This window comes from Strix uralensis, chromosome 4, assembly GCF_047716275.1.
Source record: "Strix uralensis isolate ZFMK-TIS-50842 chromosome 4, bStrUra1, whole genome shotgun sequence".
Taxonomy (NCBI): Eukaryota; Metazoa; Chordata; class Aves; order Strigiformes; family Strigidae; genus Strix; species Strix uralensis.
The window spans coordinates 55,141,412-55,213,500 of NC_133975.1; the positions used below are offsets into that span (position 1 = coordinate 55,141,412).

The window sequence follows — 72,089 nt, forward strand, 5'->3', positions numbered from 1 at the left end:
CAGTAGACTATCGTGGCCTGAACGAAGTGATGCCACCACTGAGTGCTGCTGTACCAGTTATGTTAGAGCTCCAGTATGAACTGGAATCAAAGGCAGCCAAGTGGTACGCCACAATCGACATCGCCAATGCATTCTTTTCAATTCCTTTGGCAGAAGAGTGCAGGCCACAGTTTGCTTTCACGTGGAGGGGTGTCCAGTATACCTGGAATCGACTACCCCAGGGGTGGAAGCACAGCCCCACTATTTGTCATGCACTAATTCAAACTGCACTGGAAAAGGGTGATGCCCCTGAACATCTACAGTACATCGATGACATCATTGTGTGGGGCAACAAGGCAGAAGAAGTGTTCAAGAAAGGACAAAAAGTAATTGAGATTCTTCTGAGAGCTGGGTTTGCCATAAAGAAAAGCAAGGTCAAGGGACCAGCACAGGAGATTCAGTTCTTGGGAATAAAATGGCAAGATGGACGCCGCCATGTGCCTATGGAGGTTGTCAACAAGATAGCAGCTATGTCTCCACCGACCAACAAGAAGGAAACGCAAGCTTTCTTAGGACTTGTGGGATTTTGGAGGATGCACATTCCAGGTTACAGTCAGCTGGTGAGCCCTCTCTATCAAGTAACCCGAAAGAAGAACAATTTTGAGTGGGGTCTTGAGCAACAACAAGCCTTTGAGCACATCAAACAGGAGATAGCTCGGGCGGTAGCTCTTGGGCCTGTTCGGACAGGACCAGATGTGCAAAATGTACTTTACACATCAACTGGGGAGCATGGCCTCACATGGAGCCTCTGGCAGAAGATACCAGGTGAAACTCGGGGTCAACCATTAGGATTTTGGAGCCAGGGATATCGAGGATCAGAAGCCCACTACACTCCAACTGAAAAGGAGATACTGGCAGCATATGAGGGGATTCGAGCCGCTTCCGAAGTTGTTGGTACAGAAGCACAGCTCCTCTTGGCACCACGATTGCCTGTACTACATTGGATGTTCAAAGGAAACATCCCTTCTACACACCATGCAACCAGTGCTACCTGGAGTAAATGGGTAGCGTTAATCACACAACGAGCTCGACTGGGAAAACCCAACCGTCCAGGAATCCTGGAAGAGATCATGGACTGGCCAGAAGGTAGAGATTTTGGAGCACTGCCTGAGGAGGTGGCTCGTGCCCAAGAAGCACCACCATATAACGAATTACCAGAAGATGAAAGGCGGTATGCTCTGTTTACTGATGGATCCTGTCGTGTGGTAGGAAACCATCGAAAGTGGAAAGCTGCTGTGTGGAGCCCCACAAGACAAGTCGTTGAGGCCACTGAAGGAGAGGGTGAGTCAAGTCAGTTTGCAGAAGTAAAAGCGATCCAACTAGCCCTAAAGATTGCTGAACGAGAAAAGTGGCCAGTACTGTATCTCTACACTGACTCCTGGATGGTGGCTAATGCCCTCTGGGGGTGGCTACAGGAGTGGAAGAAGACCAATTGGCAGCGCAGAGGTAAACCCATCTGGGCTGCTGCACTGTGGCAGGACATCGCTGCCCGAGTGGAAAACATGGCTCTAAAGGTACGTCATGTAGATGCCCACGTGCCCAAAAGCCGTGCCACCGAAGAACATTAAAACAATGAGCAAGTAGACAAGGCTGCCAGAATTGAAGTAGCTTGGCTGGACCTGGGCTGGGAACGCAAGGGTGAGCTATTTGTAGCTCAATGGGCCCATGAAACATCCGGGCATCTCGGGAGAGATGCAACGTACAGATGGGCTCGTGATCGAGGGGTGGACCTGACCATGGAGGCCATCTCACAGGTCACTCATGAATGCAAAACATGTGCTGCAATCAAGCGAGCCACACGAGTAAAGTCTCCCTGGAACAGAGGGCGATGGCTGAGTTTTCGATATGGTGAGGCCTGGCAAATTGACTATATTGGACCATTGCCACGAACACGCCAAGGCAAGCACTACATACTCACCATGGTGGAAGCAACTACTGGTTGGCTTGAGATGTACCCTGTAAATCATGCCACTGCCCGAAATACCATCTTAGGTCTTGAAAGGCAAATTTTATGGCGACATGGTACTCCTGAAAGAATCGAATCAGACAATGGAACCCATTTTCGAAATAATCTCATAAACTCCTGGGCAAAGAAACACGGCATTGAGTGGGTGTATCACATCCCTTATTACCCACAAGCGTCTGGAAAGATTGAAAGATACAATGGACTGTTGAATACTATGTAGAGAGCATTGGACAATGGGGGATGGAAACACTGGGATATAAATTTAGCAGAAGCCACTTGGCTAATTAGTACCAGAGGATCTGTTAACCGTCCTGGTCCTGCCCAAACAAAACCCCTTCATACTGTGGGAGGAGATAAGGTCCCTGTAGTACACACAGGGAAATGGCTGGGGAAGGCAGTATGGATTGCTCCTCCCTTGGGAAAAGGCAAGCCCACTCGTGGGATTGTTTTTGCTCAGGGACCTGGATGTACTTGGTGGGTAATGCGGGAGAATGGGGCTACTCAGTGTGTGCCTCAAGGAGATTTAACCTTGGGGGGGAAATAATCTGTGGGTTGAGTTGTATGTTGCAGGAAGTGATGGAGGAAGTAGGAACGACGAAGAGTGAACCAGATACATGCGATGATGACCCAAACCTAGCCGGTGCTGGAGTCCAACAGTCAAACATACTGCTCCTGTCCTGAACATCCATCTTGACAGATGGCAGCCAAGTCACTGAACATCTGGAGGAGTGAAGAAAGCTTACGGAATGAATAAATGAGTGTTATGTGGGACCTGGGCATGACGTAAATGGTATGGAATAAGGGGTGGAGACTGTATCGGGTCTGGCTGAGCCAGAATTGGTTTTCCCTTGTAGCAGCCCTCATGGTGCTGTGTTTTATGTTGGGAGCTGGCAGGGTGTTGATAGCACACTGGTGTTGTGGCTACTGCTGAGTAGTGCTTACACAGCACCAAGGCTCTTTCTGACATTTCCCCCCCCACAGTGGGATGGGGTGGGCAAGATCTTGGGAGGGGACACAACCAGGACAGCTGACCCGAACTGACCAAAGGGATATTCCATACCATATGACGTCTGCTCAGTATAAAGCTGGGAGAAAGGAGGAAGGGGGTGGGGTCACCCTTGGTCCTCTGAGGCAACCACTACGCGTATTGGAGCCCTGCTTCCTGAGAAGGCCCGACATCGCCTGTTAATGGGAAGTAGAGAATAAATCTGTTTTCTTTTTTTTTGCTTCCGCGCGCGGACCTTTGCTTCGCTTTGCTTATATTAAAACTGCTGTTGTTTTACCCACAAGGGTTGTTTTGTTTTCCTATCTTATTTTCTTTCCCTTCTTTGCCCTATTGAGAAAAAAAGGGGAAAGGGGGGGAAGTGATAGAGCGACTTGGTGGGTACCTGGCATTTAGCCAAGGTCAAACCACCACAACTAGTCAAAGCTGGTTTCTATAAAACATCTTATTTTCTCTGTAGTGTACCAGTACCTCTTCAGGGCCATAAAACACAGTGCTGTACTCTGTTCTCCTCAGTGCCTTCCAAATACTGAAGCAGAAGAATGTGAATCTCTTCACATTCAACAGACCCGGAATTTAATTGATCAAGTAGATTAATTATTATCTTACCTTGCAAATTCTTCCAAGGTATTAGTAAATATTAGTTGTAGCTTGTACTTGCTCTTCATTTTAAAACTTTAATTAAAAAAAAAAAAAAAAAGAGAGAAAAAAAAATGCTACTCTGTTACATCCAGATGACAAAAAACATGTAATGAACAAAAATTCTTCTCCTCTTCTTCTGTTGGCCTACGTGAAAAATCCTCAAACAAATTCTGTGGTAGTTGTGACTTAATAAAAAGAAATGTTCACATTCATGATAGAAACCTAACTGTGTACTTGAAGCACCAAAGAGGGTGTGAGAAGAAAAAAAAAAAAAATGGCAACCGCAGAGGAATTGAAAGGATAGCATCCAGTCAAAACACAGTATCCAGTGTACCACCACGGAGTGAGAAACACCTTGGGATCTTTTAATGATGTAAGAAGTTATACTTGCTTATAGACTTAATTGAGAAGAGCTGCATCCACTGAGGAAACAACGAGCACCGTGAGCTCCAGCTCTTAACCCACACATACTAAATTCAAAGATTTGCCTGCAGCATGCTTTCTATACACCATGTCCTGTTTGTATGTACAACTGTGGCATGCACATATTTCCCCCGGCAGACTTAAAACTGCAGGGAGAAGGCATAGAGAGACCACGTGCCTATTCAGCAAAGAAAATCAAACCTTGATTTACCATCTGAAGAGCTGCAAGGTCACTTAGCTGCTGAATGTCCTGTCGTATTTCTTACCCTGGAAGAGCTCTCTAGGTTAATAGGTAAAGACCAGTCCACCCTAAACATCACCTCAAATCGGGAAGCGCTTACTCAGTTCTGTCACTGGGGAACAGCAAGACTGTTGTGGACCATTGCACACTGTGATTCCTATAGGTATTTTGGATGTATCTGCCATGCATTTATGAAAATATCTCAAGGCTGTTCTCCTGCCACCACCACATATTCCCGCCAATGCTCACATGCCTTTAGCCACAAAAGACAAATGTACGAGCAAACAGGCAATTGCATGTGTAATTTCTTTCTCTTTTTTTTGACTTATTCTTTTGCAATGTGTCTCCTGCACTGCTCCATGCTGAACTTTCAAATGCAGTCACCACAGCAAGGGGAAAACTGTTGCTGACAGGAAACACATCAACAGCTTGCTTTGAGTAGTGACAGTCAGGATGCTTTTCTGGAAATAAAAAAAGCATAAATAACTGATATATTTAAACTTTACAATGAGTTATTAATTCTGCATGGCAGTTAATTATTTTAATATTTTATATAATGATACCAGCTCTTATTAAAATAAATGGGATGATCATACAAGTCCCTTAAGTCTTAGCCCAGATTTTATGACAAAATACTTTCTCTTGCAACATCACAACACTAGATTCTATTATTAACACCAATGGGAGCTGCTGTACTAAGAAATTTCTGTGTTACTTCTTTTTTGTTGTGTTTAGTATGTCTTTACAATCAAGTCAGGTATGTTCAGCACTTCAAAGAAACATGTTCTAGATTAGTGAAGCAGGACAAACCCAGAATGAGTTATTCCAAACCAATGGCTGATTAGAGCATTTTTCACCCTAAGAGCTACAGATAACCAATAGACTATGATGATTGTGCTATGTTCGGTGTTGTTTAGTTACCTTATAAATACAGCACTTATCTTCATACAGGTTGTTTTTTTCTTTTAGAGACAAAAGATAAATGTTTTTCATCAATGCTCTACTTTCAAAAATGTTTCAAAACATGTTTCCATGACTGCAGAGCTTTGTTTCCATTTTGAGTGTGCTGGTTAAATGAAGGGAGTTCATGAATCATTTTGCACTATGAATTTTGCAGAGCTACAATTGCTGAAAATGACTTTGTAGTAGGAAGAGCTCTAGTAGCTAAGCACTGACTTTATTACATTGTGATAAAAAGGAGTTATCAATGACTACAGTGAATTTAAGACACTTTATTGCTGAGCATTGCAATGATGTATTGCAGAATGCTTTTTAATTGGTAGTTAGCTTTCAGTGTTTTGCTAAGACCTGCAGTTTACATCTATTCAGCACCCGTATAAAATCAGTTTTACATCTGCACTCAAAAGTATTAGTCAGAATTAACAGATGAATGTATTTTCCATTTTCAAAAGTTCTTACTTGTTAAAGGTTTCTTTTTTACTTGGTTCTATCCCACTGGTCAAATATCAATATGCAAAGATACAGAGCAATCATTTATGTATTACACATAAGCACTTATCATCTGTCTTTTGGGTGTGCCTCATTCCAGAAGACTCTGGGTTTTTTCATGGTTAGATGGTTAAGTTTTTTTTCTCTTGCTTTTGATTCTTCATCCTAATGCCTCCAGCACCTCTACAGAGTGGTACCACTGACAATAAAGATAGAGAAAACTTATTAAGCTACATTTTCTAGGTCATCCTCTCAGTGTATTCTATGAAAAATATTCTCAATTATTTTTTCCAGTTGCTATCTATTTAAAAGAAATACTGTAGAGGGTGTGAGTTATTTTCAGTCTAAATATTTAGCATGTTTACTTCTATATTCTTACAATATGGAGGGAAAAAAGAGGGGAAAAAATGTATCTTTCAGAGGTACAGCTTTCAGTATTCTTTGAATAAGAGATTCAGAGAAGATTCCTCACACATGAAATCTAGGACTTGCTTTAATGCCAAAAATCAAAATGAGAAAGGAAAGGGCAATGATACTTTAAAGATATAATATTGCACAAAACATCAGAGTTAGAGATAAATGTTATATAGCTTTGGCAGCCTAAGAATTCTCTTATTCTAGTGACACCATTTTGAGATTTTTCCAGTACTGGAAATTTCTGAGATAACAAATCCTGAAAAGACACTGCCTGGATTTCCAAATTACTATATTTTATTTTGTTTGCTTGCTTGTTTTTTAATTATTTAAATTCCAATATTTGAGCAGCCACTATCCTGAGGATTGCATAAATGAAAAGCCATCAAACCCCGATTCCATTTTTGTTCGGTACACAGTGCCATATTTTAAGTTTAGTATTTTGTAAAACACAAGGAAAACTAGGCTGGAAGCAAAGTTGGGAGCAATAGCAGGCCATTACTTGGCATGTCACAATACTAAGGTTTTTTTCTGTCATCATCCACCATCATAATCAGTCATTTTCTACTATTTGTACTTTCCACTCATCTTTAAGAAACACGATGAAAGAAATGAGTAATGGTAAGTAATGACTCCACTATTATCCCCTTTGGGTTTACCCTGCTTGCCCAGTCTAAGAGGATGACACCCATAATTCTTTTTGGAGGTACCTTTCCCTTCACCTTGATTGTATTTGTCATCAGGGATGAATCTGTTTTTAATAGCAAGAAAGTCTTTGCCTATAACAGCAAAGTAATGGTATTTGTAAGTCTCACCTTCCAACCACGCTGCTGTAGACCCTGGTTCTTACAACAGCAGAGCTCCCTCAGTTGGCTGGGGGCTCTCCCTGGGGGGGTGGGCAAGCAGAACATGTAGGGGTTTTTTGATTCACCAGGGATATGGGGGTTGCCATCATTTAGTGCAGTAAAATCTACTTATGAATGTTATCAGCATAATTCAAAGGAAAGGTGGGCTGGTGGGTGGCTGAATAAATCACAGAAGCACAGAATCAGATACGGAAAACTTGTACCTCAATCTGCTCTGCAAGATGTGAAACCCTCGCAGGGGCTCCAGGGGTGCTGGGGACCACCCTCCCAGCTTCGAAGAGAAGGGACAAAGGAAGCATTTCCTCTGCTTAAAGGCTGTACAGACATCAACCATGGAAAGACCGATACAAGTTTTCCTTTCTTCTTTTCTATGTCTATGACAGACTTTTCAGCTCTGTTGGATCAGTCTGGCTGTAAATTAATTCCTCATACTGAAGACAGAGAGCAAATATTTCCACATTGTGCAGAATTACAAAGTTACACAGGCTATGGGTTACTTAGAAAAGAATTAGGAGAAAATCTAATGCTTGTATTTTTGTTTGTACTTTGAGAATAGAGGAGTATGGCATTCAGGAAGGAAGAACAGACGTCTGATAAGAAGGAAAAAGTTTAGTGCAGAGAAAAATTCTTGCAAGAACAGTTTTCCTTTATCAGGAAGCTACAAGAACAGCTATTTTGAGCAGCTGGGGGAGATCACCATGAAAGGAATTTCTCCTTTAGAAGGAGCTTTCAGCTTGTCTCTGTCAGTAATGTACTAATGCTGGATTAAATTCTGTGTGAAACAGAAAAAAGAAAAAGATGATTCACTAAATGTAACTTTTCTTAACTTGAATTGAAGAAATGTTTCCAAATCCTCTCTAGCTCATTGTAAAGAAAAATCTTTAAGGTCAAATTGCATTCAAAAGATTTATCCAGCTACCATAGGTAATTAGTGAACCATATCAAGATCTATGGGTATTAGGCTTGTCTTTAAATCTTTATTTGTAATTACTAGCCAGCCTAAATTTACCAGAATGTATATGGTGGGCCACAAAGCAGACATGTTAACTTGAATGTTATGTCTAGTAGTCAACAGTTTTGAGCAGAACTACTATTGCTGAAGGAACTGTGAGACAATTATTCAGAGAAGAGGTTTAAAACAAAATATTGTAGTTCAAAAGATTAAAGGTTAATTGGTCATGTTGGATGTATTCACAATGCACCTTGATATTCAGAATCTTAAACTCATACTCACCTTCTCCTATTCACACTTATTTACAGCCTTTAACAAACCCCAAGTACTCACTGTCTTTCCTTATGGTTCCTCAATATGCAGAGTTGCGTGAGTCTGATGTCAGGAAAATCAATTTGAGGTTCATCTGACAGGCCAGTGATACTGACTGCAGCTCATATCCACTGAGATTTGGAGACATTAGAAAAATTACAGAAACAATTCAATTTTTTCTTAGTTAGAATTACTTGGAAATGCAATGTGGATTTTTAGTAATAATAAAGACAGGATGGGATAACTAAGCTACCTTAAAAAAAAAAGTTTTGTAAATTGGTAAGTAAATAAGAAAATATTTCCAATTAATTTGGGTGAAGAGGAGACATAACCAGTATCAATATATCCAAAGTCTTTCCCTTGCTGCCACCCCCTCCCCCCCCCAAAAAAAAAAAAAAGAAGTAGAAAATACAGATTTGATATGCCCTTGCCTTCCCACAGGATTCTAATGGGGCAGAAGAAAGATGTATTTCAGTCTAAAGCAGTTTAACAAACTTAACAGCATGCTTCATAACAGACACTACTAGGAGAAAAGCTTGTTGTTTAGGAAGCAAGTATTAAAGTCAACATTTTCTAACATGGAACCTCAGACAAAAATTAATATTGCATTTTTTCTGCAGGACTTGTATGTGGTAGTTGGAGGTAAATAATGAGTTTGCAGTGGTTAAGTCAGTTTTCTAAATATTCTTTAATGTTATTTTAGCCTGTTTAAATTAAATGTTTCTCAAATTTCAGTTTCTTTTGTCTGCTTTTCTAATAAATTCAGAATATAGCCTTCATAATCATAATTGTTTCCACAGTAACGGATTACAACACTGAGAGTTCATTGCCCTATTTCTTAGAGAGAAAAAACGGCCCATGGATAAGCCTTGCCATCTATATTTCGTTTGCATGTAACTTCCCAGTTCCTCCAACATACATCCACAGAAAGAAAATATGTATTTGAAAACAAATGGAAATTAAATAGTTTTAATCCATCCCTGCAACAATTACAATTTCTTTTAGCTAAGAGTGAAGGATTCTGCTCTGAAATTATTTTTAAACTGTATTTAACCAAATATCATTCATTCTGAGTGCAGATATGAATGCACAGGTTGGAGAACTGTGAGTCCATTACTTGTTTCTCCACCATACAGAAAAAAGGCACTCACTGCCTAGTCCGACAAAGAAAGTAAGAGTGAGTATGTTTCTACTTTGGACAATATACTAGAAAATACAATACTGTATTTTGAATTTTTAAGGTTTCTAGCAATATAGTAATACTCACCATCATAGATTTCCTAAGTAGACACAGAGGGGATCACAACAGACTGCATCATTTTTGCAAAAGTACTCTTTGTCCAAGTGTCATCAGGATTCTGTAAAGTAACATAAAATGTTCTCTTGAGGTTGATGTTCTTGAGCTTAGCTGTGGATACAGAAATGTAAAAGTGCCATGTTATAAATACAGCAGCTGGATCAGGAGTTGGCACAAACAATACAAAACTTTACAATAACCCTGATTTTATCATTTCTTGGCAAACTTCTGAGCAGAAGGAAACACCTATATCCATTGTCCACACACACATTTCCAATGCTTCTGTAGGGAGAAACACTAAAAACTGCTCACCATAGGTATTATTACATATTATACTGTGCTGCTCTGAATTCTAAATTGTCAGTTTTTAAATAGTGCCAGAAAATGCAGAAACTTAGTATGTCTGAAGCTCAGATACCATATATTGGTGTATCTAAATATGTATTCAGGACCCTGGCACAGGAATCCTTTGAAAACCCTGAATGCTAGAGGTGATGCTTAAGGCATGAGTTAGTGGATATATAGGCTAGAATGAATGATAAAGAAGAATGATTTTTTTTCAAAGGAAAAGTGAAAAAGAAAAAAAAAAGACAGAAAAATAGTAGTTTGGAAAATACTACCTTCCAAGAAAAAAAAACAAGTTGCATTTATGGTTCAGATTTTTAAAAACTTTAATTCCTCATATTTACTTCTTTGATTAGCCACATAATAAAAAGATCATACAGAGTGTGAAAACCAACTTCAAAGTGAACATACCTTTTAGGTTTAGATAATAAAGTTAAAGCATTCTGGAAACTGCTGATACACAAGACTGACAGTCAAGACCTTTGCTTAGCAGCCATTGTCTGAACATTCATTACCTGAATTGAATGGTAACCTACAATCACTGTACCCCATCTTCCAGAGAGGTGCTATTCTCACGGCAACTCTCTCCATGAGAAGGGAAAGCAAAATATAGTCTGCCAGCAATATTCTAGTGAAGAAGAGTGAAAAATGGTGCATGATACTTTCCTCCCCAACAGAGGAAAGCCCACTGTTTTTTCTGTATCCTTAAAACCTCCTGCAGTCTTGCAATATCTAGACATACCTATGGAATGAACTCAGACCTGAGTATACCAGCATGCTGCCTTGTTATCTCCATATAGTTTATCAGCTTTTTTCCTACCATGGCTGTGCCTCTGTATGTACACACAGTAATTAAAAGCAGAAATATGTAATTCAGCAGATGGCAGAGAAGACATCTTTGTCAAATCACCCTCAAATTTTACAGTTGGGAAAGGGAAGGGGGAAAAAAAAAAGAAAAGGAGAGAGCTTCTCAGAACAAGCTTTAGGAGAATACCCAGAATGGTAAATGTTTCTGAAGGAAACATGAGAAAACATGACAAAGCTGGAAAGAAGATTAGTGTATTTTTTGTCAGAAAACTGCAGACAAGAAAAAAAAAGAAGTTAGGGAAAGCCATGATTTAGTCATTGCAGGATTGTGTAGGAGCACAGAGGACCTGGAAAGTATGAAGTGGCAAAGTACTGCAGGATTAGGCCCTAAACATCCTTCCTATCTCCCTAAGGAATTTCTTTAAAGGCTATAAGATGTGAGTGTACACTCATATTTTTCTCTCAAGTTGAAGTAGTCAAGATGGTAACAGCATGGCCCAGAGGTTGCACACACAACACGAAAACATTTACGTACAGGGTATTTTTATTTGCTGTGAAATGGAAATACCTCCACTGTTCAGAAGAAAGAACGAACCTTTAGAGCATGCTAGGAACAAAGCCCCATCTCTCTAACCATTGAGTGTTTGGCCCCATTAAAGATAATCAATCAGAAAAGATGCCAGTTATGGTGTTTCTTCTGATATGAACACCTTTCCAGCAGTAACTTGACTAAGATCAACAACTCATTTTACATATGCCACTGACCAACCATTAGATGGTAATGAATTTTAGTCACTACCAACCTGAGACAGATATGAACCAGTGACTTGGAGGTGAAAAGACTTGGATTACATTACCAGTCCTCTGATCTATCCTAGCACTTTAATACCTAGCTCCATTTCTACTTTTTACAGAGGATCAACCACTACAGACACACAATAACAAATAGCACTCAATGGTCAGTCACCATGCATTTATGTCAGGTTATCTTACTTAGCTCCCATCATTGATTATATTAAATACAATAATTCTCTGAAGAAATTGCACAATAAAGCATTAAAAGAATTTGAAAAAGAAAAATTCAATTAAATCTTTGAATCCTCAAAGATAAGAGAGGAAAACAATCTCAGGAATATGTGGAAAAGGTTTAGTTAATGTTGGTTTTCAGACTCCTGTTAAAAAACATTATTTTTTGCTGGACAAATGACTAGCATTTTTTCTAGTATTTCTCAGCCACATAAATATATAGAAATCTCTGAGGTTTTTGAATTTATTTGAAGACACTTTCCTTAATAATCCTTCCTTTAAAGATATCCCCCTGCTTTAAGTATCACAATTTTGTCATTTTCAAGCCTAGTTGCTAGCAAGCAGTTTTACAGCTTTTATTTCTTCACGTTCAAGTGGCTGCCTGTAATCACATTTCCATTTATATGACTGGGACTCTAAAAACAAAACATGATAGAAAACATGGCCTTTCCTCTACCCATTACTGACAGCAAAGTAATGCAGCTGGTAGCATTGACAACCACCCATGGCACTCCCTATTCTCTGTTCCCTTAGCCCCTCTACTGGTTATCCTGATGAGATGTTGATGGTCCTCCAACATTTTATAGTGGTAGAGTGATGGTGCCTTTAATGAAAGAACAAGTGGCGACTCCAACTCTCTTATTTAATTGAAGGTAGTACAGATGCAAAGCCAGGAAAAAGACAATGTTGCAAAGAGTCCATCCACTGAATTAGCAATCTTTTAATGCAAATATATAATACGTGGCAGCATACAAACTTACATACTACATATTTACATCTTTACTCATAAGTAGAGGCATATATAAATACAGTTTGTAAATTCACACAGTTCTAAGGCCCTGTAAGCAGACACTGTTTGTCTCCATCAGTCAAGATCTATTTTTACTGTAAAACACTGTACCTATGGGCTTTGAAAACATTAGTGGGCTCGCAATATAGTTTATTTTAATACTTCTGAGCTGGGTGTAAGTTCTTCTATGTTTATAAGTTCATATCCTGTAATCATCTACTTAACTAAGATCTTCATCAACTAATGAGATTATTTCCTGCGTGCATACCATAAAAGAATTACACACATTATTATAGAATTGACAATGACTTCATTATGTATGAAACTAATCAAGGGCTCAGTTTTGCAGAATGTTACTCCGAAGTGTACCTTTTATTTCCACAAGTGCTTTAACAAATAATGTATATAAGGAGTACTTATGCCAATACACATTAGGAGCTCTCAGGTCTGTGTAGTTAAATTAAAATCTCTATAGATTTTTTCAAATGTCTACCTCTGCACCTCAAGTGATATTTATATTTTAATCAAAAAGGTGTCGTATCCCAGAATTATAATGAACTACAGAAAAAATCATAGCTTTAAAAGGAGATTTCAAGGAAAGACTCTTAAAGGGTGAAAAAAGAGAGTTATAATAGATTAAACAGATGTTCTGAATTGACATCTGAATTGATCGTCATTTTTCTTTAAAAAAAATATTAGAGGAATTGTATGGGTGGAAAAAGCGTTGGTGGGAATGAGTTTGAGGGGTTATAGCAGGACATTCTGGAGACCACTAGGGCAAATTAGTACTTAAATAGGCAGTTAAATGGCCAGGTAAGAGAAATGCACTAAAAAAGATAAATATATGAGTACAGGTAAATCTAATGGCACTGCTATATTATATATGCAAGATATTCAGAGGATGCAGGAAAAGGGGCTTGATTCTTTTTTACTCTCAAGTTCTTTAATTCTTATTTTACTCTTAAACCACTTTACACTGTTTTGGCAAGAGAAAGCCCTTTGAAAATTTTCCAGAACATTAGATAGGAATTCTAAACTGAGACAGACACATTTTTCTAGATTACTTTATATTTTTCAAGTTTTGGAGAAAGCTCAAATTACCTTGCAAATCACAAGTCAGAAATATGGTCTGCAGAACGTATTTGCAAAGAATGACTTAACATTTGCAGGCCTTCTTTCTGTCAGTGTATCACCCATGATGCAACTCATTGTTATTCGTAATTGTCCTATTAATAGTTTGTGAAAACACATTTCAGTATCAATGTCATTTGTAAATGTTTCTTTATAACTGATGACTTCAGACATTTGGTGTTTATAATTCAATGGCTGAATTTCTAAACCAGGTTTTTAGGGAACTGTCTGTTCCCTATATAGATATAGAAGTAAGGGAGAGAGAGAAAAAGCAAGCACTGTCACAAAAGTAAATGAGGAACATAGTGTGCTCCTCATCCTGGAGAAGCATCAGAAAGTCACATTACAGCCAGGGCTCTATGTCTGAGAACTTTGATTATGCCATTAAAAAGATGGCCAGGAAGAGGCAAGAAGTGAGATCAGAAAACAGAATGAAAAAGAAATGCAGTTAAAAATAGAAAGAGAGGAAAGAAAGGAAGTGGGAAAGAAGGAAATCTTAAAGCAGCAAAAGTTCTGCACTGATGGTTACTTGTTCTCAGGAAGGAATCTGGAAGGCTGTATGAAAAAACATGAGACTTAGAATATAAGAGGAATAAATGGAAAGGAGAGAAATCAGTGATAATATCCAAAAAGACAGCACTAATGAAGAAAAAACCCCACAAACTAATGAGGAAATTTAAAAAAAGAACTAATGGGAAAGATACCTTCACATAAAGTAACCAAGCAGTCATATGTAACTGACTCAGTGTTCATATCACCATTTGTGAATATTAATCGAACAGCAAGAGGAAATCAGAATTATACTGTAAGCTGCTGTATATGCATTGGACCAAACAAATGGTTTGAAAACACCTATGAATTTACTTCAACATGTTCACTGGGAAGATTTTAAGCTTTGAACTCCTGTAGTCTGTCTATCAGAAACTTTTTACACCGATTTCCATTCAAGGCCACGTTGCTAAATATGTGCTGGGCTGTGTAACTACATGTTGATCAACGGCAATTGCATTGAATATGAGGTATTTTTTTGTCATTGATTTGCATTGGATCCACGTACAAAGTGCAGGGTTTGTGAATACAAAAATCATTAGAAATGGCAATGCTTCTGTAGAGAACCATGGCTTAGCATACTTTACATTTCACTGAAAACTTCAGAGACAAAGCATAGTCCAACCAACATTCATGGAGGTCTTCTAATTTTTAATATTTTCTAGAACTTCAAATGAAAATACAGACTAACTGGTTTTTATGTCCAAATCAAATTCCACTTGACTGAAATTGCATTTATTATGCATTAAGTAAATCTTGAAAAAGATCTTGCCTACTTCTTTGTACTACTTTATTTTTATTTCTAATTGTATACAACCAATATATAATTACTGTGTACACACACATTTTTTTTTCTTCATGAGATTTAAATGTGTCACTCCAGCCTTCAAAAGCTGTTCCTTATTAACTCTCCTTTGTAGCTGCATAGTCTGGCAATCAACATTCAGTCTTAACACTAAATTCAAACTTCTAGTTATGGGTGAACTTGGTTCAGCAAAATTACCTCTTCATAGACTCTAAAACCAACAAATTTTCTTTGACTTAAGGAGACTAATTCTTTTTATGGCACTAAATGGCTAGACATTGCGCTGGTTAGATTGTCAAGTGTTCTTGAGTATTTAGAGATAATTTTACAAGTCTTCTGTGGGCTCCATGGTATACAGTGGAGTTCATTAGCATCGGAAGTGAACATAAAAATGCATCCAGTTTACAGAAAAATAAATGTGTCTTTTGCAGCATGCTGTCACTGCTCAAGTCAAGGATTTGGGATTTTATGATTGGGCTGAGATAGAAAATAAGAGTCTTAGGACTCATTTTTAATGTGATTATCTACTTATACTCAGCATAAACAAAAAAAACCCCAACTCAAAATAAAGCAATGGGTCAGTAAGTAGTGTAAAGAGCCTAGTAAACAAAAATGTTGTTAGATGCTTTATTTTATATTTGTCCTTGTAGTAAGTAGTAAAATCAAAATGGGATGGCTGAGAATAATTTAAAAACTAATCAACATAATTCAAAATTGTACTGAATCTTGCAACCAAGGATCTCCAGATATTTTAAAACCTGGGCAAGTATACCTACATTTATTTTGCAGATGGAAAAAGTGAGGTAATTCTGTTAGTAAGGCAGAATTATGCTCTGTTGCTGCCTGCATGAAATCAGTTTGGAGTATAATTAAAGAAATCAAATTGTATTAATTTTGAGTATGATTGAGAAATTTGGGACAAACTCTTAGGAAAGTAGTGAATGTTTACATGGACAAGCAATTGTAACTGCTCTCTCTCATCAAAACCTCATATGAGGTGTATTGGATTGAGAAGTTCAGAGTGAATAATGTCCACTTCCAATGATGTCTGTAATTTTAGAATTTGGTCACAAACATTGATCTAATGTGGGAAACAGTGAATAACAAATTACAACTGAAAATTACTGATACAAATACCAAGAGCATTTTTATTCAAGTGTTTTAATATTAATTAGAACCAGTATTTTAATTCATTATTTAATTCTTAAAAGACTATATACAAGTAAGTGCTTTGTCTAACCTGAACTGACCCAAACTACCATAAGCTGAGTAAGTTAAAGACTGTCAGTGAACTGACAAGGACTTCTACAAGAAGACCTTTCTTTGGTCCTTCAGGTTTCCATTCTACATTCTTGTAAAAATGAGCCAAATTAAAAATCAGCCCATGAAGATTCAGAAATATGCAACCAGTAACCTCTCTGAAATTAAGTCCTAGGGTTTGCAGTCTTTGTGGATACAAAACCCAAAAGAAAATAAAAAGGAAAATGGTTTGATATTTGACATCTAAATTCTGTTAAACATTTTCCTTGGTGAAATTTTTAATAATTCAAGCAAAGACTGCAGTGTATTAATATTTATTAGCACCCTGCCTTTGCAGTTAAAACCAATCTGAATCTGACCTTCGGGTACAGGTGAGTGCCTTCCTCGTTAGCCTTCATTTATATAAAGCTATATTTGGGCCAGCGTGTTTTCAAATTCAACTGAGGTAATTTTTTTCTAACTTCTTTCCCCTTCTGCTCAATTAATGAACACCTATAAATACCACTACATTATTTTAGATAATACCCTTTAGGTCGCAAATGGACACATCTCTTCAGGAAAATGGTTACCTGAAGACAGAAATAGCTAATCAATATTGACCACAGATATTGCAATTTTATTGCAAATTTCTGTTTTTATACCTATATAAAGAAATAAATGGTGTTTATATCATAACTGATGGTTCTGCATTAGCAGATTCTCTCCTCCCTCACTGACCACATACTGGCCCACTGCTGGAAGCACTGAATCTTCTCCAGGGTATGTAAACATGTTGCTCAGTTACAACTTTCTGAAAATAAGTGTGGACAATCTTGTCTCTTAATGTCATGGAAGATAGGAAGGATTGGAGGGAGAATGATAAAAATTCAAAAAGCCAGAACTCTGCAGAAGCAACATGTTCATAGAGCCAGAAAATTCTCTCCTTCAAGGTACAAATTCAGTGGATTATCTTGAAAAGGCTAGGAAGGCTTCAGGCTTCAAAAGGAGGAGCTGAAGAGCATTAAATAAAAGAAACAGAAACTTCACTCTCCTGAAATAAGCATCTGGTCTGGATTTACTACTGATAGGATTATGTCCTGGAAGAGTGTAAACTGAAATCCATTTGAGTCTTTCAAACTGCACAAAAACGTCCCTTGGAAAGCTGTTCCCCACCCTCATTTACATCTTGCCTTTCTTCCTACATATACAAGAGAATGAATGGTTCGTAAGCACATCCATTGCTCAACCCATTTCAGCCATCCATTTCTCTCACAGTAAGTGTAAAACCCATCTTTTTCAATTAATGCTAATTCTTAGCATTATCATTTGGGAGAACATAGGCACCAGCTTTGCTCCTCTGAAAATATGTTGGAAGCAGATGAGCTCACACCTACCATTTAGCTAGAGAACTTATCCTCTAGATAAGGCACAAGCAGATGCATTTCCCAACTCAGACTAATTCCAAGTGCAAATCAGCTATCCAGAAACACCCATAAATCCAGTACCTCAGAACAGTTAGAACAGCAGAATGACTTCTTTGGAAAGAGTCACATAATCCCAGCGTGTATGTAGGTAGCTTCAGGTTGGATGCGGATAGCAGCATCCCATACAGCTAAATTCTGCTGTTTTACATCCAAAAAACACAGCACTTCTGAGACATTGGGTATCTTTCCAGCACACATGCTACAGTTTTAGGGAGCCAGGAACCTCTAGTTTCTAACCAAGAAGCCAGAGAGAAACATGTGTGCTTATAAAATTTGTATAAACAGACTTTGCTCTCTTCTGAACAAAAATCACCCCCAGGGCCAGTTCCCAGAAGACTGGGCCTTACACTTTCAAAGATTGAGCCCTAGAAGACATGCACTGCAGTTACTTAGCTGGCTCCCATGGTAGGAGCACTGGGTTTTTCACTGCTAGTAAATCTTCATACAACAGCATTCACGAGTAGCATTTCATCTCATGTCTAGTTAGCTAAAAGGCCACTTCTGAGTACCAGGACAGCATGTCTCAACCAGCCAAAACTTCAGTCCTTCAGCAATGTGAAATCTCTACAGATGAGGACAATATTTTTTTAGGACCCTTCAAATACCACAGCTTGTAATATATTCTTGGTTTTTAACTTCAGGACAGTCAGACCCTAGGTTCTGCATATCAGAAATGTTACCTGAAATTACACGAGTTCTTAAACTTGGAATGTCATTTTCAGCAAAGCAAAAGTTCTCTGGGAAAAAAGAAAGAGCTCATCTGGTCCAAAAATATGAAAAAAAAAAATGGACAGGAATGAAGAAGCACCATAAAGCTCATCATTTTCTGATTGAAGAGCTGTCTGGGTACACTTCTTGACATTGTCTTCTCTAACATACACTGGCAGAACTATAGTTAAAAAAAATACATCACATTCAGTATTTAATTCTCTAGAGAAATAAGAGAATGGCATATGCAGAATTAGACATGTTCATTTAATGCCCTACAAAAAGCACTCTGCTACAATGTTAATATGTTTCTGAAACTCTTTGGCATTCCATTTGTGCCAGTTTCACAAAAAATACTGAGAAACTTTATTTCATATTTTCCCTTTCTAGAACAAGCGTAGTGATATCCCGGTTGCACATATATAAATTTACTAAGTGCCATTTTAAAAAAATGCTGGATTACAAAAAAATTGTTGTCATTACTGTGTATCATGAAAAGTTTTAGATGGTACCATATTTAAAGAGGATAAACACAAAATGAATGGGAGGACTGTCTATAACAAGTACCATGAAAGAATTACATTGCTGGAAGGAACAAGCTGTCAGCAGATGTCAGGAACATCTACTAAATTCACCTGGAAGCTGTATGGTGGGGGCAAGGGGACTCGTTACAGTTCACTGCAGATGTGTCCGTGATCACACATAATCTTCCTGACAAACCAGCATTTCTCACCCTACATCTATTGGTGATGGTAGGACCATATGGCACTGATTTAGTTTCTTCTGGCACTTCAAAATTACAATTGGAATGGAAATACTATTTTCATAACTGATTGTACTCTGTTTGTTCTATCCTGGCAAGTGTCCAGTCAAATTTTCATTTCATAAGAGGGCTGAGCTCTCATAAACTGGAGTTGAAAATTTTGAGTAACAAAGAAGCCAAAACCTTTGGTATTTATTACAACGGGAAGACAATCTCCTTTTGCTAGGAACAGCTTAACCGTAATACAGCAGGGTCTCAGGAACTATTTGAGTAACTACTTGGAGCAAAGTTAGTAGGAAGAAGACTGGCAGCATAATCCTTGAACAAGTAATCAATGAAAGAATGATGACCCACACTGCACAATTCATTTCCCAGCAGTGTTCCCAGAAAAGTTAATGATGTTGTGGTGCAATTAAACCACATTGTCCACATCTTGCTTTTCTTCCTACATAAACAAGAAAATGAACAAGCTATTATTAAATAGGGAAAGCAATTAAAGTTGTAACGCTTTTATAAGATGCAGTTATTTTCCAGGAAATGCTTACTATATATATTAAGGAAAACATTTTTTAAAATTCTTAACTAGTGAAATCCTGGTGCTTTAACATAACAATCCACCCCAGCAATCTGCCTCAAGAAAAAAGTGGAATTGTAGCAAATATTCTGCTTTGAAAAAGAAATATCTCTAATTCCTAGAAATTTCAGCTCAAACTGTTGTCTCACCATATTTAATCTCAAAATGCTTACCTTCATGAAAAAATATACTAACCTTGAAGAGATCTCAGACTGGACATAAATGTACAGTATTTTATTGTAAATAAGATGGAAAGAGTTTAAATGAAAGTATTCTGTGGGACAGAACTTGCCTTGCTGTACAATTTGCAAATCATTGAACATTTTCATGCAGTAATTACTCACCATAGCTGATAATTAACATTACAGTAAAAAGCTAGGAAGTGAATCCTCAGTGTTTTCTTATAAGCCCATAAAATTTTAAAATTTATTTTGCCCTTTAGAGCAACAAGCAGTATCAGAAGTCCATTTCTGTACTGATACTATCTTTCAGAAACTTGCTTTGTTTTTCTGATGCCAAGCCACTAGATTAATTTTAATACTTTAACTCATTAAACAGATTAAAGTAACAGCACAAACAAACAAACGAAATAGCTTTCTCAACATTCAAAATTTTTCATGTAATCATTTGGTCATAAACCAATTCTTCTAACAGCTATGTTTTGCATAGTACCTCCAAAAAAGAAAAAAAAAAAGCCAAACATTAAATTCATCATTCTACTTTCAATAAAGCTCATGTTATTTCACTGCAAACATTCACTGCAAATAAATACTCACTGCAAAAAGCACTTTTCCCGTTTCCTTGGAAAAACAAGGTTTTTGCTACCAACACCTCTCTAATATCTGTGTTTAAATCCAGCAGCACAGCATCACTCCAGTGCACACAAAAACTCTTAAGGCATGCAAAAACCTACAAGGCTACATTCTCAAAGTTATGGTATCACAAAATATTTATTCACACAGGGCTAAATGACAATGATGGATGCCCTCCTATTTTTTTGTAAAATATTCCAAAAGATCCTTGCTCTGAGCATTAATATATGGTTAATGTTAATATACCATTAATATGTGAGACAGGCACAGACCCCTTAGTTCAGGAAGGTATAACTGCTCATAGATAAATCAAGTCCAGACACAAGTTTATCTTCCAGGACAGCAGTGAGCATAAGCAAGTTACTGTTATTATCAGGCAAGCAAACTGTTATTGTCAGTCAGGCACACAAATATGATAAAAAATAAATTACTTGAAAACAACCGATTTAATTTATATGTAAGCTGGATCAAGGCCAAATGCAGAGCAGAACGAAGGAGTGAAATATGTTTTCAGGTAGTTCTCTCCTGCTGCATTTTAAATAAGAGTTATTTTCATGGAAGAGCAGCTGACGTCTGCACAGCTCTGTAACTCACAATATTGAAACAGTCCCAGTAAAAAAGAGTAATTGCCTCTTGTACACAAATGGTTCTCTGTATGCTTGTATGGTCTTTCAGTGTTCTGGGACAAACTAGTTGAAGTGTTATAAAAAAACCCCAGTGATATTATAAATTTTAAATAGGCAAAATGAATAGATGCAGAGTGCATAGAATAATACAACTCACGAGCATTATCATGTCATCCTTTTACAATTTTTACTGAATAGATAGTACATGATGCATACAGTATGACAGTCAATTTAAGGGCTGAGTGAGCTGCAGAGATATGGATCTACAACCCATCAGAATGTGCTTTAAATATAACGATAACTTTCCTCTTTCACACATTAATACCTTAATTTTCTGTTTGTATTCCACTGTCACAGTTTTTAAACATTAGTAAAAACTTTCAAGTAACATCTCCCTCTTGATGACAATGATGCAAACTTTTAAATCATCATGGGCTACCAGGAGAGCAGTAGAAAAATGATTAGTACTTTTTATTTTATTTTAACAATTAAGTTCTGTGCATTTTATAAAGAATGGAGTTTAGCAGTTGAACAAAACACCTATTGTAACCGCAGGCAGCAGAGAAAAAGCTGCCTCTTGGAAGGAATTTTTTAAACTTGTTTCCCCCCTAGACCCACACTGAACTCAGAATTACACAGCATGCATCCCATCTCCAAAACATGATTTGCCTTTCAGTCCATTGCTTCCTGCTGCTGGTGAAACTTAAGCTGTGTTCCCTGAAAAGGTTCAACTTGAGAATTATTGCACTGCCATGGTTACAAGGTGAAATATATGGTAGGCTCAGGGGGCCACCAAAGGAAACTGGTGGTTTGAGAAGAAAAATGACCTCTCTATCTGGAATTTTTTTATATATATATATGACCTTTTGCACTTAGGCATGCTACATATCTATGAAGTTTAACTGAGTATCTCATAAACATCATAATAGTGACCTGATTCACCTGCAGTGCACCAAGTGTGGTCCAATCATTTATAACATGTTAGTGTTACCTACCAAGGACATTACAACAATTTTTTTCAGACACCAGTTCATTAGTAAAGCAAATATCTCTCTCTCTCTCTCTTAAAAAAAAAAAGGGGGGGGGGGGGAGAACTTGTGTTTTTCTCAAAAGGGACTATGCATACTTGAACATTTGACATAAAAACATACATTCATTATAACTCCTGTAACTGCATGCTGTTAATAGCATCCGGTAACATTGTCAGTGCCTCCAACATAACAGAAGAGCTTACAGCTATTTTAAAACCTGTGAATTAAGCCCCTGCTTGGATTTTCTTCAAATGCAGGCACAAGGATGGAGAGGTCTCTCTTGTATTGAATACAAGGTATCCGTTCTAATGAGAGAATTGAAAGAACTGATTTTTGAGGAGTCTTGAAAGCTCTGCACTCCTGTACTGTACAATAATGTACATGCTGTATATGGCAGGATCTAGCCCATAATGCCCTCTTTAGGAATATGCTAAGGTTACTTAAGCAGGGAGAGACAGAAAAGGTATGAAGTTATTAATGTAGACATCATCCATTCCCTGCCTTGAATGCATAGATACAACACTGGGATTACTATCAACCAGCAGTTTAGAGCCAAATCTCATAACTATGAAGGAGAATACTAAGAACAGAAAGCAATATCCTCAGCAATAAGGATTTATATGGCTGAGTATCCAAAAGAGCAGACAGACAGTCTTTACCAATACCTACAAATGTAACAATAAGAACACAGTTGCTAAAAGGAAAAATAAAACAGAATGCTGAAGAGATAATCCATGGCTCACACATGGTTGCTCATGTGCCTGGGAGTTTTCAATTACACATTAGATCTAATATTTTTTATAGACATTAACAAGATTTTTTACAGATTATCCCAATCAAAAAATATCTTTTGTATATGGTACAGGACATCTAAGCACTTTTTTCTTATGCATGTATTATGCAGTCATAGAAAACAACTATAACATATTTCATATGCAGCCTCCATTCAGTTCTCAGGTATTGCACTGTATAGAGCAGTGATAGTCATGCTTTGCTAGTCTAGTATCTTTTCTGAATGATCCTCCTAGATGCTTTTCTGTTCACACTCTGCAGCTAAACTTACTCTTCTCCTCCTCCATACTTCAAATTCCTTATGCTTTTTCTCAGAACAGTTATGCACATCAGTCATTTACTGTTTTTCTCAAACTCTTTCCTGCTTGACTACATTTTTTTCCTTCTCTCTTTTCATATTCTCTTGCTTTTTTATTTAAAATATGAAGTGAGTGGTTCAAAAGATTGATGCAAAATATGAGCTAAGGCAAAATGTAGTAGAGTGGTTTTTAACCCTACTGATAGCTGTGAGATTCTTCATAAAAGGTGTCTGTTTTTCTTATTGCAGTCTGCCAGAATTTTTAGGTATAAGAAATTCCAAAAGGAACCCAGAACTGAAGAGCATATAGATTCCGAATTTTAAAAGTTTTTTGCATTTTCTGACATGTTTTCTCATATTTGGAGAAGAATGGTTATAAGAAAGCAGAACAGATTTTAGCATACAATTGCAATTGTCTTACTGTTTGATTTAGAAAACAGCCTAATGAAGTTATGCTGTATTATGCATTTTAAGAATTTTTAAAATGTTAAGAAATAATAATGAACTTTGAAATGTCTTCCAAAGAGTGCTTCTCTTCAATAGAAATTTGAAAATCTATGGTTATAACTGGAAAAACAAGCATATTCTCCCTTGCTGATAAAAAAAAAATGTTAATGGTTGCAACAGTTTCAGGGACAAATTCTGTAAACTGATTAGACAATAGAGATTTTATCATTGCCACTCCTTCTAACAGTCCAGAATGTTAGAAAAAGTTTCAGAAGATCATTATAAACACAATTATATAAACATTTTTATACTGATTTATACAACAGGCAAAGGTTTTATGCAGAGCAAAAGTTCTTGTACTTTTGAGAATTCAAATCATTTAGGCATATATGATCACATGGCTTCAAAACAGGTTAGTACACGACCTGTAATTCAGTGTATAGCATCACTTTAAAATGTCTTTAATTATCATATGGAAAGCTAAGATAAACTAGTTTTATATGCAGAAATCTGAATCCATTGTAAATACAGTGTAACTTTTGTCCTGATTATATATATTCAGTAGAAGATCCACTGAGGAGAAAAAGCGATCCTGAAAGTTGATAATCACTAGATAGTTAAGCAGTAAAAAACACTTTCTTAAAAAGCAGTTCAAAGGAATTTTGGTGTGAATGACATGAGGAAGATTTCACTGGAGTGCTGAGTTTCCATCAGAAGTAAGCACAACTGGTATGCCCAGAGATCAGACAAAACTTCTGCAAAAATAAGACACTGGATGATTACCAAGAATGCCCAGCTCAGCATATTCCATATGCCAGCAGAACAGCCTGCACACTCTGTAGCAGAACCTGTCTTTCAGATAATGTCTGTCCAGTGAAGACAAGTAGCATGATCTTAGATTAAGCTGAGGGACAAAAAGAACATTTCAGCTACTAGCACTTTCATGGCATGAGCATTTCTTCCACAAACAGGACTAGCCTGCTGTCCAAGTAGGCCAAACCAGTGTTTGGCCACTACGAACAACTCCTTGGACTTTGGGAAATTATGGCACCACTGTCCTTGTAAGGAAACGAAAGGACCAGGGCAGTTACAGAACAGGACCATGCATTTCTTAGTACTAAAAAGAAAGCAAGAAAAAGATGAAGTGAACAAAACAGATAGTTAGTCTTCATATTAGGCATATCACATTATGTTACATAGAGCACTTTTTTTATCTTCCAAAAAAATTCAGAAAGCATCCATATAGCAAATGTGATTTCAAAAAGATATATTGACATGTCATCATTCTAGATGCTCAAAAAATTCTTACAAGTATGAAAGCATTTTGGGTGATGAGTTAAAGCATTTTAACACATCGCAGTTAAAATCATTTTTCATTCTCTCAGATTATACTTTAAAGTTACTGAAGTACTTTAAAGCACTTGTTCACAATGTATTACAATGTTTATGACACTGCAGTATTTCTACAATATTACACTACTTTTTTGAGTGACATACATTTTACACCAAGATGGAATTTAAGCAAATGGAAGGATTTGTATTTTACATGTAGTTTGTAGCTGATGCCTCACCTGCCTTTCTGAAATGGAGGGACTAAAGCAGTAAGCTACAATTCATTTTATTCATAATAAAAACTGCATAGAAGAAATCATTATGTCCCAACTGATTACAAAAGCCTATTTAATGAAATGCATATTTTTGAAGACTCAGAGGTACTGTAATGTTTGCGCTATTATTTAAGAACCATTAAGTACGATTGTGACAGTAGCTCTATTAAATATTTTATAGTCTTCTCCGTGTATGTTTATTTTCTACATCAACTTTTGCTCTTTTACAATATTGTTCTAATAATTCAGCATCTAAGCAATGCCACATTTCAATAGATTGAAGTTAGCAGGACATTTTTCTGGAAAGGGGAAAAAAAGTTTCTGGCAAAAAGCCTACCTCATCTACATGAATTATAAGTGCTTTAAAATAATTTGCTGTCTCTAGGTCTCTATAACCTTGCAAGGAAATTTTTAAGTGTTTCAGAAGCAAATTTACGTAAGTGCAATAAAAGTTTCAAATCTTGGATTTGTACTTCCCAAAGTACATTTTTGCCATTAACTTTTGGTTTTAATGACAATAAGAAATGAAGCCTTTGTTCTAGCTATTTGAAATAACAGCATCTCCATACAGTTCTTTAGATTAAAACATTCATTAGTTAAGTGAAGTCACGTTATGAAGATGATTTAAAGGCAACAGCAAGCAACGCTAAGCTTGACCATCTTGTAGGAAGCAACCCCCAGATGGACCCTGGCCAGGACAGGTGACGATTGAGAATTTGTATCACATTTCCAAGACTACAGCTGGTTGTACAGTTTAGATCTAGATTTTTGACCTTTGATGTCTGTCTTTCTCAAACCTCTCCTCGCCTTCAGTTACAATCAGGATCTAAATCTTCCCAGAGTTGGAGGTTGTTCAGTTATGTGGGTCAATAAAAGTCTTCTCTGTTTAAAACCAAGAATAATTTTTAGACTATATATTGTGTCATGACATTTGGCAGGAAAAAGAAAAAAGCCTAAGTACCTGCACATCGATGTCTACACAGTTCTGGCGGCAGGAAGTATTGAACAAAATGTATTTCCCACTGTGAAGGAATGCATTTCTGTACAAACCTAAATGTTTTAATTTGACCTATCTGCCTATTATAACGGTGAACATTCTCAAGTGTACCAAGGACAGAGTGGAAATAATGGGATAACTTTTGCTGAAAAGGGAATTATGGCAAAAAAAGAACTAAATTCTTAAGCAAATAAACATTGATTTAAGGCAAGTGCAATGCAGTTGTAAGAGTAATCATCATCTTTGGGACAGCTACTGCACAGTGCTTCTATCTGTAAAGACTGTTTCTAGATGGCAAAATGTTTTTGATTCATGTTATGAGCTTGATTCATGTTACACGTGAAGTTCCTAAATACTGATAATTATGACATCCATCTCACACAGAAGATAATACATATTAACATAACAATCATTAATGCTCCACACATAATAAAAAAAGAGAGTCATTTCTGTTAATATACTTAGCGTTACTTAATAATCCTCCCAAGAGAACATTTCAGTCACTTTATCCTTGCAAATCCAAATGATTATTTAAGGTTTGTTTCTGTCATTTTGAAACAAGTCCATTGTGGATTCCTGCTGTAGCATGACACTCAGTATATTTTTTAAAATTAATTCTATGAAATGGTATTCCTCTGTGTGAGAAAGTTTTAGGACATGAAAAATAGTTAAGAAAAATATATTGGTCTTGATAAGCTGAAAAAAATGGTTGCTAGATCTTAGATTGAAGATTTTCCCATGATCCTCGTAAGAGTAACACACAAATTCTCTTTTTTTTTTTTCTTCCCCTCAAAAAATCTAAGACTCTAATTAAAACTACCCTGGATCCAAAAATGAAATCAGTAATTTTTAAGAGAAGCATAACACTCAACACTATTATATTGTACACTTAATTGAAGATACTCAGAAAAACCCAAAATCTACAGTGTTGGTGTAACATATGGGAGAGCTCACACTTGAAAATCAGCTCCGGTTTTGATATTCAGTGGTTACCATTAAAAGTAATATGGCAGCAATTTGCTAAACATAGCATGGATGACTAACAAAGTATCTTGTGTTTCACAACATACTTTTTATTCAAGTTTACTTGTATCTCACTTTCCATAAACTTTGCATGGATCATTTTTACTTTAAAAGTCTAGGTATTAACAAAATATGTACGGTATGTATAGGTATGACAAACATCCCTTTACAGAGAGCTTTATCAAGCACCCTCAAAATAATAGCAAAAACTTCCTAGAGGTATTAAACTGAGTATTAAAATACAGTTTGTGTATCTTGCTGGTCAACCTTTGCTGAGATGAAGATCAGTTCTGGCACCAGAGAATCACGGTAACTAATTGCGCAGGTAGGAAAGATGAAATGCCTGGATTTTTTTTTTTTTTTAAAGTAACTATTTTTCTTGTATAGACCCATCAAAAGCAGGTAAGGGGGAGAGGATATCAAGGTCCTAAACACAGAATGGGCACTTTAAAGACAAAAAAGTAGGCAAGTTTCTGGATACATAAGGACTTTTTTTCCTAGGCTTCCTTAAAAGTTTGTCTCTTTTTTCCCAAACAACACTAAACACTCTAATAAAAGGTGCCTATAAATCTGCCTATGCCCTCAGGCCACCACAACTCCAATAAAAATACCTGAGGAGGAAAGAAAGGAAAGCAAAGACGGAAGAATTTATTTTCCAGCTTTCAGCAACTAGTTCTTTCCCCTTCTTTTCACTAATTAAAAATTCTTATTATATAATTTTCACTTGGCAGTTGGTTATTCAGTGAAGTAGTAGAAAATAATTCTGGCTTCCTAGAATGATTGCCCAGCTGTTATAGGAGGCAGGTGAAGAACATTACTGGAGTCACAAAGAGATGGTTGCTCAGAATACTCCCTGCTCTGTTACCCCTTCTCCCAGTTCAAACTGCACATTTCATTAAATGGGAGAGCCCTCAGAGTAACTCCAGGTTAATGGCTGTGTCTGTCAATGGCTTGTTGCTATCCTGAACAGAAAGAACATTTTACCATGTTGATCAAAGATCCTAAACTTTTCAACTTACTGTTATGAATATTTGGAAACTCTTGTCTAATTCTCTTTTTCAAATTCTCTTTTTCATTCCTGCTTCTCCTCTCAGCCTTCCACTGCCTAATGGTATTTCTTTTTTCTTATTTCTTTGCCTCTCATTCCATTTAAAACAACCTGCTCTCTCATCACCTGCCCTATGCTGCTTTTTGTTTATTTTTCATTTCTAGCAATTCATCTTCCTTCCTTCCAGCCCTTACTTCTACAGGGAGATAAGATATATGTGAGTATATAGAGCAAAATTCTGGTTTTGCTGAAGTTGATAACACACCTCCAACTGACATCAGCACAGCCCGTATTTTAGCTGTGTACTGACATTTGATAGGAAACTTCTGAATAGTTTTCCCCCTTATTTGTGATAAATGCACATGAATTTTTGATAAAAAATAAGTTCAGGAAAGTTAAACTGCACACCCTATTCAGGAAGGTAAAAATGGTCTTATTTTCAAATGTAATATGTAGATATAGGAATCATGAGACACATTTCTGAATGTATTATCTTTTACAAATGACATACCTCAAACCTTCTGCATCTGTAACCCCTTTTTTGCAGCTGCAACTCCTTTTGTCCTTCTTTGAAAGGGACTTTCTCTCTCATATGCTCTCTCCTTCCCCTGTGTCCTTTCAAGTAACAGCAAACCATCCCTAATTCCAGGCTGCTGAAGTGGGTGCTACACAGAAAGGTTATAACCCAAGACCCATTAGAAAACTGTTTTCCTTGTACTTGTACCATCATCCCACTGCCCCAGGTATTTTTTTGTAATTTTTTCTTTGCTGTTTTAATGTTAACCGCCAGTTATTTATCATTCTAGTTACTAAATGCCTTTCATTACAAGTGCATAAATACAGCTCATATTAGAGTCCAATCTCACTCATTAAAATTTAAGTCAAGATGTACTCCTCCCATCTTCTGAGTTACCCTAGATTCCTGCTAATGGAACAGTGCAGTATTTGAGATTTTCTTTTTCGGTTCTAACAAGTGAATCCTTTTCATTATTCTGCCATTCTGCTACCTTTCTTCTGGCAGTAATACCCTAGAATGGATAGCATGAAGCATTTGCCCTTGCAGATTGTTACTTTATTCAAACAGCTGTTACTCATGCACTAAATATAAGGTGAATGATAGAAAAAGACTTTGTGAAGCCATATATCAGGACAAAAGTTTTATAGCTTTAGTGTTGCTTACAAATCAATCCCTCTGAGTTGGGCTACCATTAGTAGCTTTTAAGATTGTGTAGAGCTGTGTCATTCACTGCCGTTTTGACACATTAATGCATTAACAGTATGTGCAGGCAGACATAACTTCTCTGAAGTACTATTAGAGTAATTACTAGGAGTCTTCAATATGACACGCAAAGTTAAGAAAGGTGACAAAAAAGTATGTAGGTACTCAGATACTCTTAAAACATTCATTCAACATTGACAGTGCATAATTAAGAAACTACAAAAACATTGAGACAAGGAATGTCTGCTGTGTATACTGTCAGAGAAAACAAGCATGAATGAAAAAGGCAATTATGTGAAAATGATGGCTGATACTGTCAATTCTGTTTCAGTAAAAAGAGGTTCAGAGAATCAGGGTAAGAAGTACTAGGTTTGCTCAGTTCAGTTCTTTCACATAGAAAAATGCTAAAATCTCATTAGTGTTTAGTAAAAAGGATGCAAATTTTCGAAGCCATTTAGGAGGCAGCAGATGGTAGTAATGAATCCTGAGTCAGTGTTTAGAACCTTTGCAACTCAGAAAAAAATGCATTTCTGGATTTCTTCAATTATCACAGATGTCTCCTAAAGTAAATTAGTGAGAACATGGAACGTTATATGGAAAACAGATCTTTGTCATTACAAACAATTTTACTTTATTCTTTCTCAATCAGGTTTATTTTTCCTAAGTATTACTCTGACTTACAAATTAAGAATGCTGAATATTACTTCCTCTTTTCATCCAAAAACACTCTTTCACTCCCCACATGTATTGTTTAATAAACTGGTTCAATGGATCAGGTACCTTAATATCAAAATTCTTCTGCTGTCCTTCCTTCACTTCTAACTAGGGACCATCAGTATCTTGACAACTCATTGCCTCATGGTCTATTGACTGAAGTGCTATATAGGAGTAATTCCTTGAACAACATCTTTGTGATGTGCAACAGCTGGGATTACTGTGAGCAAACAAGTCTGGAGTGCTTCTGGCTTGAGGCTACACACAGGTATCCTCGGGATTCTGAAGTCTTTATAGTACATTTAAACATCATGCTTAAGATTATGAAATCACCACTCATAGCGATAACATAGTTTCAGAAAATTTCTGTAGGTTATTTAATCTTGGTATACGCATGAAAAGAAATATACAACTATCTGATATGAATTCAAAAAAATAATCCTTCTAAAAGCCATTCAATACAACTGAAGCTACTCAAGTGCTTGCATATAAGTAAAGAGGTGGAGAGTGGTCCTAAGCTTTTCACAAGTTTTATTTTATGTTGTTGAAACATGTCCTGAATGCTTCCTGCCTAAGACCCAGCTGTAACAGTCTAATACTTCCTTCACATCCCAGTCTGTAAATGGCAGGTCAAGAAATAGCCTTCCTTACACTCATATTTGATACTTCTAGTATAACAATTTTCAGCAGGTAAATAGTTAACTCTTTTAGGAAAACACATTTTCAAATCACCATACCTAAAGCTAAGTTGGTGTTTTGCAAGAACAAAAACTGATTAAGGACATCAACACTTGGCTGTTAATTGTTTACAGCCATAAACTATTTCTATATTTAGACAAAGACACATTTTAAATCACTGCAGTTTATTTTATAATCTGAAATGAACAGCAAGAATATGGGTGATATTTTAACTGATTCATAAATATTTAAAAGTCTGCTGATTTTCAATCATATCTTTCTGCAATCTGTTTTTCATAAATACTGAATTTAGTGACAGGTTATTTTCAGTAAAATAGCACAATTATCATTCTTCTAGAAAAACAGTTAAAATAGCACAGAAAATCTTTAAAACTAGGAAGTTCCTTAGTATGATTTATTACCTAAAAGGTACTAATGTATTTCAGAAGCATGCTAAAGCTGTATTTCTGTTGCTCCTATTAAGAAATTCTAGCTTCCAGCTTGCCAGTTTGATATACGTTTCTTCATATGTCTTCTGTTTTTCATTGTTGTCACAAGGACAAAGTGAATTTGACAGCAATATTTACTTCTATTCTGCCAAGGCAAGAATATTTGAACACTGATTAGGAAGGAAAGTGACAAATAAAAGATTACTTTAATAAATAGTATACTACAAAAAAAAAAAAAATCCCAGAGAGCTTTTTAGGGGAAAAAAAAACATTTAAAAAGTTTTCTCTTCTCTCCCTATGGCATACAGAAATTTTAGGTTTAAATGTAAACTAATTCCATGTTAGGAATAATCAGCCAGTTTAGCCAAATTAATGCTACACATCAGCTATGATATGATGGAACTTTCGAACACGACATGTGACTATATAAATACATACATCTGTAAATACAAATGTTTTGTTAGCCATCCCCTTCTCCCACCAGAACTAGGTGCTTTTAAATAACCAGGTATTTGAAGCAGAAGAAGATACCCAGTGGTATTTCTCTACCAGTTAAATGCTTGGTAGCTACACCCAGTAAACTACAGTTGTCTGATAATATGGAAACTGATTCTAAAGTAATGCACTATAACAGTACAGTATTGACTATTGCTCTTCAGTGGCTCAATATGCTAGCCTAGCCTTTGTGGAATGACCAACTTGAAATCCCACCACTAGTTCCATAAACAAAGCTGCTTTCAAGAAATAATTAATATTTGAATGTCATAAACACACTCCATTTGCAGGTCTACTATTTCCTGGAACTAAACCAGCAAAAGTAAAAACCTGCAAAGTGCTCTTTTGACTTCATAAAAACTATAAAACAAGACTCTTCTGATGACATCATGCTGTGATGACAGAGACTCATATAATTCAGAGTTAGAAATAACATTTCAGTATGTCAGTGGCAACTTAATAGGCGTGTGCTCCTGAAAACAAATCAAAGCTCCTCTGGGAAGAAAATGTTTTTCTTCAAATGAAGACAAATGAAAAACAAGAAAAAACTTGGTTACCTCAAAATCAAGTTGCTTTCTTAAAAGACATAATTGAAGGAGATCTTAAAGTTACTTAATTACACCAGACTATTTAGAAATCATAACAACTTCCTTCTAGATAGGAAATCAAAGATATAACATGAAAGTTATGCATAGCTCAGTACACTACCATAGAAGAATTAACTAGTTTCTTAACATGCACCCCTTTAACTTGAAGATTTAGGTTAAAGCAAATCCTATTGATAGGAGGTAAGATAGCCATGAGGTGTCATGGTAACATGTTTTAATTTTTTTTTAATTAGGGAAGCAGGCAAGAAAATGTATCAGAAATATCAAGGTTGTATCCAAGTTCAGTTGAATTACTTTAAATTTGAAAAGCCAAAATGAAAGAAAAGCTTTTGAATTTTATACAACACCGAAATACGTCAAAATGAACAGAAGCATTGCTCACCTAGAAACATATGCTTTGTTCAGTTAGAAACATAGAAAGCAACTCCAGCACGTCAGATGAGAATAAACAAGTATAGAAACAGAGATTGTATAGAAACAGAGATTAAAGATTTACATATGCATTTTATACAGTAGATTATGATCAAAGAGTGCAATGTTAGGGAACAGATGACCCCAGTTACTTTACTACTGTAGTGGGCTTTTTCAAGTATGTTTAAAAGAATCAAACAACATTGTATAGAGACAGATAATTTTAAAAACAATTTTAGACAATCCAATGTAAAAAGTGTTTATAGATTAATTAACCTGTCCTGCATGAATGAAAAACAGAGTTTCAACTCTACACATTTAAGAAGGATTCAGATATATCACTTGAGGAGTTAGTACGAGTGCCTTTGTTTAGATTTCTATTTCAATAATAGCAATTTCTTTTTAATGCAGTTTTAAGAGCCGTATCACAAAGCACTCTTTCTAGAGCACATCATAAATCTTCAGAGCAGCCAGGATGTGGGTCGAGCTCTAGACTACTCACTCCATGAAGGCTAAGACATATGAACTGCACACAGATGAACATGTTTTTTAATTTTTAAATTATGTATTCTGACATCACAGAACATAAACCTTTGACATACAAATCCATCTATCAGGTGTTAATCTAAAACTGGAGCCAAGGCAGTAGAAAGAATGGTTCATTCCATTTCTAGCAATGCTTTGTGCCACAAGAATAAATCTCAAATCAGTACAAACCATTGGGAAAGTCTAGAGTCTCTATTAAAGAATCCCCAGAAGAAAAAGGGGGAAGGAAAGGGTATACTACAGAGTTTCTTTGCCTGTATAAAGTAAACACAGGAAACTTGAGCAATACATTGTCTCTCTGGAAAGCTTCTTTGCAGAAGCAAGACATTTATATAATGCCTAATGTACTGCATTTCTCTTTCATAAAGATTTCATAAGTTTGTAACAAAATAAACAGAAAGACAGAAGCAACAGCCTGGGGGAAACCAGTAAATAGAGCTCATTTCATATGCAAAAACAATAATGAGGAAGGATCAGTAACTGCATTTCTAATAACAAACAACAGATCATTCATAACAGAAACTTAAATAACACTGTGTTTCAGGTGAGCAATCCACACCAGGGACTGGAAATTTTTCTCCTGCTCCCCTAGATTTTCATTTCATTCTAGAAGTACAAAGGAAGTGCAACAGCATCCCAGTCTTCCCCATAGTATTTTCTTGCTGCATATGGGCATTGCAGTGATACAGAATGACTTCAACGGTCCCCAAGGCTCCCCCTTTCTCAGCTGAGACACACTGGGACACTGGTAGCATCTTTGCAACAAAAAGGGTTCTTGGCACTGAAAGATAATGAGAACAACTGAAAAGGTCTGTGCTGGATACACAGTCTAAAGGTATAGTGAAAAAATTCAGAAATCTTTGTACCTTTCTATCTGATCATTGTACTGAAATACAACTCAGCAGGAACTGAGAAGAGGGGAGTATTTGCCTCAGATTTCTGGAAAGACCTAAACAGTTTGTGACTGTGGAAATCTAAGTTACATACACAGATTTTCTGCCACACTCCCTCCCCGGCCTACTTTTTACCCCATACCTACAAGGAGAACAATGGTATCTATCTCAGTTCTCATATTTGATTCATTGTTGATACCATGCAAATTCAATGTTCCAAACAGTAGCTACAGCAACAGATATTTCCTTCATATTGAAAAATGAGGAAGGAGAGGTTACAAACTTGAGGTGGATAAGAGTTTTGCCTTATCTCTAAAAGCAGTTGAACGAATTGACTAACTATATGTTTAGAAAAAACAATTCTATGTAAAATTTTTAAAAAATGTATCTTCCAGGTTTCACATACTAAAGCCTTGATTCAACTTCAGACAAATCAAATCTCTCTAAAACTGTTCAGAGAAACAAAAGAAGTAATTTGTAATAACAGACATGTGCCATACACTATTTCTTTCAATTACATTGGGTTTTAATCATATTATTAAGCGCGGGGCGGGGGTGTATATGGATATATGAAGCAAGTGTGAACTTCATAGGCCTAACACATGTACCCTGTATCTGAAGTGACATGCTGTAGTTTGTAGTTCACCTGCATGCTAAGAAGCAACAGACAAAACTGTGTTTGAGTAAATATTTGTGATTTCAAATATGAAATACCAGCATGTGAATCTGGGTAAGTTACAGGAAGGTGATTATTATATAAAACATACAAGTATCTGTACATACAAATGAAACCCCAAATATTGAACATACTTGCAAACAACTAAAGACATACACACACACATATGTTTTCTCAGGCACCCAAATACAACTATTGGGATAGACATTAATGTCACCCTGTCTGTTCACAAAAAAAACCCATGAATGTGACTTCTCTAGGTTACAAAAAAATTGTGTTATATGACTGAGCATGAACAAAATATCTGAAGAATGCACTTCAGGTATGGTGTCATGGTCTGAGCTCAGAGGGCAACTGAGCAGCACGCAGACGCTCACTCCCCCTTCCCCCCCAAGTGCTGAGGAGGAGAAAATGAAGTAAAAGGCTCAGGAATTGAGATAAGGGCAGAGAGGGATAAGTCATGCATTACAGTCCTGAGCAAAAGACAGACTTGCTAGGGGAAGAAAAAAAAGAACATAAATTCCAGACACTAAGAACAACACCACTTAGCAGACAGAGTAGGATAGTGAGAAGCATTAAATCTTAAAACATCTTAAAAACACCTTCCCCCCACCCCTCCCTTCCCAGGCTCACTTTTGCTCCCAATATATCTACCTCCTTTCCCCCAGCAGTTCAGGGGACAGGGAATGGGGGGTGTGGTCAATCCTGCCACTTCTTTCTCCTTGGAGGTGGGAGGAACTCCTCGTATTCTTCCCCTGTTCCAGTGTGGTGTCCCTCTCACAGGACAGTCTTCCACAAACTTTCTCCAACATGAGTCCCTCCCATGCGTTGCAGAGTTTCCCCAGATGCTCTGGCATGGGTCTGTCCCACATGTTGCAATCCTCCCAGTGCTGAACTACAACAGCAGGGCCTTCTTCCCACAGAGTCCCGGCCTCCTTTGGGTGCAGTCACCTACTCCAGTCTGGGTCCTCCATGGGCTGCAGGTGGGCAACTGCTCCACCATGGACCTCCATGGGCTGCAGGGGGGGACAGCCCTGCCCTCTCACCATGGGCTGCAGGAGGGCTCTGCACTGGCGAACTTCCCCCCTCCTCTTCCATTCTTCCATTGAGCTCGGTGTTCGCACAGATGTTCTCCTTGTAACTCCTCCTCACAGCTCCAGCTCCTCCTCCCAGATTCCCCTTCTTAAGTATGTTATCACAGAGGTGCAGCCACCGTTGTTAAGTGGCTCAGCCTTGGTGCAAAGGCAGGTCCAACTTAGAGTCAGGTGAGCTTCAAGAAGCTTCTTGTGGGGGCCACTGCTGTAGCCCCCTTCTCCACTGCCAAAAACCCCCACCACTCACACAAACCCAGCACATATGGGAAATTTGAAATATTTCATATAACTGCGTTCAAAAAGATCGTGAAAATCACATGAAAACAGTAACCACATAAATGATTGCCTTAAACAAATTTTTTCTATCTACTTTTTTCAAGGACAGAAACACAATGTTTTCTTTCTTTTGGAAGACAGCGACCTCTAAGAGTTGTAAACAAAATGAAAGTCACTTGCAATTTTACATGTCAAACGTATATCTTAATTGCCACATACTCAAGCATTACCTAAACATTTGATCATCTTCTAGGCCTTCATTGAAATGTTGAAGTTGCATTAGATCATAGAGAGCGTATGCATGTGCATGAGAAAAAGACTCCCGCATTAGGAGGGAGGATAGTTCATAAACTACTTCTGGGTCTTTCTGGAGATCAGATGGAGAAGTGACAAGGCTGTGACAGCAGCCAGGCTATGCTAAGTGCTGAGCTACTCAGCATGAACAGCTTGGGGCACACAGAGTAGGCATGGTACGTGTAGAACTGTTACCCACACAGGGAAGAAGGTCCTAGTGAATTTAGGAACAATCAGAGTTTAATGGTGACATCTGAGCAAATATTTTGTGGGACTGCAATTTTGACATCAGTTGCTTTCATTTTAGCCAAGCCATCTTTAGATACCTCAATCCTTCAGTGGACCTATCTCTTACATATGTATGTGCAGTCTGCTCTGATTATCCTGCCTTTGATTTAAAAAAAGGAAGACTAAGTAACTCGAGTCCCAATTATTTTTTAGGGGTTTTTTTAGGAATCTTTTCAAATATCATTAACACATTTTCCCAGTACTGGACATGACAATTAGACAGAGTATTTCAATAGTTAATTAACCAGTGTAAAATAGTAATGGATAAAATTCACATATAATTCCACTCACTCTCATAACAGAGTTTAATTGAGCTTTAAGTGATTTGAAACACTTCAGTTGGTTCCTTTCATAAAAGTAAATTTCACTCATTATGAATTCTTGTGTAAGTGTGCTTCTTAAAAATGCCACATTTAAAAAACATTATTTCCCCTAGCAATTGTTCACAACTTTTTATGAAAGATAGGTAATCAGGATAGTTTTTATTCTGTAGTATTTCATGAGGTCTATGTATTCTTACAGTATTTTTTGACCAAAATATTAATGGAAATATAAGATGAAAGTTGAAACTTATTACCCTGAATATATGCAAAATAAAATATCTCTTCTGGTATACATCAATTTTAGTTTGTTGTGGCACCTACTTGAAAGGTTTTCCTGTATGTTCATAAAACACTGGGTTTTGAACTTTTAAACAAAAGACATTTTATTTGGAGAAACCCAAAATCTTAAGATAAAAACATTAGGGTCAACATTTCTTACCTATACTTAGATTAAAATCTCTTTTATAATGGGAATTTCTGAGTAAACACTGCAAGAAGTGGTTCTTTACGGAAAAAGTACATTATATGGTTAATGAGATCTCTAAATGTGGAATTAAGAAATTCTAGGTGTAAGAAAATGTCTTTGGACATAATGAAACTGAAGCCTTTTCAATTTTCTGTTCCACAGATAGTGTGAAATTCCCCATATTCATGTCACAGTAATACTCTTATTAAAGATGTGCTTTCAATCAATTCTGGGGAGGAAAAAAAACAGTTTTCAATTCAAGAAGACAATTAAATATACATAGAAAAACATTTAATCACAGTTTTAGGCTACAAATAAATGACACTATATTCAGAATAGAAAATACTTCCATTGGACTATACGATTTGTTAACTAAATAACATAGATAAATACTTTCATTTCCTCCCTGAAAGGTATTCCAACACCTTTTCCCTAGAATACCCAAACTTAACTCCAAATTAATTATTCCAGTACCTGTGGAACACATTATAGTAACACAAAACATCTCTAGAAATGTATAGGTTCACTGTAAAGGCATATACAAATGTTCAGGCCAGCATGTAAAGAAAGTAACCTTCAGATTCACTAAGTTTCTCATTCATGAAAATGTTGTCTAACTAATTTCAGGAGTCTCTATAAAATATCGAAATAATCTGAAAAAGAAACTCTGCTACCTACTAGGAGGTGTTAAAAGAAAAGGTTACTATTACATTGTTAAGACCATTCTGTAGTGTATATAATAGCTGACTGTCAGTTACAGATTAAGAAGAATACATGCTTCTCTGTATGTGGATGTATATATATAATGACATGGGGATGCACAGTACCTCAATGCTAACTCTCAAGGAGATTCACATGTCACTCCCTATTTTCCATTTACATGAACCTAATTACCAATTCTGATATTGAAGAAATCATCAGACATATGGTAAATTGAAGGCATGACAGTATTATTACATAGAAGCTACAGTTCTGCTAAAATCTATATTACTGGCTTTTAAGAAGCAAACCATTATTTATAACCCTGAAAAAAACCCATAATGTTTATGACATTATAAATCTCCATGAAAGCCAGTGCCTACTTACAGAGGAAAAAAAATATAGGTTGTTAGGAAGTCTAATAATTTTGCCAAAATCTGCAAAATTCCATGGAATGCATATTACAGCATCTGAGTCATCAGCCTCATCTTCATGAGTACATCATAAACACCACTGTAATTTATGTATTCCAGTATGCCAAGTCATAATAAGTTTTTGATGTCAGAAAAATATTTTGAGAGGAACTACAAATGGACTGAAATATAGATTGCTTCACACTCATTTAAAAGGTTCTGCTTATTTTTTAAGAAGTTCAAATGATGCCATTGCTCACAGGAGATTTGAAATTTGGTGGAGAAAATATCCTATGAATAGAAAAGTACATTTTCCCTACCAGATTAAATACTAGTCAAGCACAGCCGAGGGGAAGCTATTATAAACCACCATCCCTTTCATTGATTTGGATTTTTCAGGTAAAATTTTGACAAGTCTGCCAAGCTGCGCCATGAACATAATTCTTCCATGGATTCCTCTGAGCACTGAGTAGAAGTGATATCATAACACCTACAGACACTGCCCAAGAAAGCCAAAGAAATTGTGGTAATTAGACTGTCTGAATCTACCTAACTGAAAATATCTACCTGAGAAAGTTGAAGGTACAGTGCTCCATATGTCCCCTTCATAGTATGAAAAGTAAAACAGTACATCATGCTAACTCTCAAGGAGATTTTCATGTCAGCCCCTATTTGCCAGACTACTTCACCTCTGACATGTGATGACATTTGATGTACTATTGTCTAATAGAACTGTTATCCAAAAAGTCATCTCCCACATACCATAAGTGACACGTTACTTAAATGATACAAAACAATTTTAAAATTACAATTTTTTATGTGTACTATTCCATTAAAATTTAATCAAGATGCCCTGTTATATACAGATTCTCAACATGTGTTAGGCAGCAGTCAATCTCTTCTGCAAAAGAAATGCTTCCGATTTGAAACAGAAACACAAATGTATAAATGGAGTACTCAACATCTGTACAGAAAGAAACACCAGAACAATGACCCAGATTGGAAATTATCTTTCAGAGACAGAAAAAAATTAAATCTGACAGTTTAGAAAAATCCCCAAAACTCTGACAAATAAAAATTTGAATTTGATGACTATGCTTTTTAAGAATAGTATTTGCTTGAAAGTTATACATATAAACAGACACCATTCTCCTAAAGCTAAGGATACAAAAAAAGCTTATAAATACAAAATACAGCAAGGGGAAAAAAAGAAAAAAACCAAACCTATCCAGGTTTTTTACTCTCATTAATTGTCACTTTTTTTATAATAAGCTGGCTACCATTACAGACAGTTCATGTAACAACCGCACAAATCTCAAGGAAGTTGAACCATAAGAATGTTCCGGAAAGCCAAAAAATAACTAACATGACTGTTTATTCTATTATAATAATATATGTTAGAGGAAACTAGGAATATTGAAAAAAGTTATTCAAGACCAGAAAATTAAGAACTAGTAACAATTAAGAGCTGGTATTTGCACAAATACCTATGACTTCAGAATAACACCCTGATAAACAATACCAGATTTTGTCAGACTTGTTATTAATCTGGCCAAATTTCATACTGAAAATCATCTATAGATAATAAGCACAGAATGTGAAAATCTATTACAGAGTCTCTTTTCAGAATTTAATCATACTCTCTAGGAAAAATCTGTTCTGCTGTAACAAAGAGTAAAAGTTAGTAAACCAGTAAAGAAAAAGAACTAAACTTAATAGCTTGTATCAAATGGATAGGTATTTTCTGAATAAATGGAAACTGTGACTAAAAATCAGTACATAGAAAGGAAAATGGAGAATGTAATTGCCATAATACAGCACATCAGTGGTCCATCAAGTCCAGCATTCTGTCTTCAGAAACATGCATAAAAAATGCTTAATGAGGCAAACAGGACATGCGTAAATCATCAGCCGCCTTCAGTAAATACTTCCTGAACTGAGAGCTGACTTTACATCAATAGTATTTAAAAAGGGCATATGCAGACCAATCTTGAACTATTCCTAAAGAAAAAAAGTGTGTTCAATTCTGCAAATTTCATACTGTGCTTCTTTTCATATTTTGGGCAGAAGTGTATTCCCTACCACTCCTTGGTATTCAGGTTGAATCTACGGATGTATATTAATATATTTTGTCAGCCTGTTTTTTAAAACCTTGTCTTGCAATAATTTAGAAACAGTGAATTACAGATGTAGGGCTACTGCAGCATCACATGAACTGCTTGTTCATGCAGACTGCGATTACTTTCTGCTTTCTCATGAATATTTCTTATTTCTATACCAGTAATTCCAACTGCTCCTCTTTTTGTTCTAGTCCCTTACGAACATACGCATCCCTACTTTATAAAGTAGAGGGAATAATTTATGAATTAGCATGCAGTTAATGAATCATAATAAAACTCATCTTGTAGAAGATGACTAAACGCAAAGATTGCCACAAACACACAAGATCTGATTTAATTACTGGATTCCAGTGGCAGAATCTGGAGGAAGGAAAAATGGCAGTATTATAGGGGTAGAAAGTTCATTTAGAGCAAAGTCAGACTAACAAAAAGTTATCGAAATACATAATTTCCGAATCTGAAATCACTCTATCAGGTCAATGGGACAGAGAGCAACAGAACAGTATGATGATTCATCAGAAGCTCATTTCAACATGGTGACTCAACAAATCTGTGCAAGGGATGGTATGCTAAAGAGCACATGCCCTGTCCCTCCTAACCCTCACGTCCCCAGGGGCCCAGCCCTGAAAGCTGCACTGTACCTTGCACAGTTTCCACCTTCTAACCATGATCTGATGTGTGCTCACAGACTTGCTTCTGATTTGGGGACATTCTTCACTTTGTAGACTAACCAGTCGCTTGGTTTTCATGGTTTGGTTGCAAACCCTTACTTACATTCTGTAAACTAATAGAGATGAGGGCTGTTTTAAATTCTATTTAATACCAAAATATTTATTTCTAATGGTAACAACAGCATCACTTGTGACTAGCCATTATGACAGTGCATCTGACAATAGCATACAAAAAACAATTTAAAGAATGATTTAGCATTAATCCATAAAAAGGAACTGAAAATATGAAGACCAGCAGACCAAAGTCAAAACTCTTGTTAAGATAAGCACCACCTCCTACTTCTTTCTGATAAATGATCTTCTAATTTAGTTTTTCTGACACTATTCTCATTTTCAGGTGTGGTCGATCAGTATGACCTGTTTTCTCCAAGATTTATTATTCTGGACAATCAAAATATTTTCATAATTTATTAGAATATATAAGTAATATTTTATATTAAGGCAAAAGGATACCAAAAGTGTTTCACATGTTAAGTACTTGTTAAATTAATTGTTCACTTAATTAATTTGTTCAATCTAATTACCAATAAATTGTTCAATTATTTTACACAATCATTTTGAATACAAGCGGTTACTTTGGCTTCAGTGGCCAGGGACTGGACAAGGAAGAAATCTGGCTACTTGAGTGACAGAAGTCTAAATGCTATGCCATGCACTAAATGTCGGTCGTCCTTCCTCAGATATCTACTCTGACCACTTAGCAGGATCTCCTCTATTACGATTGTCACTCGGCTGATCTACCATTATGTTATTGTGGCCATTCAGTCACACAGCTAGTTCATAAAAGGAGGCCATGGGCCTCTTTAGGCCTATTATAAATTGTGTCTGGTGAATGATGTGTCCCAGCTGGGGGTACTGCCCTGCTGCATGGGAAGACAGCATCCTTAACTCATGGACAGCTGAATTTTGGTATGACATTATGAGATAGACTGAATGTGTTCTTTGTTGATATACCAGGAAGTCAGGAAGGAAAACTGATCTATTTTTCAAACAGATCCTTCCCTCACCAGAAAATGCCTGTGCAGCACCTTCTCTAAACAAAGTAGGATTCGTTCTCAAAAGCAAAAAAATCAGGGCTCTACAGCAAACAGTATCCAGTTGGTCTCATATGCCTGCTGGGTAAAAGTACATGAAAAATATAAGATCCATAGTAAGAAACGTTTGCAATTTCCTCTTATTCAGACCCAACTTCAACTTCATAGTTCTATGAAAAAAGTCTATGTTTGAAGTTAGAGTGAAATACCACTGTACATGTGTTACTACAGAATTCTGCTAGAAAGACTTTTTGTATTACAGTTGTCAAGTCCAGCCCTAAAAATCTGCTTTAATTTATATGTTGGGTTTTTTTTTCTCTCCTCTCTGGATGTTCCACTTACAGAAAGATAAAAAAAATCAGAAACTTACTATTTGTTACTCTGGTTGCAGTTACCAATTAACAAGTAGTGCTGGAGTTCAAATAGTTCTCAAGTACAGTAAATTATGTGATCTGCCTTAATCTAATACTTCTATAGTCCCATTAAATTCCAGCAATCCTTTATTGTAAGGATCACAGAAAAAGAACAGATTTTTTTGTAAATGAACCACTGCTTTGGTAACAGTAGGAATCCTGAATTTTAAGTTCACTACTAAAGGAAACTCATTACCATTAACAGTCTCTATGTATGTTCTCAGTGTACTTAACATCTACTGAATCCTCTCAGAGCAGTTAATGAATCAGAGAGGATATTAAATTAACTCAAAGCCATGTTTTCTTCCCCTTCTGTGCCTTCAGATGTTGTAAGCATAGAACTAGCAATGCCTGCATCCAATTTAGGCCACAAATGAATTGTGGTTCCACTATCATTTACCATTCAAGAGGGCTGGCAAATGGAAAACTGCTTTTTCTTCCTTACTCAAAATGGGCAAAAGGTGGACAAAATCTGCATTTCAGACCACATGGCAAGTCTACTGTCCATGGCCAGTGATCACTAATGCAGAAATCACAAAGCCCTTATACGTTTTCTGTTATGGTCTCACTCTCTGGCCTCCTCTTATTTTTCAAAACTACAAAATGTGCAAGACCATCATTATACTCATGGGAAAACCATCAGTGGCTAATGATAATAATTTTGTGAGGTTCAAGGAAAAAACACATTAGATGATGCTTAAATGACTGAAGAAAGTTCCTTCAATGCATAGAGAAGCAAAACCAGTCTTACAAGGAATGGTGAAGTTATTTGGCTTGGCACTGATAGTACAAAGAATTAACCATATTTAATGTGGCCTTGTTCATCATAATGAGCTTCATCTATTTCCACCCTACAGAAACCTTCATTTATCTAACTTACAAAGAATATGTTAAACAAAAGCACTTCACAATATTAGTGCAATTTACATCAAATGCACTAGAGAAAATTACCTAATACAATTTTCTAAACCATTTAGTATTATGAACTAGGAACTAAAAGAGAAAATTACTTTTTATGATTTGTAGGCTATTGAAAACACTCTACACCTGAATTCACACAATCTGCATTACCTTGCTGCTCTCTCAATGGTAAAAGGCCTTAATAAACCAGAGAACCAGAAATAATATTCTCTGAACTAAGCAGAAAAAAATATTAAGTCCCTCTGAATCTGCATGAGCAAGACACTACTTGCAGTCTTTTCTCAGACTTTGGCACCCAAGCGAGGGAACTCACTTCTTACTTTGGCTTGGTTTATTTCCAAAGCAAACAGAAGACAGGAGTGCTGAAACAAGGTCTAAGTTTTTCAAATGTAGAACATATATCTGGACCAGTATATGGAGATATCATTAGCATATTTGTTACTTGTCTGATGTTTTCACAAAATGCCATGAATGTGATTGAGCCAAATCCCCTCCACCCCAAAACATTTTAAAAAAAAAAAAAAATATCTTGAAAACTATCAGTAAAGAAAAAAGGTTGAAACCCAGAAGTATTGGTTAATGTACAGGCCTATTCTATGGAAACTTATAGACCTAAAAGCTTTCCTGAGGATTCTCTCTTCTTTTACTCAGTAGCCGTTCAGGAAAAATTTACTTCCAAGTCTACAAAATAAAACTTGGTGAGTGCTGAGGAATCAAAATTCTCACTACAATACAAAGATAGATATGGTATGTAATCAGACACTATTAGAGCTAAAAAGCAGGAATTCTTCCTGAGAAAGGACGAAGGTGTATTTTGAACTACAAAAATGGAAATATGTTGACATTTTCTGCAAAATCAGCTCCAAAATTTTGAGATGAATAGTTATACATCATACCTTTTTTTCAGAAAAGCAAGCAGATGCAGTAGTAAGAACTGTAAAATCTTCAAAAGATGTAAGCCATTCCTCTCCAGAAGGCAATCTTTGGACATCCCTTAAAATAGCTTTTAGTAACAGATCTTCTTATTCTGTAGACGAATAATAATTTAATTTAAAAAATTAAATTTATTAACATTAAACTCACTTGCAGTAAATATTCCTACACTAACCAAGCAGTCTTTAAAATATTGAAACTACTAAAAGGAAAACTTTGTGTTTCAGGTCAAGAAATGAGAAATTCAGAGTGGATATAATTTATATTTTGACATAAATCGGTAAATCATAGTGTCCAATATATAGAATTTCTACTTTAATATAATATTCCATTCCTTAAGGGCAGGAAACGTTTTCTGTTCAATTGCTACAATAATCACAAAGGAGCAAATGATATTTCCAGGAACTTAAGAATTACACAGCTACCAAAATGAACAGCTTTCTTCTATTAATTGCTTTAGAAATAATAAATCATTTTATTATTTTATGTTTTTCTCTTCCCTTGGGTATTCTGCCTTTATAGCATAAAATTACTGGGCTTTCATTTGATAAATTAGATGACGATCAAGTTTAACCTATCTAAACTACAAAACTTCAAGTGAATGCTTAAGTCAGAATCCACTCTATACACCAACAGGTATTAAGGCCATATCAACATAGGCTACTCTGCTAACAAAATCCATTACAGTCATCAAACTTCAGTTACTAAAACAATCAACTAATTGTAGAAGTCCCAGAAAGCAAATTTATGAAATTGGGTGTTTGTAGTTTTTATCTGACAGTATCTGATCAAATGCAATGGAGCTCGATTACTAATTGCTATCTCAGAACTATAAACTTGAAGTGTGCTACAGATATTCTTAAGACTCTCATTTACACAGTGATGACTACTTCCTCCTTCCCATGCCCCCTAAAGGTCTAAAAGAAAGATTGAAAAACACCAATGTAGCTGTATCTCAGCTAAAGAAAAATGATCTGCTAGTTTAGGGATTTACAGAACTCTAGGAAGGATGGTACAGAAAAGAACGAGGCAAAAGTGCCTAACAATTCTATATATCAGGTTAAAAGAAAATAGAGGCCACTGAACTTCTTTTTTTCCTAAAACAAGACCTATTGAGAGAAAAATAGTTATTAAATCACGCTAGGTTGGGCAACAAAGATAACATAAAGAAATACTGCAGACTTCACCTTTTTCCTAGATAGAAAGATTAACAGTTCCACAGTTAGATTTCCTCTCTCTTTTATGGGATTTGGATCCCATAAAAGTGTTAAATCTCTCCAGGGATTTGGAGAACTTGTATATAAGTTGTGGAATAAAAATAAAGTTCCCTAAGTATGCAGCTATAACAAATACATCACTGATTATACATGGCAGGCATTCTAGCAGTGTGATACAGTGGAAAACATAAGCATCAGTCATATGGGACTATACATGGGATTTATGTCAAAATGCAGTAGAAGGGAAACTGCAGAGAGCATCTTAGTCATTCTAAGCTTTCATAAGCAGCATCTTAATAGAAATACAGACAGAAACAAGAAAAAGGATGACTGATAAAATTTTTTGTTGCTATAGCAATTAGTAATATCAATAGTAACCCACTAAACACTTGCTATAAAATCTTTACACAACAAGACAAATCAAAATATCTCATTGTTCCTCCCTATCTTAAACTCCTAAGTACTGAAGGTTGAAAAATAAAGTAGCCATCAGAAGAGGTTTCATCCAGGAGGACTGATACAACTGATATTCAATTTGAGATTAAATTAAATCTTCAAAACTCTAGATCTTAAAAAGACAGTCAAAAGCTAAAATAAATTATAATACTTATTTGGTGCTGTGTATAAATAACGGGACAAATGTTATGAGACCAACACATTTAGTATGATAGCAGAGAGGAAAGCAAGTGTGCAAGTTGTGTGAGACACCAACACATTTAACCAGAAAGTATCAAGGAAAGCAACTCTGTAAAAATGAGGTATAAATTGCAAGTTATTCAAAAGCCTCTAGATAAACTTACCATGCAATTGTTCTGTTTGTCTGCACGCATTTTTTCCTGAAAGGTTTTTTACTTTTTAAACTCTTGTAACACTTTCATTTAGATTTTAAACATCTAGAAATTTCCATATTTATCACTTTGAGTTTTAAAAGGGAATTAACAAGATAGCTAAAGCAGTAATTATGGCTATTTCCTTCTAATAAAAAATAATATTTCCCACATGTGCAATATACGCCATCCATGAGTCCCAATACTTTAAGATGCCTGAGGGTCAAACTCTAAAGAGATGTGGAAGTTTGGGTACATTATATCATATAAAATATATATTAAAAAATCTGGCATCTACTGCATGCCCAAGTGTAAAATGTTGTGGGCTGCAGTAAAAAGCAACAAATAGGATTCTAAAAGATGACGGATGTCTCAATTAAGAAGTCTGCTATGTCATAAATTCCTTTCCTATGGTGTTCTCACAAGGCTGCCCTGGCTCAAAACTCTTAACAAACTCTATCAACAGAGTTCTTAGACCACAGACTGGAAAACCTCAGGCACAGATATTTGTATTGAACAGGGGAATGTCTGAGACAGCTTGTGAACTACACGGGCTGAATAACTTTTTCTGAAGAAAGCTGGAGAGCAGAAGAAGGACACCAGAATTGGTATTCTTTAACCTTTACAGGAAAGAGAAAACGTTTTTATAAAAATGCAGTGTAAAATCATGTTGCACAGAATGAGGGCAAGAAATTTATTATCAGCATTCAAACCTCACCGATCTCAAAAAAACTCAACATGCATTGGAGGAGGGAAGTCAAAAGTAACCAGGGAAGATTTACATCCTATTTTTACAAAAAAACTACCAACTTTTTAAAATCACAGTCAGAGGTTCTGGGCTTCAAAAATTTAAGGACAAATTACTTTTTTTTTTACTATTCCCAAGGAGCAGACTAATGCAAACCTGTCCTAGATGAGTACTGCCAAATATGAGACCAAATGCTAGAATCTGACTATTATGATATTATTGGAGGCAGCTGCACTTCTGTATCTTTTCCATGATAAATATGAGCTTTGTATACCAATGGTATACTGTAAATATATACCATCAAATTCGTAAGTAGTGTATCTCTCAATGTTGTACAAGCAATCTAGCCTTCTGAAAATTTTTGAGATGTAGACCACTTTGTGTCTAAACTTCAAAACTGTATCAACATTAGGTGCTTCTTCCCCTACTAGCAATTGTGTTCAAGCACAGAACTTTAAACAATCTTATTCTTCTATTATGTAACTATATCTAATTTGAACGTATGGCTCTGTGATCTAGAACTGATTAGGAAAAGCCTATTACCTCTTTTCCTGAATATATAAGCTAAACTCTTCCTCTGTTGCAGGCAGATTTTGCTAACAAACCAGCAGGTCCTCTTGTAGTTCAAGCCATATTATGATAACTTCATTTTTTGTCAGCTCTTATGCTCCATCTCTATATAAAATTCTTTGACTATCCATAATGACTCTAATAATTTCTTTTCATCTGCAGCATTAATATCAATGCATGCAGTTTAAACATATGCATTATAAAATTCTTTCAATGCAGTTCTGGAAGGAAATTTCTAAACTGATATGTATGTCTCTAAAAGGAAAAATGCATGTAGAAATACCCAGTTAATGACAAGAAATGGTTTTTATTCTTTTCTGCACCTTTCCTCTTTCAATTTCAAGAAACTAAGCAGCAGACCAAAAAGCAGCTCAATCTGGAATACAGTTAAGAGTCTGTTAAGGTAAAATGAGCATAAGAACACAAATATCATAATTCTGAAACATAAACTCAATGCCATGGTGACCCTCTGCAGAAGGGAGTATCTAATGCACAACATACAAACTGTTTCAGTTCCAATCAAAACATCATCAAGCTTAGCTAAATTGAATCTGACAAAAAATGAAAATAACACAAAACCAGTCCCATTTTTAACTTAACAGAAGAAATGCCTCTGACATGTAAGAAATGGGTCTCCACACCTTTTTCAATATATAAAATATTCATCTATTATAAGTTTTTAGTTCATAACCATCTAGCAATGGATGAAAAGTAGGCATCCATATTGATTTTATCTGATCAAACAGTGGTATTAGATACTCATATGTTTTTGCATTCATGTAACATCATTGAATTCAGAAGAAAATTTCTCAGATGAAATCATCATATGTAAGGGATGGTTGGGGTAAATGACAGGCTGTAGAAGTATCAGCTAACTAGGATTGCCACTAGCCATAAATAAATCTGTGTGCAACAGACAAGCAGCTCTTTAGCATAACAGTAGCAAAAACTTCTTGTATAATTTTAACTATATAGAAAACATAACTGTGTTGAAGTTAGAAATAAAGTAAATGATCCAAATACAAAAGAGATATATATGGAAATTGTGTTTATGTCATACTGCTTCTAACAAAATCCCAGATAAAATGTATTAGTACCATACTAGAGCTATCAGATCCTATTTAGAATCATGACTGGAATTAAAGCTGCATATGAAATGAAAAATCCTCATGATGAAATTGCAAGTATGTATGATCAATGTGATCTATAAATACATGAGGAACCATTTAGATTTTATTTTTCAATTGAAATAGTTTGATTTAAATAATTGTTTTTGATTATACAGATCTTAGACCACCACATATTCTTGCTCAAATGACAAACATGTATGTCCCATGCTCATTTTATCTTAATTTTTTTGCAATTCTTCTCTCTATGGGCTTTTCAAATCCCAATGCACCACCATTCAGCTTCTGCTGAAGGCAATGGTCTACATCCTCCATGTGCAAAGTACAATCACAATAACTGAATACTTAGGCAGGTTTGTCAGCTCCTCACTCATTTCAGAAATTAATTAAAGATTTCCTCCTTGGTAAATTTCTTCCATCCTTCCTCACTGAGTTTCTATCTTTCAGCCTTTGTTTTAAACTGCTTTGTAGGTCTGGGTTTTGTTCTTTGACCTCCTCTGCAACCTGTTGCAAGTCTGAGGACAAGACATAAAGTGTACAATCTACTTTACAGACAATATATGGACTACAGATGTCATATTACAGATGAGGGTAAAACAAGAAAAAAGAATACTTCTTTATATGTTTTATGGGTTACAAATACTAGAGAACTACATTAACTTTAATCTCTAATTTATTTTTTGTTTTGTTGCTGTTATTTTATACAAGTAAACACAAGTTCGGGAGCAGAATATCCAACAGGTCACTGAGGATCTAATGAAAAAGAGTGAAGGAGAGCACTACATCAAAGAAGGCTCAAGTTAGTATGTATGTGATACAGAAGCCCAGAGGCATGAAGGGCAAGTGCCAAAGTTGTAATGAGACAGACAGAAAATTATATTTTCAGTGGTATTTTGGAGACAATCAGAGTAACAGAAAATTGAGGACAGCCAGCCGGGAGAAGATTGGTGTTCTTAATACATGATAAGGCAAATATAAGGTTGCTATATTTAAAATGCAAATTTTCTGGTGTAGGGAGAATGGTTGTAGCAGTGTGATGAAAAGATCCCTAAATATGCCAGGCATTCTGCCTGTTCCCTTTTGTGCTGGGTGGCTCATAGGAAGATTATGATTGGGAGCTTTCGAAAGCCAAATGCTATTCCCAGCCTGATTTTTAGCATGGTTTTGAGGAAACCCATTATTCTTTCCCAAACTGCTATATATATCTCTGTACTTACACAGGAAAAGAATCCCAGAAGGATGGGGAGAAGGAAGCGTCTCAGTTCTTTGCAACTAGTATGGCCAGTGTTGCTGCCTGGAAAGAGTATTCAATATTGTACTACGAGAGTTAATGATTACATAGTCTCCAAGCATATGAGAGTCATATGAGGCAGACCACCTCTGTTGCCTGACTTTTGACTGCACCTCAGTAGAACAGATGAGTTAATAATTCTTATAAATATTTTCATTTACTGTCCTTTCTGATTAATTTATTATTCCTTAAATGATAGTAGAAAATAGCACACATACAACATGAAACTGTGTTACACCGTACATGAGAATTTAAATATACAGTCATTGTTTTTTTGAATGAATCTGAATAATTTGCCATGGTCCATTATGCTCAAGTAAATATCACAGCTGAAATTCCTACCCAAAAATCTAAGCATCCTTAAATTTATTCTGCTTGAGTAATTCTTACTGCCGATCCAGATATCTGTACTTCCAAAGAAGTATCTGATGTCATTATATTCTATGGTAATGAAATAAGTTGCCTCTGTCTACAGTCTTAGCTCTTTAAGAAATTTCTTTCAGTAGTCAAATAAATTCAAAATAATCCATCATGATCAAATTCAGGAAGTATTTTCACAGCCTAAAACAGCAACTTCTTTGTGTTTGGCTTTTTTATTGTAACACATGCAAAACTGATACTCAGGTTTCAGAAAAAAAACACTTCTTGCAGAAAAGGAACACTTTTTTTTCAAAGTGACACAAAACAAGATATGAAACAGTACTTTCTGGTTTAGTACTAACTCAGTTTTCCTATATTGATTCCCTATTGCATTTCCAATACTGAGTTAGTATTCATTTACATTTACAGCAGAATGATGAACTAATTCTGTTGGATATTAACCAAAGCTAAATACCTAGACTTTCATTACATACGCAGAAAACCTTAATCTATTTTCCAGATGTGCAGTATTTCCCCAAAACCCCAGAATACTTCACTACACTTTTCACCAAAGACTTAACAACAAAAGGAAATGTTATTATAGGGTAATATTATGACTTCATTGCTTTTACAGAACATAAATACAATAACGTTTATATACTGAAAAGACATCGTGATAAATTCTAAGCACATAAACGTATATTGGGTACATAAATCAAGTGTCATATAATTTATATAAAACTACTTTAATTAAAACTTGACAAATGCATGACTAAAACATATTTTGTAATTAAGACCAGAGTATTTTCAAGAATTTAGCTGCTTTATTTATCAAAAGTCAAATACAGCAAAGTGCTCCAAGGCAAAAATGGGGCCTAGCAGTGAAACTACTATTGATCTCCTCAAAACTACTCACATGTTTAAAGATAAGCACGTGCTTAAGTGTTTTGCTGGGTCACAGCCCCATTGCCCAGATACGTCACCAGTAATCATGTTATGAAAGCAATTACTACAGGTTTGGCTTCACTAACTTGGAATCTGAGAAAAGTCAAGATTCTATAGGAGACATTCAGGAGACATCCCAAGGCCATCCTGCTCTATGCACTTTCTCCTATTCATATATACCCGCATGCTCTAGCAAGAAACACAGTTCTTTTAGTTTGTAATGTAAGTACAATAATTATCAGCAGGGAAATAAAACTGCAGGTCAGACTTCAAGTAGCAATACACCGTCTCAATGGTTATCTTGTTTTATGGACAATACTGAAAGAGCTACATAATAAAAGATAATATGCTTCTGAATCACCCAGTGGCTGGTTTTATTTCCAATACAATAAAAACATCAACATTTGTGAAGAGTACTCCTTAGTCATAAGAGATCATATCCTACATATACAAAAATCATTATTTGTATATAAGACAAATGATGAAAAAAATCAAGCTGTCTCACTCTCAGTTAGATGATTTCATAATTTATTTCACATCCTAAAAAATATCTTTAGGGAGTCTATATTTCTAAAGGAGACATTTTTCAGGTTGTTAAATGACATCAACTCATTCAAGTCTGAATGGAAATTAAATTTCTTCTAAAAATAACCCAACAACATTTAAATACACTTTAAAAAAACAAAACACAAACAAAAAAATAACCACCACCACACCACACCCCACCATCAAACAATGGAAAGAAGCAAGTAATTTCTATAGAGAAAAATTAGACATTTGCACATCTGTGTAAGGATTCAAATAGAACAGGAAAGTTGTTCAACCAGTAACATTACTGCAGAATTTCTTATGTTTATGTCCACACTTCATTTACTTGACAAATCATAACTTCTGACTTTGACTCCACTCATTGAAATTATGGTTTAGTACTCTTATAGAGGAAAAAAATGTTATTACACAACCACTGTACTGTCTTCCTAAATGAATAACTATGAACACTTTTTTTACCTCATATATATTCAGCATCTGCAAATTACAACAATTTTTCCGCATTGGCAATGAGACATTTGATCATAATCAATAACAATAATGGCCTCTCAAGCAACATTAGGAAGATATGAACTTGCCTGATGTTAATGTTTCTGTGACATTCAGTTAACACTAAGTGCCACAACTTCTAGATTCTCAGCACTAGGAGAAGGTCCAGAATGAGATGCACAAATGCAGACTTGACGATTGCACTGTCAGTGCAATGAATAAGGAAAGGTGGACGTTTAAAAATGTGATTCAGCACAGTGCACTGACAGGGAAGAAGGCATTAAGTCAGGAGATAGGAAGCTAAAAGCCACAAATTAGTTACACACACAAGACTGCAACGCTATTTCCTACAACTTTGTGTCTCAGGCATGTCTTTGCAGGGCAAAAGCTCCGATGATGAGAGAAGGAGCAAGAGGTGCTGACAAGCAGTGGTAAGCTTGCTCACAATTATGTAAAAGCATTTAAACAAAGAATTTGACCAGGAAGTGGTAAAGCTGGATTCTTGTCCCTGTCTCAAGACTGTTTATGGTTTTATCAACCAGATTAAAAAAAAAAAAAAAATCCTACAGATAATTTTGGAGCAGGGACTACTGTAGTGGTTTAGTCCCTGCTGGGGTCTGAGACCATGCGGCTGCTGCCCCTCCCCCACAAAGGGAGTGAAATACAAAGCCCCGGGGCTGAGATAAGGAGAGGTTTAGTACAACAGTGCAACAGCAACAAAACAAACAACAACAACAGTAATAACAATGAACAGAGCAAGATATCTACCGATGCAGCAGTGAGAGCAGAGAGATGGCATAACACATGCGCTCACCGACTCTCCCGCGCTCCCACACTTGGGCGCCAGGAGGTGACGTCAGCATGGTATGGAATAACCCAACTAGATCTCCCCCCCAACTACTGGGGAAACTTAACCCTATCCTAGCTGAACCAGGACAGACTACAAACCCGGGATTTCCTTCAGCCGGGCAGTGCTCATTGTTCTGCCCCCTTACTGAGTCTATATCCCACTAATCTGCCATTTTTCTCAGTACAGTGGCTAACTTTAAGCGAGTCCCCCTTCCCCTTCTTGCCTCCCTTGGGTGCTAGGAAATTGAGATATTTGCTTCTAGGTGAGTACTCACTCTAACCATTACTTTCACACAGAAGACAAGCTACATCCTCCCTGCACCTACTTCCCTCACACCTAACAAGACTGTATTCAGCCCTCTGAACATCTCACTTTCATAGAAACTTCTATTCCAGCTCTAGGTATCTACAAACAGGGATTTTTTTCAATCACTTAAAAAGACAACAGCATTCTGTTCCCTGGTTATCTTTGCCAAATCAACAAAGGACAAATTAGCAAATTGAACTGATAGCAATTTAAATACATGTTGCTGGGCTATTCTGCTGGCAAAAAATAATGGACCAAACTGTTATTATTCTTATTACTGTCATACAAAGTTGGGAACCAAATCAACCTCATAAAAGAGCAGCCACAGCTGTTTTTGACAAAGAACATGAATGTTCCCTTTTAATAGCCCTGGACATACTAGGCACACCAAGAGGAATGGAAAGATGCAGAAAGAAGATAGCTGCACATTAGTCCTCTCAGCACATGCCCACACCAACCCCAGAGCTCAGCCCATTCTTCCTAGCAAACACTATTTCTTTCCTTCCCTGCCAGTATTACTGCCCTCTAATGTGATGTTGTAAAGGCTTGCAACAACATGGTTATGAGACTCCAGATTGCTCAAGATGAACGTGGATACATTTACTAATGAAGCACTTAGAAAAACTGCAATGTGAAAAACTGAAACTGGATGCTGAACAGTGAAAAGGTCACTTACCTCTCACACATTTCTTAAACCAACCTTGTCAAAACCGGGTGCAGTCTTTAATGTGTCCAGTAACTGCACGTAGCTTTGAAAATCAATAGTACTGTGAAAGTTTGTGTGGCACCTGAGGCACAGACTCTCGATGAAATCCAGAAAGCAAGAGAGAGTTTATTGTTACAATGGTACATACTTATGCTCTCGGATGCTGTCGATAAAGCTCTTACTTCATAGTTAACAAATCAGCAATTAGACACCTATCAAACTTTTCTTCTATCAGCATGAGACCACTCTAACACGCTGTGCAGACCAATCACCCTCTCGTTCACGCGTTGTTCTCGCGGCAGTAACTTCTCACAGTTCAGTACTTTTCCACAGTTTAGTGTTGCAGCTGTCCATTGTTTTTCCCTGCCACCTTGGCATAGCTCAGCAGCCTCTTATCTTTCTTCCAAGGCCTGTTTTTCATCAAAGCCTAGATATTTCTCAGAGTCTGTGCAAGGCTGACAGGCCAATGCCTCCCACAAGTTTGCCTTTCTTGAAACGATGTTTTTTGGGAGCTGTCAAAAACTTTTTCAGGATACTCATGCTTCAACAATGCTATTTTTTTCCTTTCCTATTCCCCATAGTACCTGCAATCAAAACTGACCTGTGAAACATTAGGCATACTCTTATCCTCCAGGTCCCTGTGAGTAACGGACTGAGGAGCTGGGTCCTTGTTACAGTGTTCTGGTAGCCCAATGTTTAGCTTCATCCATTACATGAGGAAACACTGATGTCAGACAGTACACTGAAATCATCTAATCTAAAACCAGATTAAAATAAAAATATTTACTTTCAACATCCAAAATAGACTGAACAGTTAAAAATGCTTTATAAAAGAGGTAAGTGAATAAATTAATGAAAAATTAGAGTTAGTTTATTTACATTGAGATTGGAACTGGAAGTCATGTTAAAAATTGTATTGGGTTTGTGTGTGGTGGGGTTTTGGTAGTGGAGGAGGGGCTACAGAGGTGGCTTCTGTGATGTTAGAAGGTCCCCTGGCTCCAAGTCGGACCTGCCTCTGATCAAGGCCGAGCCAATTAGCGACAGTGGCTGTGCCTCTGTGATAATGAATTTAAGAAGAGGAACCTGAGAGAAGGAGGAGTGAGCGAAATACCTATGTAAACACTGAGGTCAGCTGGAGAAAAGGAGGAGGAGGAGGAGGAGGAGCAGAGACTCCCCTGCAGCCCATGGTGAGGCAGGCTGTCCCCCTGCAGCCCATGGAGGTCCACAGTGGAGCAGATGCCCACCTGCAGCCCATAGAGGACCCCACACCAGAGCAGGTGGCTGCACCTGAAGAAGGCCGGGACTCTGAGGAAAGCCCATGCTGGAGCAGTCTGTGACTGGAAGGACTGCAGCCCATGGAACAGACCTACGCTGGAGGAGCTGCAGACCCACAGAAGGGATCCATGTTGGAGCAGTTTGTGAAGAGCTGCAGCCCTGTGGGAAGGACTCACATCAGAGAATTTTGCGGAGAAATGTCTCCCATGGGAGGGACCCCACACTGGAACAGGGCAAGACTTTGAGGAGTCCTTCCCCTGAGGAGGAATGAGTGGCAGAAACAACACATGATGAACTGACTGCAACCCCCATTCCGTGCCCCCTGCACCGCTGAACAGGAAAAGGTAGAGAAGTCAGGAGCACAGCTGAGCCTGGGAAGAAGGGAGGGCTGGGGATAAGGTGTTTTTAAGATGTCGTTTGTATTTCTCACTGTCCTACCCTGTTTGATTGGCAAATTAGTGGTGGTAGTGTTCAAATTAATTTGATGTTCTTTTTCTTTATCAATCAAGTCTGTCTTTTGCCTGTGAACATAACTGGTGAATCATCCCTCCCTGCCCTTGTCTGGATCCCTGAGCTTTTTGTTGTTTTTTCTCTTCCACATCCCTGAGTGGGAAGGAGTGAGCAAGTGGCTGCATGGTGCTCAGTTTCCCTCTGGAATTAAATCAAGACAGTCAGATATAAGGGTTTTCCCAGGAATAGACATGTTTATTCCATTTTCTTGCTAAATTCCAGCTTTCAATAATGAGAATGTTCTCATCTACAGTTTTAAAATTCTTCTGTAATGTCTAAGTCTATTCTACAATTGAGTAGAATTTTAATACCTGCAAGTCTTCTTCCTTTACTATATGTACCAAGTAGATACATTAATTAGGGTCTGTAAAACTGTTACACAAAGCAATGAGTCAATGCAGCATTTCTGAAAGGACCATATCTCACACCTACTATCTGTCACTCCTTCCCAAGATACTTTGCTCTTCAAAATATGTTCCTGTGGCAGAATAAATCCACAAAGACTGAAGCCAAGAGAAGAAACTGCAGTGACCTCAAGATATACAGGACAAAAAAAAAGCCAACAAAATCCACAAAGCAAATAAACTCCAAAGACTGAGAAGGAATACATTATTCTGGAGAAGACTTTTATTGTCAAAGAACAAAACCAGTATATTTGATGTACTTCTCCTACTGATACTTTTTTTTTGAAGAAAGTAGAAGGATGTTGGTTTTATTCACGGTATGTTGTTGGCCTGCCAGATAGCTGTCTGCAAGTCTGGGTAGTCTCAGTTATGCTGAAGTAAATCTAGAATAGCTCATTATTGTAGATACATTTGTATCAGGCTAAAATCAGACCCACTATTTTGTTATTCAGCGTATTAAACAGCACATCTTGCATCTCTAAGACATCACAGAATGGTTGAGGTTGGAAGGGACTTTTGGAGGTCATCTGATCTAACCCACCTGCTCAAGCAGGGCCACCTAGAGCCAGTTGTCCAGGACCATGTCCAGATGGCTTTTGAATATCTCCAAGAATGGAGACTCCACAACCTCCCCAGGCAACCTGTGCCAGTTCTCAGTCACACCCACAGTAAAAAAGTGTTTCCCGAAGTTCAGATGGACTCTCCTGTGTTTCAGTGTGTACCCACTGCCTCTGGTCCTGTCACTGGGCACCACTGACAAGAGCCTGGCTCCATCCTCTTTGCACCCTCCCTTCAGGTATTTGTACACATGGATGAGATACCCCTTCTCCAGGCTGAACAGTCCCAGTTCTCTCAGTTTTTCCTTATATGAGACATGCTCCAGTCATTAGTCATCTCCATGGCCCTTCACTGAACTCTCTCTATTATGTCCATGTCTCTCTTGCAGTGGGGAGCTCAGAACTGAGCACAGTAATTCTGGTGTGGCCTCACCAGTGCTAAGACAAATTAAGTCCTCCCTGCCATCAAAATCCTTCAGAATGACAGAGAATCACCTAAAATGACAGAGAGGTTTTCATGTTCAAGTAGTCAGTAAATTATTGCAACAATTATCTGAAACTGTCAGAGTTCTGCTTATCAGAGTTCAAGGACCGCCTGGACGATGATCTTAGTCATATGATTAAGTTTTAGGTAGTTCTGTGAGGAACAAGGAGTTGGACTCGATGATACTTATGGGTCCCTTCTAACTTGAGATATTCTGTGAAACACAATGGATACATTTATACATCCATAGTTTTAACCATTTTCTGATAAACTGTTTTAAAATGAATTTGCTTCAGATGTTATTTTCATGGTTATTATATATTGATTTGTGTCAGACACTAAATATACATATTAAATCAACTTCTGACTGAAAACCCATCATTAAAATAATCAATAACATTTAAAATATTTATATGCTAGTAAAACTTGCATAGCAAGGTAGTTAAGTTCCTTCTGATTCTAAATGATAAGAGTCTACCTGGGGCAGCTTGACACTGACAGAGGATAAATACCCACTGTGGGAGGAATCTACCTATTCAGTTTGACAGCTAGTTGCAGGTGAAGTCATTCAAGCAATTAAAAGAAAAAAAAATGAAATGTTCACAATATGATGTTGATAGATGGCCATGTGATTAGGATACAAAAGAAAAAAACATTTGGAAAGGAAAAAAAATCCACCAATGCTACTGAAAAAAAAATACATTTATCACTGCATAATCTCATTAATTTAAACACTAATTTTATCTAGTCATTTTATGAAAATGTGCTCTGTTAATACTTGGGGTGAATGTGAATTTTACTCTAATTATTCTTATAGTAACTACAGTTGGCAGGACCCCATAATCCACAGAAACTAATATAAAATAATTATTATTTTTACATCCTAAAATAAAGATTTAAGTAAACAAATAAGAAAATTTTAGAGCATGAGTTTCAGCATATGCAAAGTATCTTCACAATAACTTCCAGTGAAATACATAGATAATACGGCAGCACTATTTGTAATAGATACTTCTGTGTAAAATGCAACAATTCAAAGCAGCTATTTAATTTGATTTATTATCTCTTAGAACTACTATTAATGCAGAAATGAAATAATTTTGGTTATTATTACCATATGTCAATCTGCTACAATATTATACCTGAAGCAACTTGAGCCATTGTCATAAAACTTCCATTATGTTAGAAATCTATTAGCAACAACTGACTGAAGAAAAAGTAGCTCAATTTTTAGTAAACAGTATAAATTACTTTAAAATACATTGAAAAGCTGACATCACCTTGAAGACTAGTGTTATCTTCCTTCATCTGTTGCTGTTGATTATAGGGTATAAACTCTAGCCAAGAAATGCTATTGGTTTTATTTACGTTTACACTTATGTTGTTAACATGTATTTTAACTCTTCTCACCAGAAGATGGATTGTCAGACTCTGGGAAAGCCAGAAACTACCATCTCCTGACTTCTGACATATAAATAGTGTTTCTTCCCCCCCCCCCCCCCCGCTCCCCTTCTCAGTTTATTCTCAGTTCCATTAAGTTTAGCTGAAAAATCATGTCTTTTTAAAGGCAATTGTTCTGATTTTCAACTCCCCAAGTAATGGCACCTGGTAATCTTTTCCAAAACTTCATTTGCTATATGCTAGAAAAATAGTTAAACTTGCTTAAATTCTAATCTTGGATATTTTGGGGCCTTATCTGAAAGACTGAGAAACACATAGCAGTACCTCACCAGGTAAACACAGATAAAAGGACACTATCCAGCTCTCATACAATATCAGGATTGTTTATGCCTTTTTTTTTAAACCACTGCGCCTCTAGTTGTCTATCTGAGCACACAGTGGACTCTCAGAATGTTCTTCTTTTAAGACTCACAAAATCTTTTTTCAGTTTCTGGATTATGTCATTATCCCCTGGATCCATCCCAGTATGTTTTCATCCTTCTTGAAATTGGACACCAAACTCATATCTAGTATTAAGCTTATTAATGTTCTAGCTCAAGCTTGTTAATGCCACATACATAGAAAAGATCAAATTCCCATGTCAACTTTTAGATATAATAAAAGAAAAAAAAAGCAAACCCAAACAAAAAAACCCTACACACCCAAAAAAAATCCACATTAGCCTTTTTAGCCGTAATATTTCTGTAAAAGTTCAAAATGAATCTTTAGGGAGGAGGTGCTTGTTGGTTGGCTGGTTTTTGGAGAGAGATGGATGAAGTGCTCTGTAGTGATGGGCTGTTGTTGGGGGTTATGGTTTTTAGTTCTGCTGTGAATTGTATTTTTGAAGACAGTGGCCCTTAACTTCATTCTTTGCTCCTGGATGCTCAAATTAGATGTCCTGAAACATATACTGAACCATATCAAATGTAAACCATTTACTGAAATTTTAAAGTGATAAAGAAATGTTATTAACTTTATTAATTTTACCCTTTCTATGAAATAGCGCTGAAACATTATGAAATAATGTGGAAACACAAAAAATGGTTATTATAAAGTAATGGTAAATATTTAAAAATAAAAATGGATTGATCCAGAAGACATCATACAGAACATGGTCCAGGTATTGTAAATCTTAGTAGAGGAATATTCTTCATTGTCAGATTTGTACAAAATAGTCTTGGAATAATTATGTAGTCTGTTTTATTATAAATATGGGGAGAACAAAAAAGAAATATTATTAGCAGATATGCCTTTTTTGAGAAGTTTTCAGATCCTTCACAAAGGAAATAGTTATTATTTCAAATTTATGAATGAAGAATTGAATCTTTAAGAGGAGAATGGACTTGCCCAAAACACAGAGGCATCCAGAACCCCTGCCCAGACATACTCAAAGGAATACAGTCTTTTGAGTTGAACTAGATGATCATTGTAGGTCTCTTCCAACTGAACTATTCTATTCTGTTCTATTCTCCACAGAACTCAATAAAGCTGCACTGTACCCAGATCATAAGAGACAAATATCTCTCTTCGTATCAAACACACAATTTAACCAAACTAAGAAGAAAACATTTGAAACACCATGTGATTTCAACTGCTGGTTCTTCTAAGACTAGAGTAAAAATCCCACTGTTTCTGTCATCCAAAGTTGAAGATGATATCTAAGTTCATTAAATTTAATTTAATCAAGCATCTCTGAAAATGTGATAAGTTTGGGAGGGCTTTCAGTTTGCTTTCATATAGTTATTAGCTATGAAGACACAACAGTCAATTTTAACATGTTTAATGAAACAAACTAATTTTTAAACATGAAATATTCAGATTTTAGTTAGCCCTAGATTTATGAAACTTACTCCAGCAAAAATTTTTTGATACATTTTATAAGTCATCAATAAGTAACCACTGGTTAGGTCTCATACTTTTTTTGAGGATAAAATTATGTCGCTGTCTACCACATGCTGGTCTTTTTTAGCTTCCATAAATAATTAAACAAGTGTAATAGAAAGGTTGTAAAATTAAAAATACATACCATCATTTTTCACAAAATCCATTCCTATAATTTCAGATTTCTAAGGTGAGACTTTAATTTTCAACAGTGTATTAATTATTCTATGGACCTAAATTAGCCTAAAATTTCTCCACTCTAATTCCATATAATAAGAAGCGACATATTATAAACTCAACGTAGAATTACTGTAAATACATTTAAGAGGCCCATATGAAAAGAACAAAGGCTAAAAACGTCACTTACTTTAGGAGGGATGTTGTTGCTAGATGTACAAGGTTGGGAGAGCTGTCAGAATAAGATAAATGGAGCTCAGTTGTACCATTAACCTGTGACATTTTTTGACAGTGCAAGGCTATGCACTGTGAGAAAAGCAGAATATGTATCTTTTGACTTTTTTCCTCTCAGATAGTAGCAGAATGAAGAAAAAATATGCAATAGCCTAATATAAGAAAAAAAAAAAAGACAAACCCCCTCTTTTTTCAGCCCTCAAAAACAGGAGCTCAAATGAAGAGACCCATGCCTTAAGGATACTCTGCAGATATATTCCAGTATAATATACAGAAAAGGAAATTATACAAGGTAAATTAAATAAATTGTATTAAAATTTAAACACCACAATAATTTATTTTTCATAAATCTTGACATTTTAAGAACAACAAGTTATAACCTCCATTCTGACAATTTGATTTATACCTCTGTCAAGCTAACTTTAAGTAACCAGAAAGAGGAAAAGGAACGAATCATTATAAAATGACAATCAGTATACATAAGGCAAGAGTCAATCATTATATTAGGCTCTAGTTTTAACATTATAAACTCCAGCAGTTCTTCCTCAAGAATATGTGATGTCTTACTGAAAATAAAAAAACCCCACACTTTTACAAGTTTTTTACAAGTATTCTACAAGTTAATACATGCTAAATAACAGGGTGATACATTGTGAAAAACCTTTTTAGATGGCTGATGATTAGAAATCTTCAGCATTTCAGTGAATTCAAAATATTATTTAACAACAGTGCTTTTCCAATGAAAGAGAACTGAACTTCCCTTCGTTTATCTAGATATCCTTTGAGGTATGGACAAATTTTACAAAGTAAATACAAAATTTACACAAGTTTTTATGCATTTAAGAATGATTCTGCTTTTTTATTTTTGTCTTTTAAATTTCTGGAATCCACTGAATTGTTTCATTGCCTAGTCTAACCAAGACAGGATTGTTCCTTTTCTTCTCATGCAACTTTAGTGTGGACAGAGCACTAAAAGCCACAGCATAGGCAAGGATTACAAATTTTGACTGTATTATTTGATTATCCATTATAGAAATAAAAAGTTCTGTTACACAGTAACAGAAGTAAAAATATAGTTACATAATAAATATCATCACTGCTACCATCAATGGTAGTTCTGTTAGGATAAACACAGCTTAGTTGCTCATCACTTCTTGTTAATAGTGTGTTAATGTTAATTCGGTGGTAGTTGGGAGCAAGAATAGAGGGTAAAAACTGCTGTGTGACCAGCACAACTTCAGAATGCAAGATTGCTATTTTTCATTTGGAGTTCAGTTATCCCAGCAAAGCTATTTTTTCATCAGTCAGATGGATACCATAGCTTGGGTGAAGGCCACATCATCTCATAGAGCTGAAGCAAAAGTCAAGAGCTCAGAAGGCCTCCATGAAGGTTTATGGAAGGGAGACCTGAAAGAAGGGGAGAGGATCTTGTGTCATTGATGTCAGTCCTAACAGTCAATATAACCATCAAGGAAGGGTGTTTCAGGAACTCTACCTGCTCTCTACCTTGTCAAAGCAGGATGGGGTAGTTGCATCCAAAGTACAAGCTGGTGCTCTGCAAACCAGAACTGTAGAACTTGTATGCTTTGAGGTTTTGAAGACCATACAAACGACCCTGGGACTTTTGACCTCAGCCTTCAGCCTCATAGACACACCCTGGAGATAAATCTGAAACTGGGCTTCCTCTTGCAGACAGAGCAAACCCAAGTATATATGATTTCTTTAGGCTCTTGTTCACGATGCTTTGATTGCAAAAGATAAGTACTTTGACGGGTACCTGTAGCTGTGAGACAGTTTTGAAAGGCAAGACTTCAACATCACAACAGTATCTAGTGATACTCCAAAGAAATATGTGTTTCCTAAATTCAGACAATAAGAAACTACATTTTGAGGCAACAGAGAATTGAGAAAAGTCAAGTACAACTGATGCACTTTGCCCTACAAAACACCAGTAATCTCTGGACACATGTTTGCTGGACAAAGACTGAGCTCCAGTAGACAGCTGAGCACTTACACCAGCAGTGCAGTAGGCATATGGGCAATCATTTGAATGAAAATCCACACATTTCATTGAAGGATGGTGGAAACCATAGATGTGTGAAAATAAATTCACTTAGGACAGAACCTCATTCTAGCAAGCAATGACAATTTTCACAGCAAAACTGCTTTCCCTCCCTAAGTGTGTGAGTCTGACTACACTCTGTGCCTCAAAAATACTACTGTGTAAAAACATGAAGTGCTCAGAGTGCTTTACAAAAATCATTAATTCAACCTCGTGCCTTCAAAACTGCCATATCTCTTGTGGAATAAATCTGGATGCTGTCTGGCACTGAAACACATGTAATCAGACTTCTTTCATTTAATTTTAGTACTACTTTACACAGTTTTGAAAGTGAAATATCTTTCACACCAGAAGATTTAAAAATACACCTTTTTTATTTTCATCCTTAAAATTCGGAATCCAGTCTAGGTTCAGAAAGATATGGAGAATTCTTCAGATTTTGTCTGTATCTAAATCAGAACATCTTCCAAAACACGTATCAGAGATTACTGTGGGAGTCAGTTACTGGCATTTTAATGCTCAAGCGGGTCTTACTAACTACCCTTAATGGTCTACAACACCTGAGTATTCTGGAGGGCTAAGCAAGCAAAAGCACCTTAGAAATAAAAGATCTGTGACTAAGAAACTTCTGAACCCTAATCCAGTCTTTGTATAGTAATATCTTCCCTTTCTCTGTATGGCTGGGAAAAAACCTGTCCAGAAAATGTACCATAACAGTGACTAGGTGTTTTCTTTCTTGTAGACAGAACATTCAACATTTTCTCCTTTTTTGAGTGACGCAAAAGTCCACAGTATTTTATTTCAGGAATCACATATAGTCCACACATTGATATAATGAGTAATTGGATCTTATTTCAATCCTGAAAGAAAAAGATTGCTTCTTTTTCCAGGTAAGCACCTGACAAAAAACTGTGTCAATTCCAAAGATGTGCCTGACTTTTTTCAAAGGCTAATCCTGACAAATAGAACACTGAGCTAGCCTTAGCTATAAGACAACCTACATGATCCTGTCTACAAAGCATAGCTGCCTCAAAAATTATCCAAAATTGAAAGTGAGCCTGTACTAGAATACCATCTTTTTGAAACCCGAGAATTAAACATAGTTAAATTTAAATTAATCCATGATTATTGCAAATAGATATTACCAGACATGACTAAGAATATCCCCAACTTCTTTTTGCAAAGTACAACATAGTTGACCTTTCCACAAGCAACCAGCAGACATTAACATGAGAGATGTTTTCTTTTTCATTGAGAAATTCATCAGGTAGCAGTTTTTTCTGGCCTCACTGCCTTTCTAAAGGCTGTATGTAGTGTGTTTGTTTAGTACACTATACCATCTATTTTTGCTTTTGTCTATATGAAAATGGCAACTTATTTTTTCAGAAATGTTCTTGGATTGACTGACCACAAAAGAAGCTTATATCCATCTAAACTGCAGGAAAGCCACAAACCCTCTGAAACAAAATCCACATTAGTCTTCTTGCTTCAGAAACATGATTTAGAACACTACTATATTACTACACACAGAGTAATAAAGTCTGGCAAAGACTTCATGGGCAATCACTTGCAGAATCATGGCTGTTAGGAGAAACAAATCACATGGGTTATATAGAAGGAACACGGTAAACCTATGGCTTAAAAACACCTACACGTTTTATGAAAAGGAGAGCATGGCAACATAAATAAAAACCCTTTTCACTGGAAGCTTAAGAACTAGAAGAGTCCTTTTGGGGGTCAAATTGTGATTGTAAATTATTTTAGCTTCAAATCAATGGCTTTCTGGTGGAAAACAGAGGACAAAGGAATTTGAAAAATATTTTTGAGAACAGAAGTAAGGAGGAGAAATTTAACAATACCTTCTTAAGAATATGTCTGTCCTGATATCCCTCTCAAACTAATCCAATATCCTTTCTTTCAATGTTACAAATTACTGTTATGGAAATTAAAAGTGTATCATACAGCCACGGCTCTTCAGACAAAAGCTGCAAAGCAAGCATTTTCATGCAAATATACTTTGTAATAAAGAATGAAGGAAATAGAAAAATTAATAAGGGCACCAACACAGACTAAAGTGAAAGAGCTGTTACATCTCATGGACATTTTGAAAAGGCTCTTCTTACCATGAGATAGAACTACAGCTATCTGCAAAAACAGTGGTTTTTAACATACTCCATATGGTGCCACTTTTCTACAAACTGACATAGACATCCATGTTCTATCTGAATCTTATTGTTTCATATTCACTCACACAAATAGCAAATATAAAGGGAAAATACTGCATCAATACTATCACTCACACTGTTTTCCTCCTTACAGGCATGATTTTTACCCAACGTGTGACTTACATCTCCCTTCTAAGGAAAGAGTTTAAGGCATTCTTGTTATTTTCCATTTCATTATCCCTTTGACTACATGACCTTTTATATTTTGGGATGTAACCGATCATGGGAAAAGTCAGTAGAGTAATATTGCAAACAAATGAAAGTCAACTTTCAAAAGATTACATATCCTTCAAAAAGACATCCTAAAATGAAACACAAAAGCAAAAGATATGTTTCTGAATGCTTTATACATAATGCTATGTTGTGTCAAAGAGGTAAAAATCTGTGAAGTCTTTCAATCTGCCAATCAATTGCCTTTTTTCTTTTACATTTTATTCTATACTTTAATAGGGGTGGAAAAAATATTTGTCAAGGAACAAGTCATGAGCATTGAATACAGCTCTCCTTTATCCTCTTGTTTCATGGTTCACTTTCATCAAAATGTGAAAGCTGACATGGTACTGAGACGTTACAGACTCCTCTTCTTTAAAAGAAATTATTAAATTAACCAGATGATACACCACTCCTTCACTCATTGATTTTTCCTGGCTTGGGTTAGGTCTAACCAATGAAACACATCCACTTCTTCCATCCTCAAAAATTTAAAATAATAAATGGTGAAAGTGACTTGGCTTTATCTTCCACTACAAAGCAGCATGAACTTACACTGAAAGAAAACCATTTGTTGTCCACTTCTAAGATCTGCTTTTTTATTTACAAAAGAACAGAATAACTTTTTGAAATATATTAGAACACACAAAAAAAAAGAAATCCATTTTCTTATCCATCAAGTATTTTAGCCTGTAGAATTTTCAGCTATTTTCTAGTCACAAATCTAGGAACAGGAAAAAAATTAAGGAGGCAAGGATTTATGTGTGTATGAAAATATTGTATCCACCTTCAGCTTTTTAGACAAACTAAAACACGTTTATTAAAAGAAAGCGTTCAGCAGTACGGCAAATCTTCCACACAATCTAATTGAGAAAAATCAGGAACAAGTTGTTTAAATGTTCTCATCCACAGTGAATATTAAACTGATACTTAACCTATCCTGAAGTTAATAAAGAATGAGGGTTGTTAGCAGTCCTCAGGACTGGCTCCTTCGGAGTGTGAACATTGAGGAGCACAGCACAGATAGCCCAATAAGATGCTTTGTCTACACAATATACAGCAATGCTGTGTAGAAAGCAGTGCAGCAATATTAGAATGACACTGCATCTAAACTTGTAAGTTTATCTCCCAACAATGGTTATACTGTTTTCAGTATCCTAGGAAGGAAAACTGCTACCAGCTCCAGCAACAGTTTACCATTTAGTTGACGAGTATAGACAGGGCTTTAATAAACTGTCAGTATGTCTAATTTGCAAAATACAGTGCTGTATCAAAGTAACATCATGGCTAATTCTAAATGAGCTATTTGAGCACAGCTTAGCAGTTGCTTTACATTAAGCAATCACAGGGTGAAACTCATCCTGAGACAAGGAAATTAATTGCAGGACTCCTCTTTTCTAGGTAAGGGCTCTAATCACTGGGGTACAGAATCATGTTCCTCCTTTTATAGTCTCTTTTCTGACACAGTTCTTGAATTTTTCCTTCATAACTTTAGTAGAAAACATAAGGACACATGAAGTTACCACTGATGTGGAGATTTCTCAGAGAGAACCGAATCAGATCTTTCACTTCAGGGGCAAAGACTGCAATTATTCAGCCATTACAGAAAAGACGGGCAGCATGTTAACTGTCCTTTACAAAATCCTCTAGAGTCTATTACTGGACTTAGACGGAAGGGTGTCATTTAAAGGTTAAGCCTCAGTAAAGAGCTTTATGTTCAGATGGGCCAGTCTGAGGAAAGGCAAGTTTTCTAGCACTACCACTCGAATAACTTGATTTTATAAGCACAAACATGGAAAGGTCCTCTGAGTAAGAACTAGGTCTATATCACACAGCTGCCATAGCAGGTATTAGCATGAATTAAACAACAACAACTTCTTATTTCCACTTTTAGCAAGTCTGGTTTTCCACTTTAAAAATATTATTTTGAGCGCCTTTTATGTGGGGGGAAAAAAAAAAATCGGTGTAAATAATCTGCAGCACTGTCATGCTCTTTTTACCTAGTGAAGTACTCTAAAAAACAAGAACACACTTACTGTTATAAACCTGGTGCTTTTGTATATCACTGGAAAGAAAGATTACATACACAACTGTGCACCTCCTGTACCAAGTACATAAGAACAATTGGTGTTTACCATCAGTTAGTTTCTGCTTGCATGAGGACCTAGGGTTGATGCAATACATTTGCTCTCTGTGCACAGCTGCACGAAGCCAAGGGCACATAAATCCAAACACTTAAGTCAGTCCTGCTGCATTTATACCACCCTCTAAAGGCACTATATGAATCTGGGCAAACCCTTCACAGAGCCCCTCACTGAGTGATACAGTTCTGCATCATCCTCAGTTCTACTGCCTCACAAATGTTAAGTCAATTGACACCTTTGTGCTATAGAAAGTGTCTAGTTTTGCTCAGCAGTGATTTATCTTGGTTTTCATTTTTCTAGATCTTTGACATCTTCATCCACTTTAAATTCTCTAGAATCCATACCCTGTTTGAGTTTCTCTAGGGCAGACTGTTTTCACTAAGACTTTTTAACACAATCACAGGCATTAAGAGAGCATATTGTGCATTCTCCCAGGTGGCTTTTACAGTGATTTATTTCAATTCCTAGCAATTCCAGGCAAGAAGACCCAACAGGTAATAGCAGTAACAGAAGCCCCCACCAACTATAAATAGAAAGCAAAGTTAACAAGTCATTTACTTCACCAAATTGATTAAATATGTGTCCGTAGATGGGAAGTCTGTATATTACTTGAACTGCAACTTTAACAGTCAAGAAGCTCTTATCCTAGTTAATATGAACTTTCAAGTAAGAACAGATGGAGAAATTCAGATTACTTATCTGGTGTTGAATATCATCTCAGCTTACTTTAGATTTCACTTTTGGAAACTTTGGCCACTGTCTTTCATATCAGCATAGATCAAGATAGTCTAGATGAAAGCCTGGAGCTTGTTCCTGAAAAAGGAAGACTTTGAGAAGTGTGCTTCAGTTGTGCAGACTCAGTGATGATCCTTTCATAAAGGAACTGCATGGGCTATACTGTAATCACTTATTTGTATAAAAACACATTTCATCTTTTGGGAGTAGCCATCCTATCCAAAGTGAGATATGATCAGACACCTGCTTGTGATGGTTTAGCCCCTGCCGGGGTCTGAGACCACACGGCCGCTGCCCCTCCGCCACAAAGGGAGTGAAATACAAAGCCCCGAGACTGAGATAAGGAAAGGTTTAATACAACAGTGCAACAGCAACACAACAAACAATAATAATAAGAATAACAGTGATAACAATGAACAGAGCAAAGTATATACCAATACAGCAGCGAGAACTGTCTGCGCCAACCCACGCGATCACCGATTCTTCCCGCGCCAGGATGTGACGTCAGCATGATATATGAATAATCCAGCTAGAGCTTCCCCCCCACTGCTGGGGAAACTTAACCCTATCCTGGCTAAACCAGGACACTGCTGAAGCTCTATATGAATCATTTTTAAATAAGTATCAGATGCAAGCTGATTCAACAGCTTCACAATATTGCTTCAGGACAAAAAAAGCTAAATTAAAATGTTGCTTGCCCAGTCATCATGTTACCATCTAAATATAAGAATAGGACTGACTGTCTCCAGGGACAAGGATGCCTGCTAGTGAGAAAGCAAATACACCCAGAATAGATGCTTGTAAAAATCATACTTAAGTATGTGAATAGCCTGGACCGTTAAATCTTTTGTTCCCTTTGAAGAAACTGAAACACTTGACTTAACCAGGAGAATTCAAAAACAACATCAGTAGGTTAATGACTAAAGTCTAAGAAGAATAAATAACGAAGTATAGCTGATGAACTTTTCTTCCTTTAATGCTCATCTGGGGATAGGTCATTAATTCACTCTGGTCAAATCTCTTCTGTAAGCCAGATATAGTTTTGCCTCTCCATACTTAGAAGATGGAGGTTTCTGGAATCAGCCAAGATCTGAGACACAAATGGGTGTTGACTGGTGCAGAACATTATGCTCAAGATCGTGTTTACAGGGAAGAAAAAATTGCCTAATATATAAAGCCAAGAATTTATCATTATTATAATAATCTAATATGCCATTATTGAAATCTTAAGAGTCTAATACAAGAGTCATTATAAGTACACATATAATTATTATCAGGAAAAGGGAAAAAATGCTTCCATTCAAGAAAGGTTTTAATAACAATACAGTTAAAATTATTACACACAGAATTTTTAGTTCTTTTCCTGATATTAAGTTCATGCTTCCTATGGGTCCTAAGGCAAGTGGTGTCACTCTGATGTTGGCAATGGGGATGATAGAGTTACTTATCATCATCTGTTGATGGCTTCTTCTTCTGTCTAAAACCCACTTGGGGTCATTTTTATACGTTTGTTGACATGCTTTTACATCCTGCTTTCTCTTCATTGGTCTGCAGCTCTACATGACATCTGAATTTACATATATGATGGCTTTTATGTAGGTGAGATACTTTTTATTCCTACTCCTTGTTACCTCTAAATCAAGTTTTGTTCAGTTCCAGGTCTTCATTTCTTTAACTGACCATAAGTGATTCATTTATAGCTGTGGGACCTGCAGTGCCAAGCCTATGCCCCATCTCTTATCATCCCACACCAGTACTCCTCTACAATGCACCCTGTACTCTTCTACAAGGTATCCTTCCCTTTCCCAGGCCTCTGCTGTCATACCAGGACTGCACTTCTCTACACTACTTCATTATGTTAGATAATAAATATCTCATTCTAAATAAACCAATATCTTGTTCCAGCTATCTAAAAGAAACTATTGTCATGCTGTACAAAGATTTTTTTAAACAGTAAAACAAATTAGCCACAGACACCTAGTCAATTAGAGAAATTGTTGACACAGCTAAACCACGTACAGCAAAGCTGCAAGGAGGTCAAGAAAAGTTCACAGAGAACAACTCTGGCAAGTGTCAGTCCTGAGGCCTTGCAAACTCAGTGCAAAGTTTATGGTCAGTTGCTAGCAATTGCAGTAGGGTATGACAGGGCTGCACAGTTGCAAGAGATATCTTCTGGCAGCTAAGTTGGCAACAGCTTCAGAGGATGACTGCACTAGACAAGGTGTAAGTTGAGCTAGAGAGCTCATTAGAGAGTATCTGCATATGTTTATGCCAAAAAGACATTGAAACAACTGCTGTGTAATGGTAAGTACAAACTCATATCATTAAAAAATAATTTTCACTTAAATGAAGGGCTTCGTTAGATTTAAGTTATTTTCTTTTGCAAGGAATGAACTATGAGGCTTAAAGCAATTAAGCACTTCTAGAAATCAGTGATGAAAGGATACCAGAAAGTTAGTGAGAGAGCATTTATTATTAAAGACCCTTTAACGCAATACATTTGTTTTAAGATGAACTGAATAGAACACAAACAATAGCCTTCATTTAAAAAAAAGTCCAGCAGTGA

General features: G+C 36.5%; 1 long non-coding RNA gene across 1 annotated transcript; it reads right to left on the bottom strand.

Moving 5' to 3' along the window:
- Positions 1 to 8,339: 8,339 nt before the first annotated feature.
- Positions 8,340 to 50,958, bottom strand: LOC141942150 (uncharacterized). The gene is made up of 4 exons (XR_012628540.1): positions 50,907 to 50,958; positions 45,164 to 45,294; positions 9,575 to 9,715; positions 8,340 to 8,438 (listed from the first exon to the last, which is right to left on the bottom strand). It is a non-coding gene; the product is annotated as an uncharacterized LOC141942150 (long non-coding RNA).
- Between the last annotated feature and the right edge of the window lie 21,131 nt (positions 50,959 to 72,089).